The following is a 72,089-nucleotide window of genomic DNA, read 5'->3' as shown; positions in this document are numbered from 1 at the left end:
CATCTCCCGGAGGTTCTCAGTAAACCAAGGAGCCCTCCTGGATCCACTGCCTCGGATCGGCTGTAAAGGTGCAATCCAGTTGAGAGCCTCCGACGCTGCTGAGTTCAAAGCAGCAACCAAGGTCTCCGCTGGACTGTGGACGAGAGTATCAGGAAGAACGCCAAGCGCCATCTGAAAGCCCTGAGGGTCCATAAGGCGCCTGGGGTGGAACCACCTAATCGGTTCCTCCTCCCTACAGTGGGGGGTTGGACTCCGAAAGTCAAGCCTCAGTAGGAAGTGGTCCGACCATGACAGGGGCAAGATCTCACTACCCCTCAAACCAAGATCACAGCTCCACTGCTCCAAGAGAAATACGAGGTCGAGCGTGTGACCCACTGAATGAGTTGGGCCCCGAATTGCTTTGGTCAAGCGAGGGGAGGGCTGTTGCAACGCTGTTGGGAGGCAGGTACATTAACAACAGGCCCACTTGACCCGCAAGGTCCAAATTCACCAGCAAGGACTCACACCCGACAAGCTCCGGAGCAGGGATCCTACGAGGAACTAGAGACTTTCGGATAACAATAGCCACTCCCTCACCCCTTCTCTGGGGTCGCGGCTGATGAAGCACCTGAAAACCCTCTGGGCACATCTCAGTGAGGGGGACTCCTCCCTCCGGGCCCAGCCAGGTTTCAGTAATACATGCCAGGTCTGCCCTGTCGTCTAAAATTAGGTCCCGGATGAGGGGAGCCTTGTGAACCACAGACCTGGCATTTAGCGACAACAGCCTGAGACCAGGGTCCTGATTACTCACGCCATCTGGCCTTGGAGTGGGACTAATAGGGCCAGAAGGAGGGATCTCTGTGACGTAGCGAACCCTCCTTCCCCGGTAATGGCTAGCCCTAAAGTCCCCACCATATCTGCCCCTCCCTGTTAAGACCGTAATGTTCCAGCCCACTCCCGTGTCCATGGTCCCTCCACCCACCCTCATAGTCCCCGCATTTCCCGGCAGGCCCTTCGAAACAAACATCCTGAGGCTGGGAATAGGCCCAGGCCTCCCAACACTTCTGCGAAGCACTCAGTGTGGGGGATACCCAGTTTCATTCCCAGTCCTCACATACAAACCCAAACGCTCACTCACACAGCCCCCACAGAAGATTAAAAATACAACAATATAATATGAAAGGAATTACACTAAATTAAAAGAGGTGGGATCATTCACTCACAGACATCCACATACATGCTGCATACGAAGGAGAGGGATTGCGCAGATATTAAAGGAGATGTTAATAGTGGACAAGTCAGTCCGTACGTAAGATCGTGAGTTCATGGATCGAAAACACAGTAGACCAGTCAAAGCCGACGAGGTACAAAGGGGATAGGGTGTCCTCTTTTTCCAAAAGTATGATGGAAGAAAAGTAATGGTCCAGGTGGTTAAGATAGGTTTCCTGAGATGGTAATGGGCAGTGATGGTCGTAGTCCGGGAACAACGGTGTAGAACTGGGAGTCCAACGGACCTGGTCCATAAGCATAAACTGGGGGAGCCAGCTGGCGTAGATGATAAAGGTGGTAAATAGAGAAGCCCCCCCCCCCAGCCACAGAAAAGGGCAGAATGGGGGGTGCCTTGCCGCAGCGAAAAGTCTGGTAAAATGGGGGTGGGGGCGCCCGAAGGGGCAGCAGTGATAACAAGCAAATGCAGCTGCCCACCTCTGTCCGGTGCCACACAAACCAATAACCCCTCTCCTTGAAGGCGGAGGGCCAGCTGTTCTAATTTCGCAAGTTCCAAAGGCTCTCAGAAACGCAGTAGGGTGGAAAGACGGCTGTTGCAGTTCGAAAAGTGCTGAGGGGGGGCTCAGGAGGGCCGTAATGGGGGCCGCAAGCTAGCCGCTCGATCATCCTAGGCGCCATCCAGGCTGACCACCCCCTCGCCAGGTCAACACTGACTGAACAGACTAAGAGTTCTCTCACGCTCCCCAAAAACACCTGATCTCTCGGACCTCCCAAATCCACAAGGTCTCTAAAACAAAAGCACACCTTGCCTTTGCAACATTCCTGTATTTTGCCATAGTAATGCAGATAATGCAGATAACAAAGTATCCTACATCAGTAGGCTTTATAGTGATCCTTTGGGCTTATATTCACTCTACCCATCCCAGTTTCTCTGTCATGTACACTGATGCTTACTCAATATGTTATTCAACATTATGCAACACATGGGAAAAGTCAGAAGTGGTAAACTTAGGATTTTTGTATAATGATGTAGGTATGGTATGATTCACGGCTGAGATAAATTTAATGGTAAGCAGGAAAAAAATCTTTTATTTTTTTTTCTTTTAGTTACTGTTCTGTGATAGCAAATTATGGATTCAAAGTCAAAAAGACAAGGCACACTTCTCTCCTCATTAAAATGGTATCAGCTTCTTGAAGTTGAAGAATAGCTGAAAGCTGAACCTGACTTTATTTCTGACAAAGCAATGCAGAAAGCAGCAGGGAGTAACGGCAGACGTGATTCTTTAGGTTAAAGTGTGGCAGGGATAAAACTCTTAATTCTGGATTAACATGAAAAAGAATAGTCTAGATTGAAAATGCTGCTATAGATATTCTATTGCTACAGATGTTAGTGCTGAAATTAAATAAGGATTTAAAAAGTGTTTTAGTTGTCTTCTCTGTATGTCTGTATTTTAGCTGAAAATAGAAAAAAACTGGAAAGTAAACTATTTATTTTTCCATTCAGCACAGAAATCCTATCTATAGTACAGGGACATATTCTGCATTTAATTCAGCAAGCAGAATCTTTGAAATAGAATGCTTTATCTTCTAGATCTGCTTCCCCAAAAGATAAAATGTTTTGTTTGCTTCTTTTTTTTACATTTCATTTTACCCATCGCTCAGATATGAAGTTTTCTTTTTAGATGGAGATATTATAGAGAACTTTATTCTTTTGCAATAATTCTGAAACAAAGAAATAGCGGTCTCTTTATATTTAATGTAAATATTAATTGATTATCCGTCTTCAGTTAACTGTTCATTCTTAATAATCATATACAGAGAGAGACTTCCCAGATGATTTGGGAAGTTGATTTATTCCTTGGAAAGTAAATTGTAGGAGATGAGCTGGCTAGTCTCAAGGGTAGGGTTAAATGTCATCAGTTTGGAATCCCTACATTCCCACAAAAGACTTAAGTCCAGCTTCTCATGAATCCTGTTGACCTTGATCTATCACCAACTTGGCTTGATCATTAGTATATCAGGTTATTGTTTATAGGAAGCATGAAATAAACTTTTTGTGCTTTTAACTGTGCTCATGTTCCTGGTTTCTTACACATGACACATCACATAAGGCTAACCTCAAATTCTCATATGTATTGTGACATTCATTTTTATAGAATCATTGATTCACAGCCTGTTCCCATCCACACATCCATTCACTATTGTTAATCTATTCTTAATATCAGAAACTATTTCTATTTGAAACAGCCCAGTGAAATAGTACATTTATTTTCTTACCTTAGCTTAAATAGCACAATTGGTATCAAGGCTATGTAGGCATCTGATTAAGTACTTACAAAGAACCAATGCCTCTTTTCCCATCATAAAAAATTAAAGTGGGAGAGAAGTATATTTTGGTACTCAAATTCAAAGCAATTAGATTCAAACCTGGGAGGGAAAAGTGTTGTGTTACCAACATTAAAAAAGCCATTACTAAAAAAATTTTTAAAGACCTTGGGGAAAAGTATTGACAGTATTATTTACAGACACAAGGAAACAGATTTTTACAGAGGAAGAAAGACAAAACACAAAATTTCCATACAAAAGGTCACAGCCACAGCCTCCACCTCAGTTAAATTAAATTGGTAGCAACTGCTATGGGACAGCCGCTTCTAGTAGTCTAGAAAGATCAAACATTTGTTTGAACAGTGCATTTGTTCACAGGAAAGAGAAAATTGCATATTACAATTTATATTAGAGTTGAATTGCACAAATACATAGGGCTGGGTAGGATTAGAGATGGAAACTACATAAAATCTTTACAATACTGTCTGTTCTGTAGACTGCATTTGAGCATGGTGATTAAGATAATAAAAACAGTAAGAGAAAGAGCAGTCTAAATTTAATAGGGTCATTAGTGTATGTAACATAGATGTTTGAGCATGTAAGATTATCAACATTGCTGTCAAGCAAAACCAAGCATTTAATAGTGAGTGCCATACCATGTACACTAATCAAGCAGGTGGCAAGAAAGTAAGGGCAGTCAGGCACAACTGTCTACAGGTTATGTAGACAGTAAACACAGGGTCAATCAAGATGGACTCAAATGTCTATACACCAATGCACAGAGTATGAGGAATAAATAGGGTGAATTAGAAATTGAAGTAAATGAGTACAGATATATTGTTGCCATTATGGAAACTTGATGAAACCCACAAATGGAACATAACATCTAGAAGGGATTTAAATTATTTAAAAGAAATAGACCAAATAAAAGAGGAGTACTGTGTATAAGAAATAACCAAATCTCTACAGAAATAGAGCACAACAATGATGAGAATTATCTTGAATGCATTTGGGTCAATATTAAGGTGGGGTGGGGGAATTACCATAGGTCTATACTATAGATTACCCAACCAAACAGAGGAAATAGATGAACTTTTTACTAGTCAGCTAACTAAGGTATGTAGGAAGCACACCACAATAGTAATGTGGGATTTTACCTACCCTGACATCAACTGGGAGACAAACTCTGTCCCAAATGGAACATCCAACAGGTTACTAACAAAGCTAGCAGAAAACTTTGCTTCCCAAAAAGTAGAGAAGGGAAGAAAGGGATCAGCCATATTGGACTTAATTCTCACTAACAGAGATGAAATGATAGAAGGTACCGAAGCTACAGGAACCTTAGGGGCAAGTGATCATGCAATATTCAAATCCAACATTATGCAAGCACAAGTAGTAGAACAAAGTTGGATTTTAACAGAGCTAATTTCAATAAATTTAGAGAGAAGTTAGTAAGGATTCCATGGATGAGAATCCTCAAGGGAAAACAACTCAAGACGCTTGGAAAATTTTGAAAAATGAGATTACAAAAGCTCAGTCTAGCACAATACCAATGAAGAAGAAAAATAACAGCTCTCAAAAGAAACCAGCATGGCTGCATAAAAAACTCTCTGATAAATTGAAAGACAAAAAGAACAAGTATAAAAAGTGGAAAGAGGGGCAAAAAACTAAGGCAGAATGTCAGCAAATAGCCAAAGCCTGTAAAGATGAAGTGAGGAAAGCTAAGGCTCACAATGAACAAGGCTTGCGACAAAAGTAAAACATAACAAAAAAAGCTTCTTTCGACATATTAAAAACAAGAAAAAAAATCAAGAAAACAATTGGTCCATTGCTGGGACAAAGTGATAAGAAGGTGACAAGCCACAAGGAGAAAGTAGAACTACTTAACTCATTTATTGCATCTAACACAAAGAGAAAAAAACAGTCCAATCTATCAAAAACAGCATTACAAAAAACAAATTAGGAACACAAGTTAAAATAGGGAAGAAAATGGTAAGTGAACATCTGGCTTCAAATCAACATGACCAGATGGATTATACCCCAAGATTCTGAAGGAACTGGCATACAAGATCTCAGAACCACTGAACTATATCTTTCAAAGATCCTGGACTAGTGGGGAACTGGCAGAGGATTGGAAAAGAGCTGATGTAGTTCCCATCTTCAAAAAAAAAGGGAAAAATAGATACAGGAAACTACATACCTATCAATCTGTCTTCAATACCAGGGAAACTTCTGGAAAAGATTATTAAGCAATGAATCAGCTAACAGCTAGAAGCAAACAAAGTAATAACCAACATGGGTTTGTCTAAAACGTATCATGACAGACTAATCTTATTGCATTCTTTGACAAAGTGGAAAAATTAGTGGACCAGAGGATACTGTCAATATAATTTATTTGGACTTCAGTAAGGCATTTGATAAAGTAGACCATAACCTACTACTAGATAAAGTAGAAAAATGTGGGTTAGACAGCATCACCACCAGATGGATTCATAACTCGCTGACCAACTGCACTCAATTTGTAGTTCTCAACAGAACTGCCTCTACATGGAGGAAAGTATGCAGTGGAGTATCTCAAGGCTTTGTTTTAGGCCCAGTACTCTTCAACATCTTCATCAATGACTTGGATGAGGAGATAGATGGGGAACTCATCAAATTTGCATATGGCAACAAGCTGGCAGGAACAGCTAACACTCCAGAAGATAGACTTAAGATACAGAAGGATCTTGACAGACTAGAATATTGGATGCTATTTAACGAAATGAAATTCAGTGGTGAAAAATGTAAGGTTCTACATTTAGGCAAGAAAAACAAAATGCACCAATATGTGGTACCTTGCTCAATAGTAGTAACTGTGAGAGGGATCTTGGAGTCCTTGTGGACAACTATTTGAATATGAACCAACAGTATGCAGCAGCTGCCAAAAAAGCCAACACAATTCTAAGCTGCATAAACAGAGGGATAGACTCAAGATAACATGAAGTGTTAATATCACTTTATAATGCCTTGATAAGGCCACATTTGGAATATTGCATCCAGTTTTGGTTGCCACAATATTAAAAAAAAATGTTGAGACTCTATAAAAAGTGCAGAGAAGAGCAAAAAAGATGATCATGGGACTGGAGGCTAAAACATATGAAGAACGGTTGCAAGAACTAGGTATGTCTAGTTTAATGAAAAGAAGGACTAGGGGAGACATGATAGCAGTGTTCCAATATCTCAGGGTCTTCCACAAAGAAGAGGTAGTTAAGCTATTTTCCAAAGCACCTGAGGGTAAGACAAGAAGCAATGGGTGAAAATTAATCAAGGAGAGAAGCAACTTAGAACTAAGGAGAAATTTCCTGACAGCTTAGAACAATTAATCAGTAGAACAACTTGCCTCCAGAAGTTGTGAATGTTCCAACGCTGGAGGTTTTTAAGAAGATGTTGGATAACCATTTGTCTGATGTGATGTATGGTTTCCTGACTAAGCAGAGGGTTGGACTAGAAGACCTCCAAGGTCCCTTCCAACTCTGTTATTCTATTCTAAATAATCTATTTCTAGCCAATATTAGATGCTGATATTCATCTAATGTAATGCAAGTGGGTTTCTGCTTAACAGGATGACTACACCCAGTTTTCCTTCTAGCCTCCATGTATGCCTTTAATATATTTCACAGTGTTCCATAATACTCCAAAGCTGATTTGAAGGCGAATAAGATGCAAAGGTGTGGAAACAGATAGTTCTCTAGTATTTCTGCCCTGCCAGGAAATGAACAACATCAAACACAATCCAATGTTATAATGATATGATACACTTTTGTACCAGAATATAAACAAAAATATGTATAGCAAAGATAATTCCAGGTTATACATTTTTGCATGTTCTCATAATCATGACCATCGACAATAATTAAAGAGTTATGTTACTTTTCAAATTGAATATATTATTCCAAAAATGAATCTTTATTTGCAAGAGGCCAGGTTGTAAGATGCTATGAAATAGGTATATTTGGGGGATCATAATCTTTTTGAAGTAGTGATAAAAATAGGTTTCTGTGAAAATAAATGTTCAGAATTGCAGAGAGTTGGGCAGCATATGAATTTAATAAATTATTATTATCTGTTCACAACAATGAGAAATAACAGCTGCCAGTCTTTAGCTGGTTTTTATATCAATCAAGTTCTTTCCAAGAATGTAGGATGTGTAAAGTCATATTATTATTATAGTTCATCACACAGACAGCTAGATGGTCAGGCTGGATTTGGCATTTTTATCCATCTATTGAGTCTCTCCCAGAGACATGGAATAGGCAGATGTTTTATTATTATTATTATTATTATTATTATTATTATTATTATTATTATTATTATTCCAAAGAAAGATGATTAAAGAGTTTTAAAGATCTACTTCAGTCTTGTGCCTTCCTTTCTATTTAAAGATCTGCCTTCTGTCACATAAACCTACCCAACTTTTGTATTTGTCTGAAATATAACTTAGAACTTTTGCCTTTGTCTATACTTTTCTATAGTTCTATATTTCTTAGCCGTGCAAACAACAACATTTACCCTTGAGCCCTTGAAATAGAGATTATAACATCATAGATGCAGAAAAATACAACTTATCTTTCATGTTTTGATGTGGAGTAATTCCATAGAATGCTTATCCAGTGACATTGCTGTTCATAAAGGAGACCAATTAATCTTTGATTCACTTAATCAAATATCAAAAAATGTCAAGGCAATTATACTAAATATAAAATATATGGCATTTAGGGATTTTTGTGTGATTGAACTTCATCCTTTCCAATTCTATTTTTTAATTATTTCATTTACAAGCTCTCAGCCCTACTCATAGAATAATTAGCACCAAAACAAAAACTACAATAAGAGTCTATGTCTACAAAACTTTATATGCTAGACCATGACCACATGCCTTTCCCTTTTTATGATGTAGTACAGCAGTTGTACAGATAATCACTCAAGAAGTCTAGGAATTAACTCATTCAAATATCCTCACTCACGTTGGGAGGGATTTATTGATTGTTTATTTTTTAATATCATAAAGATTATCAAAGTTATTAGAGAGAATAGATGCACTGACTGATTATAACATGAACTCTATACCTTGCCTCTTTCTCCCAGCTCATACTTTACCAGAAGTTGTGATATGATTAAGAAGGAAAATTTACAATTCTGAATAGTGGGGGACATCTTTGCCCCAAACCAGACTTTAGGTAAGCCTCATTAAAAAGTAAAGGTTCCCCTCACTCATATGCACTAGATGTTCCTGACTCTAGGGGGTGGTGCTCATCTCTGTTTCAAAGTCAAAGAGCCAGCACTATCCAAAGATATTTCCATGGTCATGACTTAATGCCGAAGGTGCTGTTCTGACCTAGGCTTCCTGATACAGTAAAAAGCACATACTTAGTCCCAAAAATCCTCTTTTTTATTTCAAAGGCTCATTTACATGGTCATTCACAGCATGTAATGAGTCACAAATTAGTTGGTAAAGAGTCCAACAGTATTCTGTCAACGTTTTTCAGGATAATACTGCTAAGCACCCACCTTTATCTTCTTTGAAATGCTTCCAGAGACTTAATTGGCAATTAGCTTGCAAGCCACACGGAGCAGAGAGTCAAAACAGAGCTCCAGAATGTAAACTGACCAGAATGAACAAAGTTACTTCCTGCAAAGGTTAATGTCCCTTTGCTCCTCCTTTATCCCCTATTGGAGGGGCCAATCACCTCCAAGCCTTACTTCAGAGCCATTCCTTCTGTCTTAACTGTTCTTGCCTTCTGGCAGTCTGTGCATGCGTTCACTGGAAACAGGCTCCCCCTGTCCCTCTGCCTCACTAATGTCTGTCTCTGAAGGCTCCGGAGGCAGAAGATAGCTCCCAGATGGCCCTGGCCACCTCTCTGCCTCTGATGCAAAGCCCTCATCCTAGCCTTCCTCAGACTCCAGGACTGGCCCATATTCCTCCTCCTCACTGTCTGACTCTGTTGCCAGCTCCACAAGCCACTAGCAGACCACAACAGGCGCACAGAGCGCTGTTACCTTCCCACCAAAATGGTCCCTATTTTTCTACTTGCATTTTTATATCCTTTTGAACTGCTAGGTTGGCAGAAGCTGGGACAAGTAATGGGAGCTTACTCCGTTATGTGGCACTAGAGATTTGAACTGCCGAACTGCCAACCTTTCTGATCGACAAGGTCAGCATCTTAGCCACTGAGTCACTGTGTCCCATTGTGGCACCAAAATTCTTAGAGCTAGAAAATTTGAAAATATTGGGTGGAAAGAAATGACATCCCAAGATTCTTAGTAGAAATTATGTCTTTTCAATATAAGAAACAAAGCGTTACCAGTTACCAGAATAGAATGACTCATATGTAAACATAGAACAATAATTCAGCTTTATATTCACCAAGCATCATATCAAGTATCCAAATAGTAAGATAAGTACCTGGGAAAGATAAAAGGAAGAAGTCACAGCTTACTCTTGAGTTCCAATCAAGGAGGCCTGATACAAAATGTGAATCAGGGCATAACTTATTTAAGACTGCAAGTATTCAATATTTTTTTTTGTTTTCTTCCCCTCCCTCTTTATTTCCAACAGCTACCTTCTTCAAAAAAAAATAGTAATTAAAAATATTATACACATTGTTTTAGAATGTCTCCAACCTTGGCAACTTTAAGACATCTGGACTTCAACTTCCAGCAAGCTGGCTGAGCAATTCCACAGGTCTTCAAGTTGCCAAGATTTGGAGACCCTTGTCCTAGAAAATCACTGATGGAACACACCAACAATCTTTGTTCTCATCCTTCTTCAAGTCAGGATGTGTAATTCCCAAGCAGATGTCTTTATACAGAATTGAAGAGATTTGCAGACTTCAAAATGGGAAAACCCTAGAAGCCAGATATTGGCAGATGCTGATGAAGTTTAGATATACAATGCTGTTTGACTAATATCATCTGGCAACTATCATATTCTCAGCTGTTTCCTACAGATATGAGACGTCATGTAGTTCTATTTAAGGGAGCCTTATAAATCATATAAACACTTTGATTCTGTGGGTTGCAATAAAAACACACTCATCACTATTCAAGACTCACAACTTAAAGAGTTTATAACAAGGAAAAGAAAAGCTTCCTGATAGGCATGAATACAAATTGCAGCAGCCTTGACTTAGATTACATATTTTTGTTGACATCCTTAAAATAGGAGAAGGGGTACTGAAATACACATTTCTATGACTGCATATGGGTTCCTTTCTTTTCCTATCATCACCTGCTCTCTTTATATCACTTTTCCCCACTTTATTGTGCCCCTTTAACCCTTTTGTTCCCTCCCCAGTTCAGTTACCCCTGAAACCTTCATCCCTCAATCCACATTGATTATTCTCCTCATTATCATCCTGATCATCATCCTGATTATCATAACTGTGACCATGATCTTTCTTTTTCTCCAGGAAGAAGGGAAGGGAATGTTTTTCTGCATGATGGAACCATTCGTGGCAAAAAATAGTTGACACAGTCAGATGGGGATCAATTAATTTTGTAAACAAGGTACCTAATTTCACAGGCATTAAGTGGCAATTAGTCATTTAATTCAATTAATATAAATATACTTATTTGATGTTATATTTGCTATGAAGCCTTTTTGTTAAAAAAAAAAAAAAAGGAGGAGGAAAAGCATCCAGGATTCAGCTGGAGTTGGCATTCCTAACTGACATGCTGGGGAGTCTGGCACTGAATATGTTTTTTTTTTAATTTATCTTTGTATTTCTTTTTTTCTTTTTCCTTTAGAAGTGATTTATATTTAAATGAAAGGAACATAATTCCATATTGTTTTCCTTTCATATAAACAATCTAAACTTTCTTTGTCTCATTGTACAATAAGCACTGAAATATAAAATTTTGTTTTCTGTCTTTGAAAATATCATTTACATTTATCTGAGAAATAAAATTGATTTCCTTTTTGCACATTGTGTTCCAATCCTTCCTTGCCTGACATTTTATTGACATTTTTCAATAAAATATGATCTACCTTGAAGCAAAATGGTAACACATGTTATTTTCTCTTACTTCCATTTCCATCTTAAGTAGCTGCCATAAATGTTCATCATTTAGCATGCATCAATATTGAGTAATTAAGTTTTCAGTTCTGAACATTTAACAGCTGTAAAGGAAAAACAAAGAGATCTAACTAATGATAAACATATTAGCATGAATGTGTAATTTTCTAGACATGTGAATACTGTTTCAATAAACTATAGTTGTAGTTTGAGAAAAATATCATACACAACCAAAGAAGAAATAACAAAACACTAGCCTGTTGTACTTCTTTTCTTTCATTTACAGATTATGAAATCTTTTTTAAAAATGAAATTAAGACCCACATCCCAAGAGAAGGCATAAAAGAAAAGGTCTCCAAGGCAAAGTAAACCCTACTTCTCAGAAATTATCAGGACATTTTAGAAGCAAACCAGAAAACCCTAGAAAATAACAAATGTTCTCCACAATATTTTGCTCACACTTCACTAGGTATAGAAAATGCTAAGACTGTGAAAAAAAGGGGAGAGAAGTGTGAAGTGATAGACAGACCATTTAACCACAAGGAGTTATTCACCAAGAATGTTTTAATCTTGGAGGAAGGATAGTATAGTAAAACATTTATTGTCATTGTACATCATGTATACAACGAAATTGGTTTTAACCTCATTGATGCAATCCATGACAAAAATTACAAACAGCATAAACAGTATAAAGAATAATCCCTATGCAAATACTTAGGGGAAAAAGAAAAAAAATAGTCATATATTTCCGTGTGTGCATGGAGTGATTGTGATTGTGTTTAAGAGTCTTGAATAAGTTCACACAATTCTTGAAGAAATGGGTACAGAATCTTATACAACACTTTAATCTGCTTAGTTCTGTTGATTGCTCTGTCTGATATCAAACTAAATGTTAGCAGAGCATTAGTGTTATTCTTTCTTTAGCTTTTCAATAGGTTTCATTCCTACAAAATGGACAACCATCTTACTTTGTCCAAATGCTAAAAAAGTACTTTCCTTTAAAAACAAAAGCAGATTTAAAGGATATTAAAAATATGTTTATTTTTTATAGGTTTTTGTATGGCTTAGAATATAACTCTGAATGGCCCAGCACAGCACTAAAACAATTTAAAAAAAAATGCCATAAAAATACCCTGGCACTTCAGCCATCCTTCTTGTATGCCTCCAACACAACCATAAGATGCTAAGAGAAGATCCAATTCTTGACAGCCTTATGAAAGGCTAAAATCATGAGAGTCTTCCAGTCCACAGGACAGGAGCTGCTATGGAAAAGGGACATTTCCTAGATCTTACAAAATGGCAACGTTTAAAGAAAGGTATTTGAAGCAGGATAACTCAACCCAACCTGGTGGAGATACCCTCAGGGAGAAGCATACCTACAAATAACTTGACACCTCCACCACCCCGCAGCTAGAATTCCAGCCAGAAAGAAACTAGGAGTTTCAGCTCATGAAACAGATGTGTAATATGGCAAAACTGAGAAGTACCCTAGAGTTTATAGAGCCAGCTCCAATAAACTCCTGGCTATAGAGGAATAATTCAACCCCATCGGTAAGATGGAGTAGTTTTGGGGTTGCACCTTATTGAGCAGAGTTGGCCTGCAATTTAAGGCTCCTTTTGTACTCATGGTTCCTGCTTGAGGAATATTTGCAACAGATTCATCTTGTGTACCAATTAAGGCCAATTTCTGAACAAGGAGGCCCTGCTCAAAGACATTAGCATATATAGACCTGAGTTTAAAGAAGGTGTCTTATAGCTACCAAGCTTCCAATGATTGAATGAATCAGTTCAGTTTTAACATAAAATTATAGCTCTACAGAAAAAGCAACAATAGAGTGTTCAAATGTGACTCAGCTTCCACATTCTGATTTTGTCTAAGTGCCTGTAAGTTAACAACAGAAACAGAATTAAATTAAATTAAAACAGAAACAAATATTATTTTTCAAACAGAAGCTGTTTCCTTGCTTTGTTAGTAAATACCATGTTTCCCTGAAAATAAGACAAGTTCTAATTTTATTTTGACCCCCGAAATAAGTGCTTGGCCTTATTTTCGTGGAGGTTTCATTATTTTTGAGGTACAGAAGGTAGTGAGCGTAGTCACTTCATGGCTGCTGCTGTGCTGCAATATTTTCGGGAAGGGATTATTTTAACACATGCGCTCAAAAGTCCAATTGGGCTTATTATCCGGGGAAGCCTTATTTTCAGGAAAACAGGGTACAAATTTACATTGTAGATATCATAAGCAGTTATAATTTAAGTTATGACTCCTCTTGTGGTTAGCTAAATATCCTATAGAAAGAAACTGTACGTTGTAGTTATTCCTAGGCTATTGACTGAAGAATAGATTGTGATGTTGCTGTGAACAAGGATTGGCTTTTAATTTGAACAATAATAACCAATTGAAACTGCTGATTTAAAGCAGAATAAAATAACTGCAATCTACTAAGGAAGGCAAAAGAGAAACCTGAAGTGGATTCCCAGGCAACTAAAGTTAATGAACAGTAATAAGGGTTAAAGGAAATTAAGAATTACAGACACACATTTTGGAGAGAGAGAAGTTTCATGAGGATGGCTTCCAGCATCAGTCTGAAAGCTCAGAAGACTAAACCTCTGGTCCCAGTGACTGACCCAGACTGTATCTTGCAACATTATCCTGGGACACATATATTTGCCTTCATTCATTAAAGAAAACTAACACTAGGGAATGGAAACACCTCTCACTCAGCAACTTTACCATAGCAAATCATGAAATTATATTGACAAATACATCTCAGTTTTGTTTGCTTTCATGGTAATTACAGATTGCTTAACCATGATCTAGTTGCATATATAAAAATGTATAGTCTGAATCTGACTTTATGATGCTTCCAAACTTGGTTGCAAAGCCAGTTTTAGCATAGCAAGCCATCTAAAGCAGCTTATTCAATAACTATTGCATGAGAAAATGAATCCCCTTGGAAATAGAGTTATCTATTTCCTAAAACATCAACAATTCTATTTTAGTCACTCTGAAACATCAACAATTCTATTTTAGTCACTCTGCCATCATGGAATTGGACATTTCACATATAACAACAAAGCTGAATTGATTTCAAAGTGTCAGTATTTCAACACACACACACACACACACACACACACACACACACACACACACACACACACACCAGGAAATTAAATTGATCCTGGAAAGAATGTTTTAAGTGAGCATTCAAAAATATTCTATTGTAGAGAAGACTGAGCCAATTAGATGCACATTTAGAATTTTTTTTCATTGAATTGATTCAAATTTCAAATTTGTATGGAATTGACAAAATTTAGAATTGTCTAGTTTACACATCCATACCAATTCTTACCAAATAGAAATATCAAGGGGAAAAACATCTCATCCCGTGCTTTTAATAAGACATTCCTGTTTTCTTATTTTCATTTTACAACAGGAGTGAAGAACATAACAGAAGCACTTGTTTAAATGCTTTGACCATAAGTACAGAAATGAATGTTGGTTTGATTTTATAGACAGAAAGTTGCTAACAGATCACTTTGTACACAATACTGTTCAGGAATGAAAAAGAAAAGAAAAGAAATAATAATAACCCAGACTTGCCTTTCAATAAGTAACCAATCAGTCTGTAGGTACATACTTGAAGAGATCCTATCACAGAGGATAATTAGAAACAAACCACCACCCCCTGTATATGATCTAAAACATGCCATATAAAGGTTTAAAAAAAGCAAATGGGAAACCAATGACAAATATTGATAAGCAATAGTTATTTCTTTTATTCATACATTAATATTACTGATGAAATTTCATTCACCATTGTCTAACATATCTCTGACAAAAAGAATGTGTATGTTATTTACCATTATAATAAGTACTGCTACAAAAAGAGTATAAAAGACCACATTGTCTCACTATGGAGCCTATATATATATATATATTTTACTAATACTCAGTAGTCTGAAGATAATGATATTTGGTTGTCAGTTACAACTCAGGTCAAGCTTGCATTTGATTGATTACTATGGAAGTTAAGGAAATGTAAAAGAGAAAGGTTTGTCTAAGACAGTCAATGACAGCATTCTCCACGCACAGTAGCTTCTGAAGGAAACTGATATTTTTAAAAAATGTTTTACTATACATTTTCCTTTATAATATATAACATTTTCAATTTTACAATGACAGTCCATCTTTTTCTGTCTCTTTCCTTCTCCCTCCCTTCCATTCTCCCCTCCACTTCCCTCTCCTTCCCTGTCCTCTTCTTCTCTCCATTCCCTATTTTGCTCTCCTTCCCTCTCCTTCCTTTTCCTCTCCTTCTCTCTCCTCTCCTCTTCTCCACTTCCCTCTCTCCTTTCCTCTCTCTGCTTCCCCCTTCTTCCGTCTCCTTCCTTCTCCTCTTCCCTCGGCCTTTCTCCCCTCTTCACCTCTCTTCCACTCCACACCACTTCCTTCTCTCCCTTCATCTCTCCATTTCTCTTTCCTGAAGGAAATTGATATTGAGCACTGGAAAAAATCTTAGACTTGATGCATCTTTTCATAGTCTGTTGTAGCACTGTAGAATAGCCGTCATCTGTTTCTTCATTTACCACAGGGCCTCACTTACAATCTTTCCCCATAAAGACATTAGAGGACTTTCTATGCGAGAGACAGGCAGGTAGATAGTGAAATGCTGAGTCTACTTTTCTCCAGTTATCCCATCCAGAAAAATTTGTAAAGGCAGAACAAGTGAAAAAATGTACAACAAATAAGTTTGTAAGGCAGGACAAATGGGGAAGGCATCTGGAACAAACCGAGTTTTGTTTCCAGCTTGAAAAAGTTGAAATGCACTGCTATCTCCTAATACATAAGGGCTGATTAAATATGGGAAGACATGTTATATACTAAGAGTTGCTATAGACATTTGGAGGACAAAACAATGTATTACATTTTTTAGTGGTAGAGGTACTTACTTCTATTTTGTTTTTCTGCTTAAGAGAAGGATATTAATATAAGAAAAACTTCAACTTAATTTTGGAATCTTAAACAGTGCTGAGAGGTTCAACATTTTTTCTAGAATACATATGATCCATGACAGCTTTATTACAAAGATACATTATTTTACTTTTGGATTCTCTTAAAAACAGTCTTCTATGATAGAACATTCTTAGATTTTATGGTTGTGATTACACTTACATTTGACGCTGAAAATTATTTTTGCTGTAAGTGCATTGACCTGAGTCTATTTAGAAAGCCTAACTTGGAAACCCAGTAGCTGAATGACGATATGGTGTTGGGACAGTTTAATGTATATCCTGGAGGTGTGTTAGCCATAGTTGCCAACATCTGTCACTGCATTAATTACCAACTATGAAATGTAACAAGCGATCTTGGTATACACAACTAGAAAGCAGCTGTCATTACCATCCCCCCTCCTTCCGCCTTCCGCCCACCCCCATAGTGGCATGTTAACTTTTGCTAAAAGATTCAGGTGCAGTGTACATTTATATTCATTCGTGTATAAGTATGGGCCAGCAGCTTTTTTTATAAAGGAAAATCTCGGAGAAGCAAGATAAAGCAGGCAAGAAGGGTATTTGTGTGGAATGACTGATTAATTTGTTCCATGGTATCTCCAGAATAAGACTTTTTTCCTTCTTAAAAATCTGTCCTAGAGGTGACATTGGGTAAAGATCTGAAGCAATGTATTATTTAATCACAACTTCCATTGTGTAATTCTGATATATGCCTACAGTTTAATGCATAATTTTGTTCTCCAATAGTTTTGGACCATATTCATCTAATAAAAAAAATGTTGTTTTCCCCCATCTATAGAAAAGATAATTTTAACCTCATGGTGGAATAATACATTCCTACATCTATATTAACTATGACATCATCAAGAGATATCTGAGGATTCCCAAATCTCATCTCTAATGCAAAATCTGAAAATTTTGAATCAAAACCAGCATTAAGTGGCAGGTTGGCATGCTTACTTGCAAATTTAAACAATTTAGAAAACTACCTTTTCCCCTTTTATTTTTTTTTTAAATTTAAGTGTACAATTTCCACATACCCTTGGCTAATATCAATGCTGTCAAAATTAAATGGGCAGTATAGATAAGAAAGGTTTTCAAATGTCAGCTCTCATGAAATTATTAGACTTTTGCAAAGTCACATGTGCAACAGACTAGGACATTAATTTTATTTAGAAAACTGCTTAATACTGAATTAATAGAAAGAAAAGAATCTGTTTGCAGAAAAAAACCACATATATATATAAATTCCCAGGGCTCTATTTTTACTATTAAGCATTTCCTTCTACTAAAAGAATCATATTTCATGGCACAATTAACAATTAGCAACAGTTTTATAAGCAAATTTGAGGCCTTTTAGCATAAGAAAAGTCACAAATGCTTATTCCAGAACTTAATCCACCATGAGCCATATTTGAGCAGCAGTGATGATGATAATAATAAAGATTATGATTTATTTCTTTTATTCCAATATACTGTGGCATTCCTGTGGAAGACTTTCTCTCAATTGGTGTGATCGCTGAATTGAACATCCAGTTATGAGGTCACTGCCATATCCCCAAAAAGTTTTACTTATAATTATGTAGAGTGTGTATATCTTTGCTGCTTCTTCTGTTATTTTCTCATCATACACTAAATAAGTAAAAAATCTCAATTTGTGCACTGTCCCACTTCTGCAGTCATGTACTTTTTCTCTTACTTCTGTGACAAGCGACATAGCAAAGAATTCCAGAACATCCAGTATATCGGTGGCTCGGAAAAGGGGTAGCGATAACAACTGCATTTTGGCTTATAAACCACCCCATAGCACATTACAGCATTCTTTGGGTTGTTTACAATGTATGTATTATTTGCATATTTTCCCCAACAATCTGGGTTCTCGTGTTACCAACCACAGAAAGATGGAAGGCTGAGTCAACCTTGAGTCCGGTCAGGATCGAACTGCAGGCTGTGGGCAGAGTTTGCCTGCAATAATACACTTTAACCAGTGTGCCATCAGGGCATTGGTGGAATACGACCGGTACGCCCAGGTACAGGCGTACCGGTGCCTGCTGGAAGCACCAGATACTGTTCCAGTACGGTGCTCTTAAGGACCCACCTGCCCGCCCGTGATCCTTACCTGTATTTAAGCTGTTCAGGGCTTCTGCGCCTGTGCGATGCTCCACCAAGCAGCTGGAGCATCATGGAGCATCGCAGGTAGTAAGTATACATGTGCACGTGCTACGGGTGTTCATGTGGTCGACACCCAGCCCCGTTGCACTGTATCAGTTGCAATGGGATTTGGAACCCACCACTGCATCAGGACTTATAGGTAACGGGACCATAATGAATATAGGGATTGGCAAGTTGTTAAGCAGACATAATTGCTCTTTTCTCTCTCCAATTTAATCCAGAAATGCATAAGGAAATATCCCTTCTCCAAAGTCATATGATGTCCATGCATTTAACACAAGAACTAATATAGCCAGAGTGATTTCTGGTGAACCTGCTCTTGAGATCAATTTGGTCAGTCTGGTACACATAAGCTTTTGAGGAATAAGGCAGATGAGAAGATGGGCAAAGGGTTTGCATTTTAGCATCTTGGCATCTGCCTGCTGCACAGCTGCGGACATTAATAGTCACTGCTTTCACATGAGAAGGAGAGAAACCCAGTGTTTTGCTGTTTCCTGTTTGAGTTAATTTCTTCTGACAACTGCTGATTTTGGTTTGTGATGTGCTCCTCCATATGTCTGGCTGTACCGGCCAATTAAATGCAGGAGATTAGGGGAAGTAGCAGTGCTCAGACTGATTATGGAAGGAAGCCCCGGCAGCCTGTGCAACATGTAAAATAGCCAAGCATGCTTAGCATTAATACTTGGCTAGGCAGAACATTTCAGCAGTGACTGTTCCTGGGCAAGTTATAAGAGATGCTCATTGCCATTCCTTGAGAGACCAGGTGCAACTCACCATCTGTTAATATTCGTGGTACTCTGTGACTAATAATGACAATAATATTACATTATATATTTAAAAAGCAAAGTGAATGAAAGATGGTACTGAACAATATAAAGAGAACCTAGAAAGATTATGCAACCAAGAAAATGAAATCTTATTTATTGTATAGGTAATTATGATTACAGTTGGGGCTATATACCAATTGTCAAGTGAAAGGGTCATTAAGTAAAACTAAGCAGCTGATCTTATGATCTTAATTCAGCTTTCCTTTCCTTTGCAGACCCATGGATATCTTAAATGCAAGGATTGATCATAAAGTTGCTTTTTTCATCATGAACATAACTGAGACTGGTCATTAAACAAGGTATTACTATGCAATGACTTTCTGTACTGTAACTTAATAGATACATGTATTTATGAATGAGTGGATGGATCGATGAACAGAATTAATGTGACTTGTAGAATAGTAAGAACTGGATGCTAAATGTATACCACCACTGCATCATGACAACTGAATAAGACATGAATGGATGTTAAAATGCTAAATTGTAAATTTATGAAACATATTGATGGCATTTCTGGCAAGATAACAATTGGAATGTTCCTTTTTGACTGTTTACAACAAGATATTGAACAGCACTTGGAATTCAAAGGAGATCAGGAAAAAAGTTATTAAGAGCTTAAGAAGGATAAGAAGATGAAAATAATCAAATGTATGTGGCTTGGCAGACTGGCAATAAGAAGGGTACATTTTTCATTTGCAAGTGTGGTTTTTAATAGAATAAATGCACAAAGAGAATAGAAAAAATTGAGAAGGGTGGGAGAGAGGGAGGGAAGAAGGAAGAAAGGGGGGGGAAGGAGCCGAGGTGGCGCAGTGGTTAAATGCAGCACTGCAGGCTACTTCAGCTGACTGCAGTTCTACAGTTCGACTGTTCAAATCTCACCGGCTCAGGGTTGACTCAGCCTTCCATCCTTCCGAGGTGGGTAAAATGAGGACCCGGATTGTTGTTGGGGGCAATATGCTGACTCTGTAAACCGCTTAGAGAGGGCTGAAAGCCCTATGAAGCGGTATATAAGTCTAACTGCTATTGGTATTGCTATTGCTAAAAAATGGTTTTTTTAGATCCAAGATATCTTCCCGGATGTTAAAGTGTCATTTTGATGAGTCAAGTGTGAATTGTCTGTTTCATTACCCCCAAATTCAAAATCTATTTTCCACATTTCTATATCATAGCTTTTCCTGAAGGCTGCAAACATAATCAAAGACGTTGCTATAAAAAGAGTTGTGGGAGAGGTGGATTGTGAATACTGGAAAAAAATCCACTGAAAACTTGCCAAATTTTCCCATTCATATAGGGCATTAAAAAGCTTCTATATTTTGTTAAGGTAGTATGATAGTTTACCAGCAATTTTGCAGCCAGGTGCTTTTCTCAATAGCGGTGATCAGGCTAGCACATTGCTACAGTGACTAGATTCACGAAGGAGGAAGGAGTGAAGGAAGATTAGTTACAAGCAATGCATGAATGAAGTGACAAGCTCCTGGAACAAGTTGACAGAGTTTATTCCAGGGGAGAAAGAAAAAAAGGCATTATGGCTGTATGTGTAACATAACTTAAGCTTAGAACCAGGAGGTGGAAGACAAGAATTCCCTCAAATGAAAAAAAATGGGCCACTTTATAACAGCTGCAAGACCCACAATGGGAGCTTTCTGAAAAGTATGTGAAATAATAGTGTGTTCACAAATGGCTTTGTTGCAGTTTCCTATAACCGTGAAGAGAAATAAATCAACTCAGTTCCCAAAAGAAAAATGATGCCATATGAACAATTGGTTTGGCACAAATCTGGAGGAAGAACCAAGCATTTACGTGCAAGTGACTTATCTTCAGGTATAAGCATATAATTAGATAGGTACATAATAAACTAATCAATTTCAGAAATTGCTCATTAACTATTTTTAAACTATTAAGAGTCCTTCAGAATGACAGGTTTGTAAATTCTGAGGGATACTACCTTTAATCTTTTAAAAGCTTAAGCATGTAAAGAATCTGAAGCAAAGAGCAAAAAGCTAAATAAAATTTTGATCTTAGAAATTTATAAATAGACTCAGGGGCGTAATAAGATTGGAATATTAAAATTTTACAATAAGATTTTGGAACCATTTGGAATCAAAAACCATTTTGGTTTTTGCTACGTAAAACATAGATAGTGCTCATGGTTTCAAAAACTGAATATTGGAGAATAAAGATTTTAGATAAAGGAAAGATATGCAGGCCTGCAAGTTGCTTATGACAATAAAAATACTGACAAAGATTCGTGAAGAATTGAATTAGGAAATAAGAGGCGTAATACCAACAATGTTAGTAATGATATCTCTTTCTACAGATAGTCTATGTTCAAAAGATACTATTGAAGAAATGTCAGATGTGCGACAAATTTTATTTGACAAGATAAGTATGGTATAAAAAGTAGATTTACAACTGGCAGGCCAAAAGAATGACTTAGAAAAGGATATTTCACTTGATCTACAAAATAAACTAGCTGAGGTTTTAAAATTTGAAGGGAAACACAAATCACAAATGAAGAGAGTGAACTGAATATTTTTTTCCTTCTAGATTTGCAAGAGAGACTTGTTAAAATCATGAAGAACTCTGTAGGATGGGAGAAAAAAGAAATGTAAGAAATCAAATACTAGTACAATATTTGAATGAGTTAAAAGTTTAGATTGTGAGAAGTAGAAGAAAAATAATAATAATGTTGACTTTTTTGATCAAGGTTAAAACAAGATATGTACAGTAGTTACATCTGTCTATCCTTTGGGGGATTTCTGCTGATACCAGACTGAAAAGGCAATATAAAACAGATTTGTTTATAGAAAAGACATAGGAGGAACAGATTAATCTTTCCAACTTTACAAAAGAAAAAAGAGTTACTAATTTATTTACAGTATACCTGTGATGGAGATTAAAAGTCACTTCTTAAAAAAAAATACTTTTTAATGTCTTTTTTTATCCTTGCGGGTTTTCTTTTTACTATTTTCCTTTCTTTAAGTTTAATTTGTGTAAGCATTTATTATAATCAAAATTCTATAAAACTTTATATTCTCTCTCTCTCTCTCTCTCTCACTCACTCTCTCTCTCTCTCTGTGTGTGTGTGTGTGTGTGTTTGTGTGTGTGTGTTTGTGTGTGTGTAAAAGAAACTGAGTAAAAAGGGTCAAGCAAGGAATCTTCAAGAGAGGACAGAATTAAGAATAAAAATGATTAAAAAATTGACTGAAAATTAGTGAAGGAATATCAAATATTTTAGGAATCTGTGAAATCATGATACTTAAATAGTGAAGACTAATATTCTCTGTGTTAATTAAAAATGCTGTAAGAATGTTGAAAACTGTAAAGTTTTATAGTTGTAGATAATATAATTGGTTAAATGGTTATGGTTTGCTGAAGGAATGGCTATGTAACTTCTTTAACCTCCCTATGAGAGCCGAGGTGGTGCAGTGGTTAGAGTGCAGTACTGCAGGCCACTTCAGCTGACTGTTAGCTGCAGTTCGGCGGTTCAAACCTCACCGGCTCAAGGTTGACTCAGCCTTCCATCCTTCCGAGGTGGGTGAAATGAGGACCCAGACTGTGGGGACAATATGCTGACTCTGTAAACCGCTTAGAGTGGGCTGACAGCCCTATGAAGCGGTATATAAGTCTAACTGCTATTGCTATTGCTATGAGTACAGCAACTGTGGTTGACAATGAAAAAAATGGCATTATTATTTCCTATTAAAAGGAAAAAAAGAAGTAAGAGAGAATACAAGAACTACACAGATATCAGATAATGTTTTGCAGAATTCTGACTGATATGATAATTTCATCTCAAATTCGGGGTGTACAGATCAAGTTGTTGCTTTTCAGAACAATGGAAAATGTATGAACATGAGAAAGGAATTTAATTGTAATTTTTTATTTAGACAACGTGTATGAAAAGCTGCACAGCCTGAATTATGAAATGTTTCACATGAACAATGTGATTGCATGTGGTTGCTGAATGCAATAACTTCAGCATACGATGGAAGTAAATCATGTGTGAAAATGAATATAGTGCAAAGTGTTTAACATTTAGATAGACAAAAGTGAAAATAATGATTGTAATGATGTTAGAAGAGGGTTTACTGGTGATATAAGTGTGTGAGTTCTTTTTAATGAAGATATGTTTTGAATTAATAGAAAATGTGAATGATTTTCAGATGAATACAGTGTGTGTTGATATATTATCCTTGTCCATCAAAATTGTTTCTTTAATGGGGCAGAATAAAGAACAATTACCTAATGTCCTATTTTCCATCTCTTTTCTGCTGCCGTTATTTACATAAAAGGACTAGAACTGGAATAATGAAAGGCCATTCCCTTTGGGAGTATCCATGCTAATTACCCTCTAGATTGTTTCCAGTAGATCTGGAAGATTTTATGCCCTTTGAGAGAAATATATATACATAAATAGTATAAATGTTACCTAATATTCATGTCTCTCTCCCTCTGCCTTTCATGTCCTGTTTTTGCCATTTGTGTTTTTTTTTTAATGTTTGCTGATAAACAAATCTGAAGGTACATTTTCCTAGCCAAAAAAAAAAGGGCTATGTGTGCCTGCTCTGATCTGGATATAGGAATTGACTGGCAGTATGCTATGTACAAACTAAACTAGAAATTATCCCTAGTAATTTTTGAACAGTGAGAACTAAGCATTTGAAAATTAATGTATCATAGACCAAAGTAGTTGTGTTTGACAGGGAAAAAATTGAGTGAATGATTACCAGTTATATATAAAGGATGAAAACTGCTGCATGCAGAAATGTCTGTGTGCCTTGACGGAATGTTTATGAAAGCTGGAAAAATCAATGTGAAATTTTAAGTTGTGCAAATGCTGGCACAAAGGTAGTAGAAATTAGGAACAAGAGTTGGTTGAAAATAACAAAAATGGCTCCATATGGGCGGGTGGGCTCTCCAGAGCACCATGCTGGTACGGTACCCGGTGCTCCGGGCAGGCTCTGGTACGTCCGTACCGGGGCGTACCGCCTGCAACCCACCACTGTAAGGATCATACCTGTACCTAATGGCAATGTTTTAGAGAAGAAATCTGGAGTCTGGAAAGAAATCATTTCTTTCTCTTATGCATATATTCAGGGCATATATATTGCGCTCATGGTCCAGAAAGTCAGTTGATGAAGCAGTTCATGCTGCTGCTTCAATCATTCTAGAAAAATCAAATAGAACTATGTGTGTGACTTGCATAGGGAGTTTCCTCTTCTATATTCTGATATCACCAAAACTGAAATCTTATTATTTTAGCACCAGAGAGGGAGGCTTAAGCAATTTTGATATGAACTGACCTAATTTGCACTTCCACTAAAAATAAGAAGATAAGAACTTTGTTATCTTCTGGACTTTTTCCATTCTCTGAATTATTCAGGTTTCAGCAATTTCTCTCTCCCTCTCTCCCCTCTCTTTCACACACACACACGCACGCATGCACGTGCACACCCACACCCACCCATCCACACACACACACACCTTGAAGAGACAGGGGGACTATAATGTATACTATTTTAGGATGAATAAACTGCAATGGCTTTTTTAAAAAAAATGTTTATAATATGAAAATATATTCAAGGCTGCATTATCAATTATATGTTGGCACCATTCTAAAACATTTTTTTTTTCCCCCTGGCATTTTTACAAATAGTTTTGATTTTAATTGCACTTGCCATATTGGGATAATGGATTATATTGGACTGATTAAATATAATTACTGAACTGATTTAAAATATAATACTCAATGAATTTAAATTTTCAGGCATTTAAAAACATAGGAGAATGGCAGTGTTCAAATGGGCATGTTATTGCTTGACTTTGAAGAGGAGATGGTGGAAAGTTTGTAAGTCTCATTAGCAATTCTCATGATAACCTGGAGGATTTCCTGGGTGTTATTTGTTTTTACCTGGCTGCTGGATTTTAATGGCAGAACTGCATTAGAGACATGCATTTTAAAAGACGCTTGAAAGTAGTGAGCCAGCCAAGATCCTGAACAAACAATTGAATTATCAGACTGATATTTCTACACAAATATGACCTCTATATGTTCTCATTTCCCAACAGCTGGCTTTCCCTTTTTATTAGTCAAAGGCTAAACATGGATGATGATATGGAAAACAACATGATCACCTTTTTGGATCCTGTCAGAAATATTGGAACCCAAATTTTGCCTTAGTTTTTTTCGGCGCTCTGGACAATGAAGCATTTCAGAAGATGTCTAGGAGACAAACTGTATAATACCTACTTGGAGGCCAATTAGGTTTTACACAGTTGTGCTTCCTACATGATTGATTGATTGATTATACTTGTATGGCCACCCTTCTTAAAATCAATACTCTGGGCAACTCCCAAACTTAATACGAAAGTAATAACACAAAGAAAATTAAAAGTTACAAAACAGCAAAAACAGCAAAACCTGTTACCATACTTAAACTGCCTTTATACAACTCACAATGCAGGTAGTCTTTGAAAGACAACTATGATGGGGTCTGTTCTTTTCAGTCGCATGTTGCAACAGCCATTAAATAAAGCATCTCAACTAATGACACCAATCCCTGCTCTCCCCAATGAATCATTAAACAAGCATGCACATTGTGAAGTGGAGCATGGGGTGCCTCAAGGATGGGGGAGACCTTGACTCAACCCACCCTACCTGTGCTCTGTTTCCTGCCCTTTGGATCCCCCTCCCCCAAGCCTTTCTCGCTCTCATTGGATCTGCCCAAGCCTTAGACTTGATTCCCACTGCACCAGGCCAAACACCCTCCTCCTCACATACCTTTTGAAGAGCTCCAAAGCTTTCTAGAAGGCTGAAATAGATTGCTTTGTTGTGTGGCTGGAAGCAGCTGCCAGGTTTCCAGAAGCCAAATTGCATTTTTGGTATCGCTTCTCCTTCCAGAATCACACCATGTGATCACACAATAAAGTAATCCACTTCACTGCTTTAGCACAGATTGCAGAGTGCTGCAGAAGCTTTCAGTAACACTCAGAAGCTCCTGCAGCACTGTGCAATCCTTGTTAAGGCAGCAAAATGAAGCAGGCTGTCTGATATTTGCCATTTTGTCTCCGTCCACAGGCAGAAAGGACAAAATGGCTCAAATTAATAGATTTGGAAGTGACCTTGAAGGTCATCTAGTCCAACCTCTTTCCCAAGCAGGATTCCTTACATCTTCCCTAGGTTCGAACTCACAATCTCCTGATTGTGAGGCAGTTGTGTTCGGGTTGTTGCCATGTGGCCCAGAAACATATGGGCTACTCTCCTTCTCAAACATGAAGCCAGGTTAGGCTGCAGTATCCCTGTAGAGTGGATGAATGGCTATAGGAGCAGGGAGATAACATAACAGTGGCATAATTGTCATATGCAATTTAGGGACATTTGTTGTAACTTTAAACATTTGTTAAGTGACCTCTTGTATCTCTAGGAACAACTGTTCCAGTTCACCTATCCCAATGCTAGGGACAGGAGAACATTTTTCTTTTTTTTCTGCACTCCTCCTTCCTCCTAATATCCTCTATTGTTGTAATCCTCAACCGTGTTGTAACAGGATTAATGTACTATGCGATGGAGTGATGTCCCTGGAATTAAGGGAACAGTACACCCTCCTTGGATCCAGATAATATTATCAAGTATTATCCAATTACAAATACACTGTTGCATCAACTTGATCACGATGACTATCACACTGACAGGTTAAAGCACAAAGTAATATCTCAATCTAGTGTTAAAATGGTTAAATCTACTCTTTTATAGTTACTGCCCTTTTAGTTGTCCAATTTGTTTCATTCCACCAGGAAGGACTTTAAGATATTTGTGTATAGATACTTGTGTCAAGTGTCTACATTATCATCCAAGACTTTCAGGAAAGGGAGGCCCTTTTCCTTGACTGATTTATTTTTATTTTATTTCATTATGTCAAAACAATTGAATTATTTAAAAGAGATACAAATATGTTAAATCCTACCACAATTTCCTTTTCTGAGCAACATTAGCTTTCCTATGGAGCTATGAAGACTAATCTCCTCGTTTCCTTGAAGGTTTATTTATTGCCTTTAAATTGCCTTTTCCAATGTAATGATTGGGTCCAGAATAGGAATGTAGGTAAAATAAATGTGACAGATAATTATACACTTATAACAAGCTCAGAGATTAGGCATTTTTTGCTTGTCTGATTTTATACCATATTCTTTAGATGATATATGTACTTGCGAGAGTCACACTGGATACATTACTAAGTATGGCTCTTAGCCCTTCTTGCAGTTGGGGACCCACTGTGTATTATTAGCCTCTTGATATGGGATTGTATAAAATAAATTATAAGATACAATTCCATAAATGTTTAACATAAACTTTAAACAAGGGGATAAAATGCTTGTACCTCTAACTTGAATGAAGCAAATCTCTTTGCCTATGGAGATTATGTTGTTAATGGAAGTGCAATTAGATCTGTCAATAATGGTGCATGTCAGGACCATTTGACTTAAACAAGTCCATTTTTATTTTCATCCACCTCCTCACCTTGGTTGTCTGCTCTACAGGATTTTAAAGTAATTCTTTTCCATGACCTTTAATTGATTTTATTTACACATTTTCAAGGGTCAAGGAAAAATAATAATAAAGCCACAAAGCTCAAAGACGTATTCACTCCCAATACACATCTCAAACAATTTAGTTTCTTTGACATTTAATTCTATTTTTTTCCAGGCTCCTTCATTCTGCTACCCTTGGAATACCACACTTTTGACATGTAGCTCATCTGGTCTCATTTTTTCTTTTCCCTTCATTGCTTTAATGGCTAGTATACATGGCTTTAGTTTGAAATTAATCAACTATTACTTTCTTTTTCTTATTTTTCCTTCTTGAAATAAAGTCTTTCCCTGGCAGTACAAAACTTTCTCGTGACAAATGGAGGTCACCAACCATGCATTTTCTTTGCTTCTCCTTCGATATTTGTCAATTGAGCCTATTAGGAGATGTATGACAAAATTCATTAAATACCTTCATACCAGCTTCAGACTGGAAGCGGGATAAGTCAGATAAGACCCCCAACTCCCCATGAAAGCTCATAAAGAACCTTTCTAAATCAGCTCATTTTGCTTCCTATCACATTTGATTTGCACAAATGTAAGTTTGTATTTAGCTTTAAAGATCTGAACAGATATTTGTATTATTTTTCAAAGGTTATATATTCTTTTTTTAGCTCTCTTCTTTTTCAAATCACAAAATTTTGGGGCAGTGCAGTGTAAAAAAGTGAAGAAACATTGTACTTCTGTTTGCATAGTAATTTAGCAAATATAAATTACACTGATTCAAGTACAGGTACTCCTTGACTTACAACAGTTCATTTAGTGACTGGTCAAAGCTACAACGGCACTGAAAAAAGTGACTTATGACTGTTTTTCACACTTATGACCAGGGTTGGTATTTACTTACCTTCCCTACAAGTTCGCAAATGTGAGCATGCGCACATGCGCTAAGCCTTCCGTACATGCACTTTTTGCTAAAAAGGGACCTAAATGGGATGCCATAGAGCTGGGAGAAATGGCTGGGGCTACCCGCGATTTCTGCAACCGGTTCAGGTGAACCGGTCTGAACCGGTAGAATACCAACTCTGCTTATGACCATTGCAGCATCCCCATGGTCACCCAATCAAAAATTCAGATGCTTGGCAAATGACTTGTATTTATGATGGTTGCAATGTCCCAGAATTATGGGATCACCTTTTGTGACCTTCTGGCAAGCAAAGTCAATGGAGAAGCCAGATTCACTTAACAACCGTCTTAGTAATTTAACAACTGCAACTGCAGCCAGAAAAGTTGTACAATGGGACAAAATTCACCTAACAAATGTCTTGCTTAGCAACATAAATTTTGGGCTCAATTGTGGTCGTAGGTCAAGGACTACCTGCAATGTGCATGCTGTCCACATTTCCTTCATATTGTTTTTCTTCATATACGGAACTTTAGTTAAAAGCTTCTTTCAGTGTTAAATTTATATTTACCAACAAAGAAATAAAGGGAGACTATATCAAGCTATTTAGCTCTCATCAGCTAGCCATACCCTTCTGAGATTCTAACCTGGGCTGCTTACATATTAGGTAGATGTATTAACCTCTAAGCCACAGGCTCTCCTAGCTTTGTGAGCTATACCAGGTGAGAGATTTTTTTTTTTCAAGACAACATGGTCTACCCAAATATGGGACAGAGCATACTGCTTCTGCTTTCATCTTTCAGCCCTGTGAAGGCTCCTGGATTGGGGCTGAAAGGTGAAAGCAGAAGCAGTATGTTCTGTCCCATATCTGGGTAGACTAGGGTGCCCTGATAAAAAGAACACTTAAGTTTCTTGCAGGTAGAATGTTTACATCTGAGACATATGTATACAAAGTTACTTAATAGCATCTCTTACTGGCAGAATGGAACCCAAACATCTTTCCACATATACAGTTGTGCCTTCGCTCTTCCTTCTTTAGCAATTTCAGAAGCACTCTACTCCATTTAAAGAGAGACAGCTCCAATAATAAAACAAGCTGCTCACTCTATACATCAGTCAGGAAGAAGTGAGAAACATTTTGCCAGGATCAAGTTAAAAGATTCTTGGGAAACAGATATAGCACTATTTGTTTACATGCACACATGTATTTGTGCAAGAATCTCTTGCAAAAATTTTCTTTGGATCTCTAGAACTGACTTTGGACAGCAACCTATGTCTAAGTATGAGTTCAAAATTGGCTGTACCAAAATTTGTCCACTGGCGGCCTGCAAATCTGTCAGCAGAGTCAGAAAGTGAGGAGGATGGGGAGGAACATGGGCCAGTCCTGCAGTCTGGGGAAGGCTTGGATGAACACTCTGTGTTGGAGGCAGACAGGGAGCCAAGGCAATCTGGTAGCAATGTGCTGCCTCCGGAGCCTCTGGAGTCTGACATCAGTGAGGCAGAAGAACAGTGTGAGCCTGTTCCCAGTGTGCACATGTGCAGAACTGCCAGAAGGCAAGAACAATTAAGAAAAAGGAATGACTTGGGAGTAATGCTTGGAAATGATTGGCCCCTCCCATTAGACATAAAAGACGAGCAAACAGATGTAAGCCTTTGCAGGAAGCAATTAGTTCATGATATGATATGATATGATCAGTTTATTTATAGGCTGCCCTTTTCCCTGAGGGGACTCAGGGCGGCTTACAACTTATGGGGTAGGGAATACACACAATGACATATAAAACAATACATAATTAAAAATAGAAGCAACATTCATCATTCGGGTGGGGACATATGGTCGGTTCAAGCTCTGAGAAGTTCCGTTTGACTCTGTGCTAAGTTTGGCCTTGCAAAACTAATTGGCAATTAGTTCTCTGACAGTGTTTCAATGGATATAAAGGTGGATGCTTATCAACATTATCCTGAAGACTGTGGCAACTCAAGTAGATATCTGTCAGACTCTTCATAGACTATTTAGGGATCATTACAGGCTGTGAATGACCATAATTCACAGCCATATAAATAAAAGAGGGTTTTTTGGTTTATGCTTTCTCAGGAAGCCTAGGTCAGAACAATACCACTTCAAGTGATATTGTCTTAACTCTCGGAAATCAAGAATTAAGCACAGAAAACTATACTTAAAAGAAATAATGGAAACCATGCTTGTATTATTACCAAGAAAATCATAAGTATCATATTTTTCAGAGTATAAAATGCACCAGAGTATAAAACACACCAAGGTTTTGAAGAGGCAAATAAAAAAAAGTTTTTGCACTCTGCAAGCCTCCCCAAAACGGCTTGTTTTTCACAAAAATTGGCCTGTTTCCCCCCAAAAAGGCATGGATAGCCTTTATGGGGCTTGCAGAGTGCTCCTGGGGTGGGGCAAAAAGGAGCAAAATACGACAGATTTTTCATGAAAACGGGCCCATTTTTTGTAAAAAAAAAAAAAAAGAAGGGCATGGATAGCCTTTTGGAAGCTTATAGAGTGCTCCTGGGAGCTGGGGGGGGGGGTAAAATGAGCAGAAAACAGGCTGTTTTTTGCTCATTTCTGTCCTCCCCAGCCCCCAGGATATTTTTAGTTTCCTAGAGGCTATCCATGCCTTGCACTGCCATTTTGGTGAAGGGGGTGGGGTTTTGGGAGGCAAAAAATGCTGTATACAGTGTATGACGCACCCAGATTTTCAGCCGCTTTTTTGAGGGAAAAAGGTGTGTCTTATACTGCGAAAAATATGGTATATGAAGTCCTCTTGAGTTAACCTTGATTGAAAGGATTCTTTTTACTAATGTATGAAATAAAACAAAAATGTCATTGCTGCTGCTGTTTCTTTTGTTGCTGTTGTAATACTGAAACTTGTGGGTGGTCTCTACTATTGGTAGAGACCCTTGCCTCTCTGTACTTCCTGGGCCAATTAGTTTTATAGTAACTGCTGAAAAAAATGTTTAAGAAAAGAAATAAGCAGCCCAATGTTTTCCACAGTAATGGGTTTCAGAGGGACAATTTTGGGCCCTAAACAAGGGGAAAGTGATAACACTGTGGGACTACTATGCATATAGAAGGAGTTATAAAATTCTGCAGATAGTCAAAACCATCCAGGTGAAACCTGATTGCATTTAAAAATACTTTCCTGGAGTTTGTCTGCCATTATTGTACAGCAATGCACAGTAAGAATTATTGGAAAGAGCACTTACTGTCCAAACAGCTATGAGGTCATCTAATACTCCACATCATGATTTTATATGTAGAAAAATAAAGATAGCAAGGTAGCTTGGATGCTTGCTGTGTTTAAAATAAATGTCCCTTGAATACTTTCTAATCAAAACAATGTACTTTAGTGATGGGAGAGCTCTGGCAATTTTTGTTATCTTTATTGCATAGCGTAAGTAAAAGGGGATTTTTATTCCTTCAGGACCCACAGTTTTTCAAGTTTAGGACATTCATTGGATAACTCCCCCCCTTTTTTCCCATTGTTCAATGGGTCAGTTGGAGAGAGTGCAGTCGGTTTAAAGCGATCTCATATTTCAAGGACTTTTGCCCTATTTTACAACGTTTTCTGCCACATTTGTTAAGTGAATCATTGCAATTATTAAATTAGTACCACAGGTTAAGTGAATCTGGTTTCCCCATTGACTTTACTTGTCAGAAGGTCGCAAAAGAAGATCACATGACTTCAGGACACTGCAACCATCACAAATATGAGTCAGTTGTCAAGTATCCAAATCAGGGGTGGGTTCCGGTTGACTTTACTGTGCGTGCATGCACAGTTCAATTAAAATTGTTCTATGCATACACAGAACTGAAAAACAAGATGGCGGTGGCGATGGCAGTGACAGGGAAACAGGTTCGGGGGCATGGAAGGCCTGGGTCGCGGCCAGTTCCAGCGACCCAGGCTTCCATACAACTACTGGTTTGGCTGAACCGGGCCAAACTGTTAGGAACCCACCATTGATCCAAATGTAAATCACATGATCATGGAGATGTTGCAACAGTGATAAGTGCGAAAAATGGTCATAAGTTGCTATTTTCAGTGCCATTGTAACTTTGAATGGTCACTAAACAAACTGTTGCAAGTCTAGGACTACCTGTGCAGCAGTGGTGGGTTGCCAATTTTTTTTACTACCGGTTTGGGCGTGCTCCCCCATGTGCTCCCCCATGCGCAAGGCTTCTATGCACAAAAGCATCCGGGTGGGTGGGCAGAGCCTCCCACCGCCACTACTACCAGCTACTACTAGGGATCCAGACCAAACTGGGAGCCACCCACCTCTGCTGTACAGTAAATAAGTGCTATGTGAGCTAAGCCCCACTATTTGCAACTAAACCTAGCATTTGCAAAGAAACAATTATTTTATAATTAACAATATTATAAATATAATTCTATTTTTAGGAAATCTACTCAAGGAAACAATTGTTTTTCCTATGTTCTGGGTTAGAAAATATTGTTCTGAGCCTGAATCTATGAGGTGTTATCTCCATATATTATGTTTATCTCTTTTTTTTCTTTTTACACTTTTTCAAATAACTATTATAAAAAGAACAAAAAAGATGGGACCTGGATTTTACTTGAAACAAAATTGATTCATAGTATGTTTGGATTAGATTAAATTTCTTCCAACCTCAAAACAAAAATACATACATGGTGTTTATTTCTTATTAGAAATAATAAGGAAAGGAATAATAATAACAAGGAAACTTAAATAGAAGTTCACAGAAAGAAAACAAAGGCCAAAATTGATTGAATCAGATATTCCCAGTTATGATTTAATAACTTTGAATCCAACATAACTTTTAATGTTCCTAATTAATAGAAAGATCAAATCATCCAAGTGTAGATCAGTTGCTATTATGTTCCCAAGACATAAATTGAAGATACTATGACATCATTGTCCTTGTGGTAATCTGTGACTGATTTATGACATTGTCCCAAAGGTGCTTTTCAAGAGGCAACTGGACTTTTTGGTTTTTCTTTGAAGACATTTCCCTTTTCATCCAAGAAGCTTCTTCAGCTCTGACTGGATGGTGGAACTGTCAGGAGCTGAAGAAGCTTCTTGGATGAAAAGGGAAACGTCTTCAAAGAAAAAACAGAAAGTCCAATTGCCTCTTGAAAAAGCACTTTTGGGACAACCATGACCTGGATGAGTGAGAATCTCCCTCGAGATTTATGATGTTATTAATGGAGTGAGAGAGGCAACTGATGACTCGCAAGCAACGGTAGGGATTGATGCAGAGTACTGATGGGATAGGGATCAGAATTAGAATAATTTTGCAATCTAAATTAGGTCCTGCACATGTAGCAGTAACATTTGGGAAATAGATAAAAATATGCATCATTAGTACCAATGGGATTTAAATACCAATGGATCAATATTTTACTTTATTGTCATTGTACGTATATACACAGTTTACACATACAACGAAATTCACATAACACCCAAAGACCAGGCCCAACACAAATAACAATACACACACACACACACACAGAGAGAGAGAGAGAGAGAGAGAGAGAGAGAGAGAGAGAGAGAGAGAGAGAGAGAGAGAGAGACCAAAAAATTATCCACCCCTAAGCCACCCAAACACCCGCACATCAGACCAAGTAGTGCTGATGGTGGCCCTTTAGTTCATATTTGAGTGCAACAGAGGAGGGTCCTTACCAGTTCGCACCAGTTCAGTAAAACCGGTTCATCAAATCTACTGAACCGGTTAGAAGAAGTTCCACCAGAAAGCAGGCCACACCTACAGAAGAGGTTCCAAAAATTTTTGAAACCCACCATTCACACACACACACACACAACACACACACACACACACACACAGAAAGAGAAAGAAAGGAAGAAAGGAATAAAGAAAAAAAGAAAAAAGAAAGAAAAAGTGAGAGAGATGAAAGAAAAAAAGAAAAAAGGGACAGAGAGAGAAAAGGAAGGAGAGAGAGAGAGAGAGAGAGAGAAAGAAAGAAAGAAAGAAAGAAAGAAAGAAAGAAAGAAAGAAAGAAAGAAAGAAAGAAAGAAAGAAAGAAAGAAAGAAAGAAAGAAAACACATGGCCGGCAAGCCACTCCCACAAAGGAGGCCACACCCGCAGAGTGAAAAAATTTTGAAACCCACCACTGGAGTGCAATTATAGCTCTGGGATAAAAGCTATTCAGAAGACGTGTGGTCCTATTTTTAATTGTTCTGTAATTGCTGCCTATCAAGGATAATTTAGACAGATCCAGAGAAATTGGCAGAGAATATAATTTTGGTTTCAACATATCCTTTCTTAAGAATAGTCTGTGGAAATGATTTCACTATCTTGGCAGAAATGCCATCTGGGTATGGCAATGCATGTCCAGAAAATATTGGTAGGACTTTAAAAGAGCCATGCTGAGACTTTGAATGGTTAAGGCTACTTTGAAGCTTCAAGGAGGGTGAAGAAAGTGCTTCACTTGTGAGCAAGAGGCTCGCTTTACAGGAACATTTCCAGAAATAATTACCAATTAAAAAGGACATTTAAATATGAATCACAAGAGTTTTGAATTAGGAACTGTTTGAAAATGTATCCCTGGTGGGATAAGATCTAGACCTTTTGGATTAGAATAATGTTGTTTTCAGAAAAAGGAAGGAGGGACACATATATTTTTCTGCCAATACAATATCTTTTTTTCATTGTTTCCAGATTCAAAATGAGGCAATCATAGCTTATTATTAATATTTAATATATATTAACATGTCATATTAGATTGAAGAAGCATCCTTAATTCTTCTTTTTGATGTGACTCAGAAAGATGAACTTAGCAAAACACAATGGGGGAAAATACTTTACATAAGAAGCAATCAGCTATACTTTCCTTTGAACTCTTAATGGGAAAAAAAGAACCATACTAGCCTAAATTGGTAATCACACCTATCTGCATATATTTTTCTGGATTTTTGCATTTTCCCCTGGATTGCCCCTCTCTTATTTTCATAAGTGGGATTTTCAATAAATTCTAGAAAATCCTTTGGCATAAATAAATCTGTATTTACAGTATAAAACCAATAAGAAATGCAAAACAATGTGTTTGGGTAAATGCCCTCCAATCTGCTTACAAGAGCATTTTGCTAACAATTTCCCTTTAAGCACACATCTCCTTCTTTCCCTGCGACCTTGCAACCCTTAAAAACAACTGTGTGGAGCTCAAGTGCAATGCTCAACAAACAATTTTGTCATTAGCTTCCAAGCAAAGAAGACCTTTATCCTTGAAAAGTTCATTGTTCCGGAGCCACCTTGGTCTCTATTTACAGGACAATAACCTCTAAACTCTAATTTTATTTCAGGTTCACTTTGTCCTCGATGCAGTACCATAACAACAACAGCACCAACAAAAAAAAAAACCCTCTTCACACTAATATCCCACTCTTCTCCCTCCCTTTGCTATTAACATCCAGCAGAATCAATCTTCCAAGCATACATCGGGACTCAAATTAACCTTGCTAGATAATTAGGGTGGGTGACCATGGCTTGGATATAGTGACCTCATTTTGCTGCTCTAAGCATTAAAAAAAAGACAGCTTGGCTAACTCATTAAATCAAAAGCCTGCTTCATTAAGAATAGCAAAGTTCAAACCTGTCCAGCCTCAGTAGGCCCTTGTGTGTTCAGATTTAGGTTCTAGGAGGTCTAAAATACTTTCCTTTTTTTCCAGTTGTGAAAGCCAATATTTGGGAAGCAATGATCTGACCAAAAAATCCAGTTTTAAATCCACCCCACAGGAGAGGAAATCTGTTTGACTAGATGAGATGAATTTACAAAACAAGCTTTCAACATCTGTCATGGCCTAGGAGCTAAGGAAATCAGATGGATTTTACCTGTGTTGCATAATTAGAGAAGGCTGTCACAACACTGCAAAAGCCAGCTGCTGTTTTCTGTTCAAAGCTAATTCCACCTGATTTATTTAATACTATAATGAATGAAAGCCCTTTTCCTGCCACAGTTTCAGCTAACTATCACAAAATGGCTCCTGAAGATAAACCACACTAGAAAATGAAGAAGAGGTTCTTTGAAACTCAATAGGACAATTTGAAGCTGCATTGCACCAAAAGGACCTCTTATAGCATAGCTTGAAGATGTTTGTTAAGTTTCCGATGAAAAATGAGGATAAGTTTGGACATTACATGTCATGACAATCCTGCATGAGTTTTATTATTAGTCTGCTCTATTCAATTTCCACCTCTATTCTACATATAATCTTTAACTGATTTTTTTAAAAAAAATATTGTATCTTTTCCCAAATACATATTTTAAAATTGTTCTTTATCAAATGCATGTTTCGAATATATTTTATTCTACAATGTAATTCAATCCATATATTTCTGCAAACTGCGCAAATCAGATAAATTCATATCACATTTCACAATAACTAAATTGCCCAATGTGTATAACATTATTCAGGAAATCTAACTGCTACCATCGCATTTACCCCATGGCTTCTAATGATGCATATAGATTATTTCCAGTGTCTAAGCCAATATTCTTCTGAATACTAGTTTACATGGGAAAATAATATTACATTCACGTCTTCCTTGTAAACTTTTCTTAGCATTGAAATGCCTACCAAAAAGCAGAAAGCTGAAGTAGATCGGCTAGATCAGGGGTGTCAAACTTGACTTCATTGAGGGCGCATCAGGGTTGTGTTTTATCTTGTGTATGGTGTGGTGGGCATGGCCAGGGTGGCCCTTTGCCAGTGAAAATGGAGCCCGGGGGCCATGTGTCCCCCCCGAGCATAGTTTTTTCTGGCAGAGGCACCATGGGTGAGTCCTTCAATGTTTCCAGAGCGGCCCCACAGGCCAAATCTAAGCATCCTAGAGCTGGATCCAGCATGTAGGCCTTGAATTTGACACCCCTGGCCTAGATTGACAAATATTATGCAAAGAAGCTACTAGTAGATTCCATTTAAGGGGGCTTTGCATAAATGCCTGCATAAAAAATGGAGGTATCCTTGTCAAATTGCTTATTTCAGTGAATCCCTATATAAACTGATACAAATTCTATATGGTACCAAATTACATACAATTTATTTTTTGCAAATTTGGATAGATAGATGCTTCTTCAATAATCCCAAATACACACACACAAACACACTTATTGTGATGAATTAAATAACACACTCTACTGTCTTTACATAATATTAATAATTAATTTGGTTGAAGTAGCTGCTTAAATTGTTCTGAGCAATTGTGTGCAAAACAGTAAGAATTTTGGATTTGACTACCAAACTTGAAGACTGTCCTCAGTTGTGGAAAATTATTGAATAATTTTTGACAGTCAAACTGTCTCAAACCAAATAATTTTAGGATTGTTGTGAAGAAAATTAGAAAAGATAGAGCATATGTACACTGTTTTCTATTCTTACAGGAAAAGTAGAATGCATATCTAATGATGAAATAAAATAATAAATCAAGCATAAGAGTTGATCATTAGCTTCCTAATAATGTGTTGTGGTTTTCAGGCAGTTGTGTCATTTTACACTACTATTGTCAAGGCTAGCTCAAATAAAACTATTTCCTATATAGCAATGGAATTTCAAAGGCACATCAGTTATTGCAAGTTGAGTGGAATAGCTGTGATTTTTCTACAGCCTGAAGGCAAAATCAGATATTTGCTAAGGATAAACACACCAAATAAGACAACACAAATCTGAATAGTTATGGGGAATAAAGCAAAACTGTATTGATTTCCTCTATATGCTGACAGGTGATATGTATAGAATGGCTTACTGCCATTTCCAATCAGGGACCGACTTTACTTTTAAAGCTTCATACAGTAGCTGCAATTTCACTGTTCGACCAACACAGCACTTTCTTTTGCATAATGCTATTATTTTCTATCGTCTAGTTGTTGCCATCATCAGGTAGCTAAGTATATATATATATATATATATATTGAAAGAGGTTCAGCGGCTATGCCTAGAAATGAGCACTTGCTGATTAATGTTATCCATCATCCATGCAGATTTGGTAGCTTCAGTGCTGTGTGCTGCCCCCCAACTGATCTTTCTGTGATGATCCTGCCATAATACAATTCAATGGCATGCAAAAAATAATGCTGTGTGATATGATGTCATATGTATGACCTTCAGTTAATAAGAGAGACCTGTTGAATTTGGTGGCTGCCAACATCCATAGAAACTTCAATTGCAAAGAATGATTTGTTGTTAATTGTGGAGTCGTGTCTGATTCATCAAGACACCATGACAACATTCCTCCAGGCCTTCCTGTCCTGTACCATCCCCTGTAGTTCATTTAAGCTCACACCTACTGCTTCGGTGACTTCATCCAGGCACCTCATTCTCTGTCATCCCCTTCTTCTTTTGCCCTCAATCTTTCCCAGCATTAGGCTCTTCTCCAGTGTGTCTTTCATTCTCATTAGGTGGCCAAAAAATGATTATTATATATGAAATGAATAGAAAACAGTGGATTTCAATAGTAGAAAATACATGTAAACTAAGGTTGAACTGTTGGGCTTTGGGGCACTAATGGTATTACCTAATCTGGTAACAGAATTACCAGGAGAATAATAAGTCAGAGACCACCATGGAACCATGATGAACACTGCATATCTAACTTGAGAAGATTTGTGGGATCTGTAGAGTTGGACTCTAACTCATTCATTTCTAATTTGAAACAATCTCTTGATGACTGTAGCTGAAATGTTAAAATGAAATGTCTTCGTTTATTTCTTTACTCATAAATCTAGGTTATGCTTCTAATTTAAAATGTTGCATCTTGCCCTTTCCTTCCAATCTATATGACAAGCACTAATGGGGATAAATTAGGCTGATACAGGTTCTGTATATGTGTTGATGCAGATTATCATTAATTGGATTCCATGTGAAATTATTTCCTTATAGTGTATAGTCATACAATTCCATGTATCTTCCTTTATTTGTTTCCTTGTCTGCTTCAGTTCTGTCGAGAGAGAAAAAGTGGAATATGCCATAGAAGAGAGTGAACAGAGCAAGCTGGGGAAGCTTGACAGCAAGCCAGTATATTCTCCCTCCCCCTTCTGTTTTCTCTTTGTTTGTTTTTTTGAGACATCAAAGTTTGCATTTCCAAGACATTTTTATTTGGAAACTGTAAATATCTGTATATTTTTTCTTGTGTGTCACACGAATCCAGCTTTCAAGATTTCTCTAGTTCCCTCCCTAATGAGTGATTCTGCGTTTGTATACAATTTCATTTGGGCATGAGCACATTCAAAGTGCTTGCATTTTCTGGCTGCCTCAAGTTCACTGTATATTTAGGTGAGAGAGTGAAAAAATGAATTGAGGCAAAACTATCTCTGCATAATTTTATCTGTTTTATAATATATTCTTCGAAGGCACTTAATTTCCTTCTGGAAGTTTTACCATTTGAGTTTTAAGAATAACTTTTTTTTTGAATTTACCATAAAGGAGTGAGAACAGGAAGTTCTCCTAAGTCAAGACATAGTAAGAATGTCATTCTAAGTAAGAATGATAAACAATTTAAGTCTCTGAAAAATATATTTTTTCTTTTATTAGACAGTAGGGTAGATAAAAATGACCTTTTTAAAATCCATACATTTAGCTTATTAGTGTAACTCTTCCTATCCATAAGTCATAATGGAGGCTTTTCCCCCCATCTGCAGATGCTCAGGTGTTAAACATCTTTGTATAATTTATAAGTGACATAATGATAATCCAATTAAATCATGGTGAGTGGACCAATATTCCAAGCACTATTGAGTTTGATGCCTTTTCTGCCTGTGTCTCTATGTAGCCAATGAAAACAGAAGTGGTGACTCTTTGTCTATAAATATCACACACACCAGAGGTGGTATTCAGCCAGTTTTGACAGGTTCTGGACAACCAGTAGTGGAAATTTTGAGTAGTTTGGAGAATTGGCAAATAGGATGGCCCTGCCCCCCACTGCCTCCCTGTCCCCCAGCAAATCTTCTTGTTGCCCTGAACAAGAGAATGGAGCTGGAAAGCAGGTTAGTGAGGTAGGGAGGGAATGGGGATTTTGCAGTATCCTTCCCCTGCCCTTCCTACAAAGCTACACTCACAAAGCCACATCACATCCATATAACCAATAGTAAAAAAAAAAAATTGAATCCCACCAATGACACACACACACACACAGAGAGAGAGAGAGAGAGAGACAGGCAGGCAGGCAGGCAGGCAGGCAGGCAATACAAATTACTAAGAAAACATAATATAAAACCTATTTCTCTATATGTCTATTTGAATACATGAAAACCTTTAGTAGTTAATTAGAACACAAACATAAACCAACTATTCAATTGCCCAAACAGAAATGTTCCAAAATTCAATAAAGTATGGTATTTCTTTGACAGAGGTTGGAATTATACACCATGCTAAGCTATAACATGGATTTGGATTTTATTTTTGAGTGAACACAATCGGTTTATCAAACAATCCTGTCATTCCATATGTATCAATTGAGTTTAAAATTTGCTAATCCATATGGTAACATTTGTTCTAAAGGCAGAACAATCAACACTGGTTTACTTCTGTTTAGAAAACAAAGTTGGTTTTATATTGGATATGTTTCATAACAGATACAGATGTTCAAGATTTCATCATCTCCACTGAATATTTTTCAGATCCCACCAACATTTATTTGTAGCAAACCTGACAGAAAATAAAATCAGTTATGGCAAGAATATTGTACAAGACAGTATTTTTATCATCCAGATGAGCTACCACCTGAAACAGCAGATGGAGTTGAAGTGAAAGAAAAGGTAAGATTTCTTCTGAATACAAGGGAAATATGGAACAGCAGACAAATCTGAGACATATTATTATAATTCATCAACAGCAAGATAGTACGCTAATCATCTGAGGCTCTATTCCGGAATTGAAGTGTCACCACTATCTGATCAAAAATATCACAGAAATATTACAATACTGATAAAAAAAATGTTCTTTCACTGTTTCAGGAGTTTTCCTCCCCCCAAAGCTTCATCTGTAATGTCCTTTTCAACCTTTGTAGTTTAGATGCTCAAATCTTCTGGGATTGAAGACTTCTTTTTGATCTCATGTGTTATTTTGGGACAATACATGCAGGGGAGCAATGAGGAAACTGGTTGTAAGCAGAAGAAAAGCAGATATGAGTTTAAAATTCTCCTTCCTTCCTTCCTTCCTTCCTTCCTTCCTTCCTTCCTTCCTTCCTTCCTTCCTTCTCCATTCACTTCCTTAATGACTCACATTCTCTAATGATTCCAATCTTAAACTACATTTACTGGGTTTTTTTTTAGTAAATATGTAAATTCACTGAAAACAAGTAATAATTGAAGATGAAACTAGAGGACCAAAGCCTAAACTGATTTTTGGTGGTCTACGGGCTGGTTCCTTAGACAATCAAATGTAAATACACATTTTAAAGATATTAAAATCATAAGATGATTGATAGATAGATAGATAGATAGATAGATAGATAGATAGATAGATAGATAGATAGATAGATAATAGATAGATAGATAGATGATAGATAGATAGATAGATAGATAGATAGATAGATAGATAGATAGATAGATAGATAGATAGATAGATAGATAGGAAGCGTGCTGGGCTGATAACCAGTGTTAGGTAAGCTCCACATTGGGAGAGCGAGTACGTTCAGAGAAGCGTTATGAGAGTTATATTGGAGAACACACAAACCAGCATTCAGAGACACTGCAGTTTAAATAGGCTTTTACTTTCGTGGAAATAGCGGTATCAGAGTCCATCACACTGTCCAAGTCATACACGGATAAGACAGTCATCAATGTCTTTCAGTTAAGAGATAATCCAAATAACATAGTCCAGTATCTTATAATCAGTTCAGTACTCAAAGTTTGCTAGCGGTTGCAAAACTTACAATAGCTCATGGCACTTTCTAACAGCCAGCTTCCAATACACTCAGATCAGATTAGCCCAGCATCTAACAAACAGAGCTAACAGTCATTCTGGCTCCCTCTTAGGGCCAATAAACAGCAACCAATCACATTTTACAGTATGATTTAAAGAAACAGGTATAGCATTGTTACATGATTTATATATTGCCAACCCAACCGTTAGATTATATTCCTACCAGATAGATGATAGATGATAGATAGATAGATAGATAGATAGATAGATAGATAGATAGATAGATAGACAGACAGACAGACAGACAGACAGACAGACAGACAGAGATAGAGATAGAGATAGAGATAGAGATAGAGATAGAGATAGAGAGAGAGAGAGAGAGAGAGAGAGAGAGAGAGAGAGAGAGAGAGAGAGAGAAATATATTAGTGACTCTCAAATGTATGGCTTCCAGTTGTATTGAACTACAGTTAAGAGAATTCCTATTCAGTATCACCCAAAATCATGTTGGGTGAAAATTCTGCAAGCAGGACTTCCAGTATGTGGAGGCAATCAGGCTGAGGCTTATCTAAGGTCATTTTACTGGGTGTGCATCATCCATGAATGAACATCCAGCCACTGGTATTTCACAAATACATAAGATTTCATATTATTTTAATTCTGCTTTGTTATTCCCATTAATTACCATTACCATTAATTACCATTAATTCTGTCTTGATATTCCTTAGATACAGAAAAACTTGATTATTTGGACTATTATGTAGTCCCTTTTTTCTAGTGTGCATTGCATTTTATTTTGTGTTCACTTGCATTCTCTTCATATTATATGAATCCATGAAGGTGAGAGGAATGTGGTGCTACTGCACAGAAAGGTGTAACACATGGCAAAAATAGCTGTCTTTCAGTTTGTTTGTTCATTTGTTTGTTTTTTGCTCAATAGACAGATTTCTGAGGATGGAAAAAAAATAGGCTGGAAATACCAGAAAGATATGGGATAGGACCAATGTGTGCAAACTTCTACGTACTTTTTATGCTCATGCAAAGGAAGGGTGTGTGCAAGAATGACTCTCTTTTTAATACTAAATACTAAACAAAAGCAAAGGAAGTAATCATCTGAATGTGTCTTGTGTTATCAGAAATGATTTTATAATTAGTAATTTAGTCCCCAGAGATTTTATAAGCTGACACATAAACTATGTCAACAACAAACTTAGCATCGTAGCAACAACCAAGCATGAAACTGGATTTAACGATTTAGCAGTTATTTTCAGCTACTTCATGTTTAGAAGAGCACATCAAAGGCATCTTAATAACATCAGTAAGAGCTATTAAGAGGTCTCCTAGAATGGCAGCTTTTTTTCATGGCTGACAGACAAGAAAAGAAATCAGCTTATCACCTGAGGAAATCAGAGCAAAATAAGATGCTGTAGCCAGCTAGGACACAAATAGTTGATAAAGTTCTTATTGCTGGATATATTTCATCCGCACAATTCTATGGGCCACCCAGAATTGTCTGAGTTTTATTGACAACTAACTCTAAGGTAAGACCAAAAAAAAGTAAATAAAAAATGGGGTCTGTTTTAAAGACTTACAGGTTGAAGTTCTATAGAAAAATATGACTGTTAGATTTAAAAAGTTGATTTTCTCCCCAAAAGGAGACAAATATAAAGCAAAGACCTGAACACATTCTAATCTTAAATCCATACAGGGAATAAGTCATACAAAGAAAGAACTGCATTCTAATCAAGTTATATTTTAGAATATATGGAAACGGGTGGCAAACCACTAAGGAAAGGGGTCCTCTTTGAATTCAACTTGCTTCAAAACCAACTGCTTCAAATGTCATTGGCAGCTGAGATGGCACAGTGGTCAGAGTGCAGTACTGCAGGCTACTTCAGCTGATTGCTGGCAGCAGTTCAAATCTCACCGGTTTAAGGTTAACTCAGCCTTCCAGTTTTCTGAGGTCAGTAAAATGAGGACCCAGATTGTTGGGGGCAAGATGCTGAGTTTATAAAATGCTTAGAGAGATGCTGACTTTATAAAATGCTTAGAGTGTAAAAGCACTATGAAGTGACATATAAGTCTAAGTGCTATTGCTATATATTTTGGATCAAGCATTTTATTAAAAGAGGCAAACATCAAAAATAGAAAAATAAATAAGAAACCTTATAATATAGAAAAAAGAATAGCATAAAGGTGTAACCACTTCTGTCATTACTATTTAGCAACAGGAACAGTAAAAATAATTCCAATAATGTTTATGGTATGCAGTACAATATGTGATGTGTTTTCCTAAACTTTTGTGTACCACAAGTGTTGGAGAGATAAGGGATTGTGTAAATCTTTGTTAACTTTGCTGTGATATAAAGCTGTGTGAATTATCCTTCCCAAGTCCTCTCTAGACCTACTAAAATCACCAAAGCGCTCATAAGCTGCTGTAAGAAGAGCTCAATCAGTTGATCACATAAGACCTTACAAACAAAAGAAAAGGACTCCATATAAAGACCAACATTGTCATTGTCGTTTTACTGGCTTTCAGTGTTCCCAGAGAATGACCTCTTTATCCCTTTATTGAAACAGTGGTATATACTTCCAATTAGATAGAGTAACCTTTTTTTTAACAAGTTGCTGCCATGTACTGTAGATGTACCTAAGTTTCCAGCTATTGCTTCATAATGGGTAAAATACACTTTTCCTTAACCGGAAATAATCTGGCATGTGTTTTGAATGTTGATGTTCAAAGGTTTTTGGTACAAGGTCAGAAGCTGCAAGAAAAGGCGACAACTTTTATAAATAAAAGAAAAAATGTTCACATATGTGTGTGTGTGTGTGTGTGTGTGTGTGTGTGTGTGTGTGTGTAAGAGCTGTATACAAATGAAATAAATGATAATTGATTGTAGATATTCTTGGTCCCATTCATGACCACAAATGCATATGGCTTTGCTTCTAAATATAGCATAATTTTAATACATTTAATGAACTTCTGTCAAAATGTGCAGTACCAACAAGCTACAGGTACAAAATGATGCTTGCAAGAAAATATTCAAATTAGCATACATTAATATACAGGTGGTTCTCAATTTATGATTTATCATCAAGCAACTATTCAGAATTACCAAATGCAAAGTTACATAGTTGATGTAGGCTGACCTTGAGGAAAGGGTCAAGTGCTTTTTCAATATAGAGCCCCTTTTCTCCCACAAGCAATCTAAGGGCAGCCTTTTTTGAATTCCATTGACTCTTATCTATTGCCAATAATAGTAGTAGAAGTAGTAGTAGTAGTAGTAGTAGTAGTAGTTGTTGTTGTTGTTGTTGTTGTTGTTGTTGTTGTTACTACTAAGTGAACTAGCAGTGAACTGTTAGTAATTCAGATTCTTGTTTAGAGATAATGTGAAATAAGCTTGTATTCATTTTGGACCTAAACCTGGCTCCCAACTGCCTGACAGTTATCTCCCAAAAGGTACTTATGACCTGGATTCAAAGTTCCATTTACGACCACCTGTAGCATCCTGCATTCATGTGACTGCAATTTACAATGTGGTTTTTTTTTTTACTTCTATTTTCAAGCAAAATCACCATTGAGGAAAATTGGGTTAATTTAACAATGGTGGCATATGCAATATTTGCTTTATTACAGTAGCAAAAAAAAGTCATAACATCAGTTCAGTCACATGGGTGCCTTGACTTATGGTCATCATGCATAAGACAAACATTATATTTTTTTAATCTTACCATTTCATGGTTTATTTCATTTCTATGTGTGTGCTTGATTGTAGTTTTCTGGATCTATGATTTCTCCTTTTTGAAGATGTGAACCATGTCAGCTCCTTTTCACTCCTCTATTTCCTTTGCTTGGCCTGTAGTATACACCTATGACCTGTAGTATTCACCTCTTTCCTTTTAACCCAGTGCATCTGAGAAAGTTTTCATCATTGTTTTGTTGCATTTCTATAAAGGTGTAATTATTTCTTATACATATAGTGCAACTCCACCTCATTTTTTATTAGGGCCCTCTCTCTTTTTAAAAAATAATTTAAATCTTTCTCAGTACATTTCAGTTATGGGTTTCATTCTATTCCATTTAAGTCAGGGGTGGGTTTCAACCGGTTCGCGGCGGTCCCTGCGAACCGGTTAGTCGCCGAACCCGGAAGTAAGTAACTTCCGGGAACGGCGAAGGGCGCGCCTGCCCGCCCGTGGTCCTTACCCGGTTTTGATGAGTTCTGCGCTTCCACGCATGCGCAGGACGCATACAGCGCCTGCGCGATCGTCCAGGAGCAGCTGGAGCATTGCGCAGACGCTAGTATGCATGCGTGCACCGCGCGCATGCACGAGGAGGCCGCTGGCCCCATTCCAACCGAACCGGTTGGAACGGGGCGAGAAACCCACCCCTGATTTAAGTGATGTCATATCTACTCTCATGTCCTAGAATCTCAAGTTCATCATGTTTATTCTTCATACTTTGAGCATTAGTGTATAGTCATCTGAATCATTTTGACTGACCCTTTATTTTCTTTCTATATATCCTGTTGTGTATCTAAGTTCCCCCTCTCTCTTACAACTTGGTTGATTGCCTTGAGATTTTTTTTTACTTGGAATCAGCTTCTGAAAATTTATCTCCTCCCTCTCTATCAAATCTGATGAAAAGATTTAAAAAATGGATGCATTCTTCATCAAACAAGGTTTCTAATTTTTAGGTCAAATTAATCAATAACTTGCATTTTCTCAATCACAAAATATTAAGGAAACTATAGAAGAGCAAAAGCAATCTCCTGCTGTTCTTTTCTTTTTTACTTCGGTTATTGATTTTCTCAAGAGTTGGGCTGTAGGGCCAAATATTTTCACCTCACTCACTTTGTGCCTTTTGGTTTAAATACAAGGGAGGCTATTGGTGTTACCTGTGAATGCTTTTGGGACTGAAAAAATGGGAACATATGCAACAACAAAGCAATCAAGAAGAAATTGTTAAACCTTTTAGATGTGTGGAAAGCTCTGCTTCTTTTACCAGTTCTTGTTTCTCTTTCTTGCAAATTGATCTGTACAGTTTTAAATCTTCCATTCAAGAGTTCCCAAAGAAAAAGAGTACTTTAATTTCCCCATAATGTACTTGCTTGCTCACATCTCACCAATCTAAATAATGGATCAATTGAAGTTTTATCATTCAGTTTAATTAGATTTTGGGTTTTGAAAGTATTTTACTGTAATTACTTCATTTAACATGAATCACAAGTAGGAAAAATACAATTTCCTTCAAAAATATATGTTTGTTCTTGTGATTGTTTTTTTTTATAATGTATAAAACAGCCTTGGGTTATTAGAATAAAACTTGCAAACAAATATTTCAAATGTTCTATCCTTTTTTTATGTTAAAAACATTACTGAAGATTTGTGAGATTCAGAGAATTGCATTTAATGAAACCATACTGGTTGGCAGCCCTAACAAAAATATTAATTCACAATTTGTGTACCACATAAATGTACCATATAAACCCTGAGACACAGTTTAGCACACAATGGAAATTCTGAAGATTGTGCTGTTGTTACCTAGGGAGAGGGATTTTGCTCTTTGTTTTAAGGAAAGTCTAATGTTTTCAGCCTATCTGCAGCGGGCACACAAACTCAGACACACACACAGACTCGTGTGTGTTTGTGTGTAGCTTATGTAGTGCAAAACATGCAAAAAAGGAATAATAAATAGTAACCCCCAAAAATTAATATCTTGAGATGAGAATGGCAAATATAGTTTGAACTTGTTTGCAAAAACATAAATCACTCTTCTCCTTCCTACTTTTCTATTATTGCAAGCCAATCCTGCTGTCATATACCTTTCATTATTATATGTCATTGGTATTGAAATAATAGAATAATTCTAACCAATTTCTAACACTAGAAAACCAAAGCCATTTAGTCCAATACCACTTTTATTATACAGTTATAGTAACAGAAACTTGCAAATCTGAAAACACCTCTCCCTCCCTCCCTCCCTCCCTCCCTCCCTCCCTCCCTCCCTTCCTTCCTTCCTTCCTTCCTTCCCTCCCTCCTTCCTTCCTTCCTTTCTCTATCCCTCTCTCCCTTTATCTTCATGTGAATTAGGAAGCTTGTCTGAGACAATTTGTTACATTGAAATTCTGCTCTAGACTTGAGTTTCTTTTATCTGATCCTTGTCTTGATACCATCTCTTTCTCCTGTCCCTCATGCCCATTCTCTCTGCCCTCTAAAGCATCTGTAAGTTACAAAATTTCTCCAGTAATTTTCCCACACTTAGTGGCCTTAGTAAACCTGCTACAAAAGTTCACAAATTCATATACTCACCGTAGTTTTCCACCATTTATTGATAATTTGTATTCTTCTTATTCTTTTTTCTCTGTCAGCATCTTGGTCTTTGAAACATAGTGTTTATATCTGTCTGTCTGTCTGTCTGTCTGTCTGTCTGTCTGTCTGTCTCTCTCTCTCTCTCTCTCTCTCTCTATCTATCTATCTATCTATCTATCTATCTATCTATTTCTATCTACAGTATTTAATGTTTCCCATAAATGATTAAGATTGTTAGTCAATAACATTGTGTCATCTGTTTACAAATGTATACATTTTTTCATATCTGCCAGCAACACATCTCTAATGCCACCATATCCATGTATTATTCATGGATACATTAAAAAAAATCATGGGAACAACCCACATCCGTGTCTTACCCTTTGTTCATCTTTCACCCATTTTTGACCCATTTAATAAACCTCCAATTTATGTTCATGTAAACGTTAGTCCCCTCACATGCTGTTCTTATCACCTACAGCAACTTAAGTTCAGATACATATTCATGGGGAAAAAATCATAAACAAAATCTAGTCATTTGATCTTATATTTCCTCCAAGTCAAGAAATGCATAATAAAAAAATCTTCTTTGTATTCATACATTTTTTACTGCCCATTTGAACTGCATGACCATAGACCTACCAAATATAAAGCTGTATTTTTCCTCTAAGTCACATATTGCATATTTTCAGGGGAAAAAATACTTAACATCTTCACAAGCACACATAATAAACTAATTCTACTGTAGTTTTTGCATGCATTCTTGCTACATTTTCTTTTGTACAGGGAAACAATAAGAGTATTCTTCAAATTGTTAGGCAGAGCTTCAGCCTTTAAAAGCAGGTTAAGCACAGCTATTTCATAAGCAGGTTACATACATTAAAAAAAAAACTTACAGATACACCAGCTGTATCTAAAGCTTTTCCCCATTTTGACATTCTCAGAGTCTTTATAAAAAGAATCACTTGTTGAGATGGGTGGCTATAGTACTCATACATAAAATAAAAATGTATGGTTTATTTTTCATTACTTTTTCCTTGAGTCTTAACACTTATAGCATCCGTTCCATTTTCATTCCTCAACATTTTTATTATATTCAATTGTGTCTGATTCTTCGATGCTGATTGGAAAATCCTTGAAGCTTTTGTGGCAAGGTTTTTCTGAAGCAGTTTATGATTGCCTCCTTCCCAGAGCCGAGATAAAATGACTGGCTGAAGGTCACACAGTTGGCTTAATGGCAAGGTGTAACTGGAATCACAGTCTCCAAGTTTCTAAACTTAAATCACTATGCCAAACTGGCTTTCCTCATTAAGTTGAGTTGAGTTTGAGTTTATTGGTCTTGTATGCCGCCCACTCCTGAAGGACTCCGGGCGGCTTACAATAAACAAGGGAAGGGGATAAATAAACAAAACACCACTTTAAAATACACAACAGTCGCAGTTTCCATGGGGCTGGATATTTTGAAAGCCCCCCGGCCTGCTGAAGCAGCCAGGACTTAACGGCTTTGCGGAAGGCTGGGAGGGTAGTAAGGGTCCAGATCTCCACGGGGAGGTCATTCCAGAGGGCTGGAGCTGCGACAGAGAAGGCTCTCCCCCGGGGAGTTGCCAGCCGACATTGGCTGGCAGATGGGATCCGGAGAAGACCTAACCTGTGAGATCTAATCGGTCTATGGGAGGTAATCGGCAGGAGGCGGTCTCTCATTAACATAACTTATTATCACTATTCTCATACAAATCTTTCATCATTGAACCCAAATCCCTTAATTGCTTCCATTATTAATTCCATTTACACTATTACAGGTTTGACTGTCCTCTCCACTTTAAAAACAATATTCTGTATTATTTCATTTGCTCCAGCTCCTACATTCAGGGCAGAATAATTTTCTCCTTGATTGCATTAATTCAGAGCATTGCACAGATATTTCCTGAAATGTCATATTTGTTCTTCCATTGCACTGTTGACTAGAGTATAACATGCATATCTTACCAATTTATGATTAGTCCCAATATTTCAAGCCTCTTGATTACCAAGACATAAGGTAATAGACCTTCATAGCCTGTCATTATGATTATCACTTGCAGTTTTTGTTGCCTAAAGTACAAATGCAAACAAAGTCTTACCTAACATATAATCCTATTCTATGCAAGCTAGAATGCTTTCCATTGGTCATAGTTTAGTGAACCATGGTTTGTTCAGTCCCACTGAATAACTGTCATTAACTAGACTTTAGCCTAATATTTGGTAAAGAAATAAGGAAATACAAACTTCATGTGCCAAAATTTTCAACAGGGTTATGCTAGTGGGGAATTGTGAGAACTGCAGCCTGGAGTTCAGTAAAACTAAAAATAAGCTAGACAATTTTTTTTTAAAGTAGCTATTACTTTAAATTAAGAATGTCTAAACTATTGTAAAGCACCTATCAGTGTAGAACCCTATGGCTAGGTGGTAACTATAAACATTTAAGAAATGTACAAAAGTAACAAGTTTCATCCATTTCTCTTTTTTGAATAAGACTCAAAATTATCTGTCATTCAGTTACAGTAATAGTTTCCCTTCAAGTTTCCTACTGGTTATTAGTGATCCCATTTTGATTCACCCAACTAAAAAGAAACATCCAATTTTTGATTCTAATACCCCAATTTTGCTGATGTTTGTTCTTATCCTCCTTGAATAATTTCCCACCTGTGAAACAAGCTGAAATGAAACTTCTAGGGGAAAAAAGACTGTAATATTAGAGTGAATAAAATCTGGAGCCTGACGAGAAAGAGAGAAGACACAAAACTGTCAAATTTAAAATAAAGGAGCTTCACAGTCAGAGAAATTCTATTGAAAAGTAGAAAGCTAATAAGAAGCAGACATTAACCAGTTTAATGAAGGAAAAAGGAGAAGATATGGAATCAGTCTGTAAGTATTAGGCTAAGGAAAGGCATTGAATTATTTGGCAGAGCATAAAAGGAGCTAGCAAGAAACAATGGGATGGAAAGAGTGAGGGAATACATTTGAATGGAATATCAGCCAAGAATTCAATAATTTCCCTGAGGAAATTACCTAATTCTCCATCAATGGATAAATGAAAAATGCAGTGGACAGGGTAGCAACAAATCATGTTGATGGACTCTAGACTTGTTTCTATTATACCAGGCAGAAGAAAAAGGTTCAAAGCCATTTTGATGGAGCATCAGTCTCTCAACATGTATTTTTTTTTATTTCTAGTAGTACCACAGAGCCAACATGATGCCCAGGAGGATTTTCCAAATATAAAAACAACTATGATAAAATCAATGGTTGTTTGGAAATATGCCTAGTGATGCAGAAAAGAGACATTTGGTAAACCAAGGGGGCAAACAGTATATCCTTCAAGGCCAAAGAAGGAAAGTAGCCTCACTTGTTTCCCATTTCATAAATGTCTCAGACCATTTTGTGATGTACTCTCAAAATTCCAAATATATTCACTGAACCAAAAAAGTTAAGGGATTCAGACACCCTCCCTTTTCAAATGTCTGTATATGTGTGTGTCAGTTCATGTGTTTGTGATTTTGAGTCAGTGTTGGCTCCTGTGTCATGTATAGGTTGGGGGATAAAAGGTAAAAATGAAAGGAGAAAGGAAACAAGCTGACAGGAATAAGAAGTGTCAAACCAGAATAACCTAGCCATCAATGACACCTGGCCTGGGAACGGAATCTGAAACTACTTCGAGAAGAGCCCAGCATCAGACTGGTTCCCAAAACATCAAAACGGGATGCTATTGGACAACGCTGAATTGGTGAAAGTTGAGGGGACCAGGGAAAGAGGAAAACTGGAACCTTTTGCATGGGATTTTTCAGATCTAGCTTTACTTCTGCTGCCAACCACTTAACTTTAGTAAAATAATCTATCACTTCAAACAAATTGAGTTGAGGATCTTTCTTTCCTAAGGATCTTAGTTGGGACAGGTCTGACAGCCTGGATTAGTCTATACAGTTTTCTTGGCAAGAGGTTGGAAGTGTTTTGACATGCCTTTTTCTTAGGCCTGAGAGTCAGGGACTGGCAGAAGGTCTACCAGCTTGCTTCCTGCCTAAAGCAGGACACAAAACTCATAGTCTCTTAACACTACACAAATATCTCTCTCCTTTCTTTCTTAGCCAAGCTGAAATGAGGACAAAGTGAAAAAAAGCTCAGGAAGAAAAGGGTTCCTGCACCTCAGTAACTCTTTTATAAAGTCAATAGTGCTGCAATTCTAATTATATTGTTTCCTGCCTGGGTGCCTTTAATATCAGACTGATATGCACAAAAGGCTAAAATGCAAGGTAAAACTTTTAGCATCCTTATTATTAACTCCTTATCATGCAAATCTTGACTTCTTTACAGTACTTGCTTTCTGAGTAAGGTTTTTTGTCAGAAAGACTTCAGAAAACCTGGGAAAGCTCTGGAATAAAACATTGACTTCTGAAACCAAATAAACATTTGATTCCTCACAGTAAACTTTCCCATTTTAATATCCCCTAAATGTAATCTTCTAATTAAGTAATCTACTAATTAAGAATTAATTAACATTAGTTCTTCTAATCATCCTCAACTAGGGATGATGGGACTTGTTATTCCCACAGAACTATAGGGAAACAAAATTGAGAAAGCTGCTAGCTACTTATATTATCTCAAATACTTTAGGCTCTTGATGCATCTTCAACAATAATACAGCAGAGGTCCCTTTGCTCTGTAAATGTTTTTATTCATTCACTAATATATCCAGAAGTACCAACTGGGCACAATGACAGCCAAGGTATTTGGCAATATAAAACTCTCATCTGATTCAGTGACACAGATTTGATCATTTTACCTATAATCAAGTATTATATGGATAAGAAAATCACCTACTTTAGTGCCAGACCTGTGTTCCTAGTAACTGATAAGCTTGAAACTGCCATTTTCCTCAGCTGAATGCACAACACTTTGAACTGCAAGGCTGGTTTATTGAAAGAACTGCAAGCTCCAGACCTGAAACATTGCCAATTGTAATGACTGATAATCTTACCTTGGATAGAGTTCCATGCTACTTTCCCCTGATTGTCAAGAAATAAAGAGATTTTTTCCCAGTAAGTGGCTTTAATTCAGCACTTCCTTATAATCTATGGTTTTCCCCTCACAGAAGGCAAATAATCAAGTATAGGCATTGATTAGACACCTATAGATGGATAACTTAAGTGGACTACTGTTTCTTAAGATGTTGGTTATTTTTTGGTCAGTGCCGAAGGCTGTCTTGATATTGTGTTTGTGGAGAATTTTGCTGATTTTATCTGTGGTGTATTTGATGTAAAGGAGGAGGGCAATGTCGTTGTCCTGTAGCCAACATCTTAAGAAGCCCCAAAGACAAGAGCCAGCTAGAAAACCAAGGAGTCTATGAAATACCATGCAAAATCTTCCCAGCCACATACATTGGACAAACTAATAGGAGAATAAATGCACGCATCGCAGAAAACACAAGAACACAGAAAAGAAGAAAAGAAGAAGAAAACTTCTTCCCTTTTCCAGCACCTTAAAGCAACAGGACATGAAATTGATTTTGAAGAAACCAAATTAATCTCCAAAACAGAACACTTCAACAAGAGAATAATTATGGAAGCTATCGAAATAGAGAAACACCCCCACAACATGAATAAACGTGATGATACCTCCCACCTAGCAAACATCTGGAAACTAGCCCTAGTCAACAAACAAGTCCCAGCCATGAAAACCAACACTGGACCCAGAACAACCCAGGACGCAAATACCAATCACCCTCACAAGACTCAAACCCAAATGCATTCCATAGACAAAATGCAACCACCATCAAGAAGCCAAACCACAGCGGCATCACCAACTACTGCACCCCCCTCTGACCCCCACACAAAGCAAACTGACACACACCATGAACACATGGCAAGGTCGCAAACTCGGACCCGAACCAAAGCCCGGGATATTACACCATCTGCTCAGGACATTACATCACAGAACTCAGAAGGTTACAACACAAAGTGTCAGGATGTTACAATGCAGCCAACCTCCCAGGATATTGCAGCACAGGACTCAGGATATCACTACACTAGAGCTCAGGATGTCATCACACAGCCCATTACCCAGGTCGTTACAACACAAAAGACTAATGGGCACACGGTTCCACCACAAAACTGTGGTAGACTAAAGCGCGTGTGACTAAAGCGCGGTGACAAAACTGCACCGTCAAAACCGCGTGACAACAGCGCGCCGACAACAGCGCGCCGACAGAAGCGCGCTGTAACATAACCCTAAAAATAACCCTAAACCTAACCCTAAACCTAACGCTAAACCTACCCTAAACCTACCCTAAACCTAAACCTAACCCTAAACCTAACCCTAAACCTAACCCTAAACCTAACCCTAAACCTTACCTTAAGTTAAATCGCGCTTCTGTCGGCGTGCTGTTGTTGGCGTGCTGTCGGCGCGCTTTTAACATCGCGGTTTTAGCCCCGCGGTGTTGTCGGCGTGCTTTTGACGTTCGCGGTTATGTCATGCCACGGGGCACACAGCTAGTACCTCAGCCACATAGGATGTTATGAAACAGCCGATTAATCTGCATACATCAACTCCATCAACTAATCAAGATGTAACAACACAGCCAACCAACCCGCTTACAGCTACAAAGCCAGCACTCCACACCCCCTCACCAATATTTATAGAAAGACGGCAGCTCTGTTCACACTTTGTTTCCACAAGCAGGAAGCCGAAGGCACCAGCCTGAAGATGGTGAGTGGGACCTTGTCAAAACATCACCAAGATACTCTCAATCTTACATGGGAAAATACCCGAATACACCAACCTGCATACCTGTACCCGTGAAAGTCTATGAACACACACACACACACACACACACACACACACACACACACACACACACATCATGTTTTGTTTTGTTTTCCAGAAAAGAGATCACAATGAAAAAAATTACTGATGCAAAAAAATAGACTTTCCTCCTCCCTCTTTGGTTATTTATTGATAGTTTACCAACTGTTCCTTATGATATTATGAAATTTTTGGGGTTTGGTGGAAATATCTGTTTTTAGGGCAGGATTTTTTTCCTCACTTTTTTCTTCCTCACCTATTCATATACAGCCTGATTCTAATACAAAATTATTCTTTCTGGTCCCTTAGTTTCCTCAGACTCATCCATCTTGCCCTTAGTTTCACTGTCAGACTTTAATCAAATGTGGAATTTCATTTAGCTCTCTCTTCTTATCTCTGGATTCACTGGCAACTATTCATCCCCTGTGTGGTTGCACTGTAATAAATTGAAGGAACACGAGCATCAATGTTGCTTTATGGGATGTATTTATCCACATATTTGTAGTATATCCACATAGAATTCAAAGCATAGAAACAGATAACCCATACCAATTGAAGGAAAATCAATAACCAGAACATAATATTCAGAATGATGGCAAGATAATTTGGGAACCAGGTGAGAAGTAATACAGGAAAATTCTCATTGAACCTTCAAGATTCCTAGATTGTATTTATATTATTTAGCTAATTTGATGTCACATGACTCCAAATGAGTCAGGACAGCTCACATTACACCAAAATAATATAACAATAATAGAAACAAACAAACAAAGTCCAAAAGATTGAAACACAGGCAAAAGAAAAAAAGAGAGCAAGATCATGAACACTGCTATCCCTGAAACATCTAACTAACAGGTATCTTACAAGAGGGCATCAACCACTAGCACAAGCCCTGGGAATACAGCCAGGTCTCTATGGCTCTTCAGAACACCAGCATAGTGGAAGCCATCTAGATCTCAGGGGGAAGCTCATTCCAAACTGACATTATTTAATCACACAAACTTGCCAAATCTATTAGCTCAGATCGACTAGGCAGACATACAAGGTGATAGGTAGTTCTTCAAATAACTGGACCTTATGCCATGTGGACCTTTATAGATAATTATCATTTGAACATTAGACTATTGAATCTCTGTTCAGATAAAATACTGCTTGAATTAAATCAGAAATCAGACAAAATTGAAGCATGACAAAGTTGTTTCATATCTGTACAACATGATGCAGACAACAAGACTGGCGAGCAAAGAATCCCCTCACCCCACCCCGAATCTGGAATTGAGTGGCTGCATTGAAATGTATGAGGACACATTTTTAATTTGTGTCACATTATTTGTCATCCACTACATTTTTCCTTTCTGCTCATTAATACAATAGAACTATAAGGGCATATGCAACTGGAAGCTTTTCAGCTTTCCATTGTGAACTATAAAACAAAAGTGAAAACAGTTTAACTTTACTACTGCAGATGTGAAACAAGAGATTGGACTTTGTTCTTTCTTCCAAAATCAAACCGAACAATTGAAACCCTACATGATGTTTTTGATTCTACATCACTAACACTTAGTGTAATAGGTATCTTGATTAATCCAAAATAAATTTTACCTTATTTTTCTATTTTTTTAATATTGGTGATTAAAAGTTTAATGAATAACATGTTATGATCCTACCAAGAATTTATCAGTTATATTACCTTGAGGTTTTGTACACTTTTTACTTTGTTTATAGATAATTTAATTATACCTTGAGACTTTAATATTTAATGTATCTATTCCACAAATCTTAATTTCTGCTTTAGTTCTTTGCTATTACTATGGTAATTCATAGTTCCTGCCTAAGCAGAGGGGTTAGACTAGAAGACCTTCAAGGTCCCTTCCAACTCTGCTATTCTATTCTATTCTATTCTGTTCTGTTCTTGACAAAAGAAAGCATTACTGAGATGTTATGTTGGAAGTGTAAAACGGGCTAAAAACATTTACATGATATGTGCTTGCCCCACAATATCGGATTAGAAAGATCCATATAGTTTAAAGATGTGAATGCACTCTTAAGCATAAAAAACATGGGACATGGTATTATGTCAAACATTGTGAATTTATAAACATGAATAGCAACAAAAATAATATTACTTAATGGTGTAGAGGGGACAGCCTCAAACGTATATTTTTATCATACATCAATTTTAATTATCACATGACATACATTATGCATGGCATAGGGATTACATAAATATGTATTTGTTTATTAACTGACTCCTTATCAGTAAAATGGAAAGACCAAACAAAATTCTACAGTATATAGCCAAAGTTTAAATATGTATTCTCAGTTAGGTCAAATGTGTTCATGTATGTGTATTTTAATGTGTAGTGTTTTTCAATGTATTTGGGATCTCTCTCTCTGTCTCTCTCTCTCTCTCTCTCTCTTTCTCTCTCTCTCTCTCCCCTCCCTCCCTCCCTCACTCCCCCCCTCTCTCTAAAACAATACATTAAAGCCCTGCTTTAAGTTACAATTTGGATAACAAAACACTAGGAAATCTCAGATGCATGAACTAGACGGGACCTTCAAAGAGAATTGTCTGAATAAGTCAGGGAAAAAATACTTTGATATTGATTCAGGAAGACCAAACAGAAAATTAACGCAATTGCTAGTAATAAATTTTATTTTTTGTTCTATCTTACAAATGGGTGGAGGAAAGAAAAGACCGTCCTAATGCTCATAATGCTATTAGTCAAATAAACACAGATGTCACTTTTCCCCTTAAAAAGCTGTCACTAGCCAGTAAACAAACTGGATTTCCTTTTGTGTCATGCCCATGTAAACAAAATCTCTACTGAGCAGTTGCACTGAATGTCAAATCAAGGAAGTTGGCTTTGTAACTTTAAGCTGAAATTTAGACTGGACAAAATGCTAGAGAATCTGCTGTCAGGAGCAGACCAGATATAATGTGGAGAGGATAGGTTGACCTAATAATTTTACAATTTATAATAATAAAAACATCAAGTTCTTCTGGAAAGGCTGCAATTTAAGTTATTTGGGTGCTGTTAACATTCCAGAAGCATTCAAGCCATTTGGGGGAAAAAACCCAAATATTTATGAACACATGCACATACATATACAGTTTGCATTCAAAACCCTCTGCTATTTTCTCCATGGAGGGAAGTAAAAGCATCATCCAAAGCCAGCTTTGCAAATACCTGCAAAACGGCCAGGATTCCCAGATGGCAGCTGGATATCATTGCAACCCCTGGACTCTTTCCCTTGCAAACACTGGCAAGTGTAGATGGCAATGATGCATTCATTTTCCCCCAGATTTCCTTGTGGAAAAAAAACCAAATCCACAAAAAAAACAACCCATGAACAATGCCAAGAGGCACAGACATCACTATAACTCCATATTTCTTCATTTTCAATGAGAAATAGTGCCAACAGAATCAAGCAGTTCAACTATGACAGCAACCTCCCCATTGCTTTCTTTGCAAACACAGGCAATCACACAAAGGTACCCAAAGCAGATGCCAATTACTTGCAACATATGCAAAAATACCAAAGTCCCCAATCAAGGCTGGTGATTGCATCTTTTTTAAAGCCATGGTTTCCTCCACAAATTATGGCAGGACTGCCAAGTTCCCAGACTGCATTCCAGCATCATAATTCCTGGCCTTTTCCCTAGAAAATGCTGTATATGACACAAACCAAAAGAGGAATTGTTAACAAGCCTCTCTGGGAGGAGAAGAGAAATCTGATTAATGCCTGCAGCAATGTATATTTTCCTGGCAGATGTGCAGTATTCATATTTTATTTTTGACTGTTTATTCTTGTGATTCTTACAAAGTAAATGTTAGTTAACCAACAGTCTTAATGATATGTAGGCATGTCATCTAGTTGTTTTTTTAAATTGTTTTTAGCCACCACAAGTGTGTATGTATGTATATGTGTACGTATGAGAAAAGATAACATTGGATAAAAGGTAAAGGTTTCCCTCGCACATATGTGCTACTTGTTCCTGACTCTAGGGGGCGGTGCTCATCTCCATTTTAAAGCTGAAGAGCCACTGCTGTCTGAAGACATTTCCGTGATCATGTGGCTGGCATGATTAAATGCCAAAGGCGCACAGAACACTGTTACCTTCCCACTAAGGGTGGTTCCTATTTTTCTACTTGCATTTTTACGTGCTTTTGAACTGTTAGGTTGGCAGAAGCTGGGACAAGCTCACTCCGTTACGTGCCATTAGGGATTTGAACTGCCGACCTTTTTGATTAACAAGCTCAGCGTTTAGCCACTGAGCCAACATGTCATTTTGGATGCATTGGATACATAGAGTAACTGCATAATAAAATGTTTACTGTGTAAGAGCCCCCTCCACTTTTCAATTATTTTCAAAAGAATATGACAATTTCCTGTTAAGAGAAGATGCTTGGGCCACATCTATCCAATGAGCTTTATAACTAACTGGGACACAAAATGGTTTTCAGTCCAATTCTCTAATCTAGTAGTACAAAGCATTTCTCATGTTATAGACTCTGTTTAAGTGACATGCTTGGGGCTCTGTTCGCAAAAAAAAAAAAAGTAAGGTCAACACAGAAAATTAAATTTGATTTAATTAAATTTGCATTTAAATTAAATTAATGCACCTAACATAATTATTTCCCATGTCATTAATAATCTTTCAGTTACAGGAAAATTACAACTTAGGGGTAACTTCTGAAAGGTTCTAGAGTCAAATCCAGTGATTTAGGAAGGTAACCTAGCATTTCAGATGGTGCACCTTGGCTGTAACAACATAGCACATTGCATTGCTCAGACTTAAAAGCAACAACTGCTACTGCTATAGAGGCAAAGTAAGTAGAAAATGATATACTCAGTGTAAAGTAGTGGTGAATATACTGAAATATACAGGAGATCCAGGTTAAACTCTCTTTAGATTGTTGAAAAAGATCAATCCCTCTTTCTTAATGAAGCCTATTTCACAAGCTGTACAGGGACTAAATTTAGCACAGCCTTCCATGTATTTAAGAAAAATAAGGGAAATATAATTCAGTAAGCATAGATAAAATACAACTTAATTAGTTTGTCATTTAAGGTTTGCACTGGTCTCAAAACTCAATCCAACACTGCTTTCTTAAGACACAGAGAACTGTCAAGGCAGAGATGTCAACTATATGACACTGAAATGATGAAGTATGTGCCACAAAGGAATGATACAAGTTCCTTTCCTTAATATTTGCATGTGATGTCACAATTCAGATGTAAGAGTAGTGTAGTTTGTATGGCAACTCTTTTCATAGTTTGGTTCTGCTGGAAACACTTGAACTAGGGGCTCTTCTTCACTCTCATGTTAATGTACATATTGACACCCCTTGAGCTGGCAAAAACAATGTGTGCTGCACAAATGGCGAAACTCTAATTTGTACTTAGTAACATCAGTGATCCTTTCCTATCAGCTTAACTATTAGACATTAAACAATTTAGGTTTTTTTCCTATCCAGCTGGCTGGATAAATTACCATCAATTGCTTTTAAATTGTGACAAAATGAGCATAGTCCTCTTAACCTCTCCTTCTCTCTCTCTCTCTCTCTCTCTCTCCCTCTCTCTCTCTCTCTCTCTCTCTCTCTGTCTCTCTGTCTCTCTGTCTCTCTGTCTCTCTCTCTGTCTCTCTCTGTCTCTCTCTCTGTCTCTCTCTCTGTCTCTCTCTGTCTCTCTCTGTCTCTCTGTCTCTCTGTCTCTCTGTCTCTCTGTCTCTCTGTCTCTCTGTCTCTCTGTCTCTCTGTCTCTGTCTCTGTCTCTCTGTCTCTCTGTCTGTCTCTCTCTGTCTCTGTCTCTGTCTCTGTCTCTGTCTCTGTCTCTCTCTCTCTCTGTCTCTCTCTCTCTCTCTCTCTCTGTGTGTGTGTGTGTGTATGTGTAAAGAGGATCTGGAAGACTCATGGACCTGGATCCAAAAAAATCATATGAGCAACAGGTTGACAGGGCTTAAGAAAGGTGAAGAATGAAACAGGGGGAATCTGCAGTGTGCAAGGGAGCTTCCTCCTGAAATATTCCCTTGTGTGCCTGTCTGCAAAACAGAAGGAAACATATAAAATACTTAACTTGGATAGAACCAAAGATTAGGAGTCTTTGGTGCTTTCTGAGCTTAGTGATTTTCTTGCAGGTATTTCATTACCCAAACTAGGTAACCTCACCAGTGCATAACAAAGCTCAGAGAAAACTAAGGGTCCTTCATTTCAACCCTGAGCTACTAATATTCTCCTCTATCAAAATCAAAGATGCATATGTTTCCAAATTTTTGTTTACAAAAATGTCTACTAGTCTTTTCAAAGTCTGCTGAGCATTTGTTTAACAGGTCTACGTGTTTCCTAAAAGACTGATATATTGATGTACAGTATGTAAGGAGTCTGAAAAATGCTTAAATGGCATTATATTGACTCATGCTTTACTGAAATGTAGGTGTCCAGTTTCTCCTGCAGCCTAAGGCGAAATGATGATGGAGAAAAAATGCCCCGTGATGATAGCATGTGCCCATAGAAGGCTCAACTGGCCAATGAAAGCATTGCATGTGCAGTAACCTGAGCATGTCATCATTATGAGCTTTGAAGGGAGTTCTATGGGTTTCCCTTTTGAACTTAATATGTTTATCTTAAGGCTTATATTATAATTTTTATCAATTTCCTATCTAAAAATAGTAGAAAACTGTGGTGTTAGTTTGTAGCAATCATAATTAGGAAGAGCTATGGAGGCTCCAAAGAGACAACTTTGACTTGCTGGGCCAGAGGTGTCTACTATTGCTCTATGCTGTGTCTTATTCCCATCTAATTTTATTATCTTTTTATTGTAGAGCTTTATGTACACTTCTATATTACTCGTGCTTGATTGTAATAATAACTTGATTTGATTTTATGTATCATTATACAACTTCATTTCATACCAGGCAAAATATAATTGTGTTTTATATTACACTGTGCCTACTACAGAGAAAGTCTGTGATTTATAAAATAATTATATAACCATATCATGACTATAAAAACAGACTAAAAGGCCAGCCAACTACAAAAACAAATCCTGCTCAACTTTTGCCAATAATAAATGGATTCCATATGTGACAGAAAACATACTGCTTTCCACATCTGTTCATGTGTGTTTTGTTTAGTGGGTCTGCTGAACTCTGTGGCTTTTTTCTAATTTCATTTGCAAAGTCTGCTCCCTGGAAAGAAATTTGCTGATTTCCTTTTCATGTTTAGTGGTAAGGTTTTGACCTCAATCAGTTATGACATCTAGGAGAAGCACATCCCCACGCCATCCTGAAAACAATTGATGTGCAATATTGTTTCTTTGCAATATTAGAACTGTGGCAGTTAAAATATAAAATCAGGGATGACTGGGTGTACTAGGAAGCGAAAGAGCCATGGGCTCCATGGATCAAAAATTCTTGCAGTTAATTAGCACAAATCCATCCTGCATTTCCTTTCTCAGCAGGGGCCAAACATGGCTTTGGAAATTTTGGAAGCTTTCATGTCAGGCATCTTTGATCAAGCAAAAAGGATGTCTTGTACCATATTTAGAAGAGTTTATTGTAAATAAGGAATGTAAGTATGGATATGGATGCTTAATCATAAAGCAATTGTTTAAGTAACTCTATCTTGCTATAGTAATAAATATGGAAATTAAGGTATGGGGCTTATATGATGGAGACATTAAAAAAAAACAGACCTGAAAAGTAGAATAGAATAGAGTAGAATAGACTAGAATAACAGAGTTGGAAGGGACCTTTGAGGTATTCTAGTCCAACCCTCTGCTTAGGCAGGAAACCCTGTACAACTTCAGACAAATGGCTATCCAACATCTTCTTAAAGACTTCCAGTGTTGGGGCACTCATAACTTCTGGAAGCAAGTTGTTCCACTGATTAATTGTTCTAATTGTCAGGAAATTTCTCCTTAGTACTAAGTTGCTTTTCTCCTTGATTAGTTTCCACCCATTGCTTCTTGTTCTACCCTTAGGTGCTTTGGAGAATAGTTTCACTCCCTCTTCCTTGTGGCAGCTCCTGAGATATTGGAACACTGCTATCATGTCTCCCCTAGTCCTTGTTTTCATTAAACTAGACATACTCAGTTCCTGCAACCGTTCTTCATATGTTTTAACATCCAGTCTCCTAATCAACTTTGTTGCTCGTCTCTGCACTCTTTCTAGAATGTCCACATGTTTTTTTTTACATTATAGCTACCAAAACTGAATGTAATATTCCAAGTGTGGCCTTACCAAGGCATTATAAAGTGATATTAACACTTCACGTGATCTTGATTCTATTCCTCTGTTTATGCAACCTAGAACTGTGTTGGCTTTTTTGGCAGCTGCTACACACTTCTGGCTCATATTTAAATGGTTGTCCACTAGGACTTCAAGATCCCTCTCATAGTTACTACTATTGAGCAACGTACCACATATACTGTAGCTGTGCATTTTGTTTTTCTTGCCTAAATGTAGAACTTTACTTTTTGTTAATAAGTATGTTAATAAAAAATCATTGCTGATGATTTACACATCTAAGAAAGGAGTTCTAAAAATGCCTCTTTGACCTGCTCCAGGTTTTAGTAAGCAGAGCATCTGTTCAAGTAGCAGCTGTTTACATTCCCTGCAGCTGTCACACTGGAAGAGTCATGAGGTGTTCCAATATTCTTATATTAATAATAATAACCAAAAAAGCTAGATACAAAAAATGCTAAATACACATTTTATCTGCAGTCCAATCACATGTTAGCCAAGCTATATCCTTTCTCCATATTTGTTTATGAAAACTCAAATTTTTGCCCCGTCACATGCAACTCCCTGAATTCATGTCATGTAAATGTGAACAGAAAATGAAAGGCTGTATCTGAGCTTTAAATGCCTCATATCTGATTTTAAAATGTTTTTGTCAATTATGGATTGATTTTTGCTGCTCATTAAGGTGATGGATGTCAGGGCTGATAGAGGTGATATTTCACCTAGATGCAGTACAGTGTGATGGTGATGAGCTTCTTACTGGCATCTAATCTGCATCCCTGGCTTTAATAGGCTGAATTTCGATGTTATGGAACAGAACAATCTAGGAAAGAAAGTGCCATAGTATCCTTTGAAAAGAGACACTAGCTTACAACTGCCTGCAGTTATAGGAATGTAGATCTAGGAATGTCTAATTCCTCTTATGCAGACATGCATAGGGTACAACTAAAAGATGCTGGTAGGAAATGTGAGAACCTAGAATTTCCTGCTTCAGTCCATGTTTATTCAGTATATCTAATCTTTCGTTCTATTCTACCTTTGAATTTGCTAAGGACAATTAAATGTTTCCTTAATTTAGTCCTACAGAATGGGGGGAGGATGAATCATAGATTGGGAAAGATCTCTAGTTCAAACTCATGAATCCATGAGTTAGCTTTTTCCTCAAAACTCTACAAATGGAGTACCCATGAGTCCAGGAGCAGACTATTTCAAAGCAATTAGATTTTGTCTCACCAATTCTTTATTTATTTTGATTCATATTTCAGTTCCTTTGAAGCCTTCATCTTCTTGATCATGGGGATATTTGTCTATTTCCTGATATTCTGGTTTTGCAATTTGCCTCTCTTTCTATTTTAAAACTTGACCTTGTTTTTAGCATATCAGAGAACATTTTGTTCATTTGTTTATCCATATTTAGAAGTTGACCAACTCCTTAACAATTCTGAGCAGTTTACAAATGAGAAAAACAACAACATATTAGATACAAGTAAAAAGAACCCTCGAAAAATGATAGAGACATAAAAGTTAAAACAAATATAATGACAACACACACACACAGACACACACAAGCATACAGAGCATCGTTTTTTTTCTTTTCATTTGGAGTGTATGTGGTTTTTTTTCCTTAATTACAGTATCACATTGTTTAGAATTTAAGATCCTTTGTCACCTGTTTTTCTTTTTAAAATCTTTCCTTTTCACCTTAGGTTGTTGAAGTCAGTTCATATGACTCCCACAAACTTCAGCTGTCCATGTCTACAATATGGTGAATTCTAGGATGATACGGTCACTTTCTCTCAATGTTATTGCAGCTTCCACTTTCTCAGCCATGTTTTCTTTGTTAGTAATAGCAATTTGAGTATACCTGATCTCCTGTCATCAAACCTTTGGATCTAATTTTAGCATATTCAAAGCCATTTATAAATTTGCCATTAAATGGCCTATAGCTTTTCTTACAAGTAAACTACATAAAGAATCTTTGTGGTTTGATATTCACAATTTCTAGAGAAGCTTCCAGAGAAGCATGTTTGGCACATTTCTAACATAACAAGGAAATCTAACTGTATTAGTTTAAGCTCCCCCCAAAATATTAATTTTTTAACCAGCTTTGGACTTGGTCCTTTGTGCATACATATTTGGCTTTCTCTTTCTTTGTTTTGCTTTTCTTGGCCTGGGAAGCTCTGGCATAACTCCTTTCAGCTTGCAATTTTATCAATGTGCAAGAATAGTTACAAAATGAATAAAATGAGAGGGAAGATGAGAATTCTGTACAGAGATGAAAGGGATTTCATTGTGTATAGAAATTGAGAAATTTGGAGTTGACCCTCAATGACATAGTGAAAATGTGTGAATGTAGGTATAGCTATATCATTAGATACTATATTAAATGTGAGTTATTGAGCAGAATTTCTGATTATTCTTTGGGTTGATGGAAAGAAAAAGGATAGCCAAGCAAAGATCTATCTCAAGAAAAGGAAGGGTTTTATGCATAGACCTTCTCTTCTCAAAATTCAACATATATACCGGTACACATGGCTTTATAGCATGTTAATGACCGGTTTGTTTATTTATTAAGGAATAACCTTTTGTGTCCAACTTCAGTCCAACTTCTTCAGATACATATAAGTTTTATCTTCAACAGGAATATTAACAGGAGGGAGGGAGGGAGGGAGAGAAAATGGATCAAATGAGATGTGAAATGCAAAAAACAACACCTGCAAAATTCTATGTAAATCATCACTTACATTGTTATTTGTTTTTGCTATAATTTGTTTGATTCCACTCCATGAAACCTTATTTTTCAAATCTGAGGTATTCGGGAAAAAATATGTATACATTTTTGTTTCTGTAATTTTTAAAATTAAGGATACCATCTGTCCTTCTTCTAAAACCAAAGGTGCTATCTCAAAATAGAGCCAAAGTTGTGTTTTTTAAAGTGTCCCTGTTACAAGAAATAAAATATTAGGAAGAATCAATTTATGAAATTTGAATCCAGGAGGAAAATGCGTATCTGCAGAGGAGGGTGAAAAGGAAGAAAGTCACCAGACCAGTTACCAGAAATTACAGGCTACAAGGAAATAATCCATCAAAATCAGACAATGACCAGAGGACAGCAACCAGATATAAGAAAGTTACACTTAACTACCATGTACTACCAATTCATGGTCATCCTGGCAGCCTAACAGGTCAACAATAGGACAGTTGAGAAAAATGCTGACATAAATGCAGCTAGGGAATAGTGGTGGGTTTCAATTTTTTTAAAACTTCTTCTGTAGGTGTGGCCTGCTTTGTGGGAGTGGCTTGCCAGCCATGTGACTGAGTGGGAGTGGCTTGGCAGTGATGTGACTGGGTGGACATGGCCAACTTGTAAAATGTGGTGAAACTCCCTTAACAATGCTCTTGCTTTGCAACCAAAATGTTGGCTCAGAAACTCTGGCATTTGAAGCACGCAAGTCTTAAAGCTTTCAAGTTACAAGACTCTTGCACCCCTAACCCTTTAGAAAAAAAACCCAGGTGTGTTCAAACTTGACAGCTTTATGACTTGTGGACTTCAACTCCCAGAATTCCTCTTCCAGCCATGTTAGCTCAGGAACTCTGGCATTGAAGTGTGCAAGTCTTAAAGCTGTCAAGTTACAAGACCCTTGCATCCCTAACCCTTTTGAAAAAAAAACCCCAGAGTTGTTCAAACTTGACAGCTTTAAGACTTGTGGACTTAGACTCCCAGAATTCCTCCTCTCGCTCTTCATCTTGATGATGTGCAGACGGGTGGGGGAGGGAGCTGGAACCGGTTCTAAACAGCACTGTAGATTTGTGGAACCTCTTCTAAAGAAGAGGTTAGAACTGGCAGGAACCCACCCCTGCTAGGGAAGGATAAAAGGACAAGTTTTATAGGCCTCTGACTGGCACATTATCTATTAGCAACGGAATGCTCTTATCTTGTCCAGACTCCATTAATTTTGTAGTAGACCTGTAAATATGATTGTATACATGTGAATCAGAGGTGGATTCCTACAGGTTTGGCCTGGTGCAGCCAAAATGGTAGTAGTATGCCGGCCTGGGTCACAGAACCAGCAGTGACCCAGGCTGAACATGCTTCCAAACTGGTTCTCCAGTTGCTGTCGCCGCCATCTTTTTTTTTTTTTTAGTTTTTAGTTCTGTGCAATTTCTATTGAACTGCACATGCATGTGCAGCATGCATCCAGCACAGGTGCACATGAGTGAACCATCAGTAATGCCAGCCAGAACCCACCCCTGATCTGAATGTGCATAAGGCTTCGGCAGCTATTATAAATAAAGCTTTTGTTAAGTTATTACAGACACTCCATGGTGAGTTCTCTTGGGTGCTTCATTATTATCCCAAGCCCATGAACTCCTGTGTTTGTGAGTATACACATGACAGAATTCCCTGATCAATGTTTTGCACCAAGAAGCTTCAACCACACATATCAGTAGAAAGCATGGAAGGCATTGGTGCTCAGAAGAATATCTGGAAGTAAAAGTAAATGATCTATAAATAGAAGAATGTATAATTTTTGGTGAGAGAGAGAGTGGTGTCCCATGGAATCAGAGATTCAAAAGTTAATTTTCTTCATATCTAATCAAAAGATAATACATGAATTGTGGCTTTGTGAAAAACAAATGCTTTATACTAGAGATATAAAACTCCCCAAACCTCAAATCCTAAGCGAAACTCTCAGAGCTCTCCAAAAAATATGTTAGTAAATCTACCTGGACCAATCTACTAATTTTGGAATGCAACTCTCCATGACACCAGTTAGTAGTCAAGTATGGTTCTCAGAACAGAAAAAGTATAATTTATAACATCTTTCCCTCCTCCAGCATTCAATCACTAGTATTTTCCTTGGTTATATCTAAAATCCAAGAAAACACATCTAGTTAATAAAGACCAGTTTTCTCCTAACACTTATTGCATTAGATCAGTACTTTTGTCTTTACACTACTAACATGCTGGACACGAAAGGCTAAATGATCTATCTAAACATGGCTAGAAGGCTCCAGACTGAGCCAGCACCAATCAGCACCAATCTACCCATGATACAACCACACAATCAATCATTCCACTTACTAAAACAAAGCTTACTGAAACTGGCTTTGTTGCTCTAAGTGGGTTGGTTGGCTGTGTTGTAACATCTTGATTAGTTGATGGAGTTGATGTTTGCAGATTAGTCAGCTGTTTCATAACATCCTGTGTGGCTAAGGTACTGGCTGTGTGCCTATTGTTCTTTTGTGTTGTAACGACCTGGGTAATGGACTGTGTGATGACATCCTGAGCTCTATTGTAGTGATACCCTGAGTGCTATGCTGCAATCTTCTGGGGGTTGGCTGCATTGTAACATCCTGACCCTTTGCGTTGTAACCTCCTGAGTTCTGTGATGTAATGTCCTGAGCAGATGGTTGTGGTGTAAGATCCCGGGCTTTGGTTTGGGTCTGAGTTTGCAGTCTGGCCATGTGTTCATGGCTTGTGTCAGTTTGCTTTGTATGTGGGTTGGAGTGGAGTGCAGCAGTTGGTGATGCCACCGTGGTTTGGCTTCTGGATGGTGGTTTCATTTGGTCTATGGGATGGCTTTGGGTTTGAGTCTGGTAAGGGTGATTGGTGTTTGCGTCCTGTGTTGTTCTGGGTCCGGTGTCGGTTTTAGTGGCTGGGACTCATTTGTTGACTAGGGCTAGTTTCCAGATGCCTGGTAGGTGGGAGGTATCGTCACATTTATTCATGTTGTGGGGGTGTTTCTCTATTTTGATGGCTTCCATAATTATTCACTTGTTGAAGTGTTCAGTTTTGGATATTAATTTGGTTCTTTCAAAATCAATTTCATGACCTGTTGCTTTAAGGTGCTGGAAGAGGGAGGACGTTTTTTTCTTCTTTTCTGACTACGTTCTGCCAGCACTCCACACCCCCTCACCAATATTTATAAAAAGACGGCAGCTCCGATCACCCTTTGCTCGTACAAGCGCGAAGCCGAAGACACCATTCTGAAGATGGTGAGTGGGACCTCGTCGAAATGTCACCAATATACTCTCAATCTTCCACGGGAAAAGACCCGAATATGCCAAGATCTGCATATATACAGTATATATATCCCTCAGATATGTATGGCACATATAGAAGTAAGACATTAGTAATCATTGCAAATGTGGAAAGACATCCAAGTTTGTAATCTCTTGAAACCAGAATATTATGATTACATTGAAATATTTAATTACAACTATAGGTGTGTGTGTGTGTGTGTGTGTGTGTGTGTGTGTGTATTCTTGTATTCATTTAAAGTCTCTTGTGACGAGCCGAAGACAGAGAGTGGAAGTGTGACCTTCCTCCCATATTTGGGCATACCAGGGGTTGTGACTTTAAATATATACCTTTCACCCTGGCCTCGCTGATAAGGAGTCGAGCCCTGTAGCTCAATGGTTAACACATCTGCCTTAGAGGCAATAGAGCACAGGTTCGATTCCCAGTAAGGGTGTGGCTAGCTGATGAGAGCTAAATAGCTTGAAATAGATCTATACTAGTCTCCCTTTATTTATTTATCAGCATAAATATAACAAAATGTAACAAAAAGGCAACTGTAAAAAATATTGGGTTTCTGTCTGGATGGTCTCTTGTGACGAGCCGAAGACAGAGAGTGGAAGTGTGACCTTCCTCCCATATTTGGGCATACCAGGGGTTGTGACTTTAAATATATATATAAATATATATATATATATATTCTTGTTAAAATGTATGTGATCAGAGAAAATGCAAATAAAATACAAAAATAAAAAGGATGACAAAACAAACAGAAAGATGATGTAGCAATATTATAAAACAACTTTATGCCTTTCATTGAACATGAAATATACTTTTTTCTCCTCCACCTTCTACTGATTAAATATTTAATCTGAATCCAATTTATCTTCATTAGCTCCAATAATAGACCAAAATATTTAAATGAGTCAAAATGAAAGGATTTTAAAAATATGCAAAAGTAATCTCTAAAGATTAGAAAAGCTACAATGACCCTACCTATAAAGACGATGTAAGGATGGAACGGATTAAAATTAAGGAGAAATCAATTAGGTCTTCCCCCCCAACACACACACATTATGAGACTTTCTCTCTCCATAATAGTTTAGCTAGGGGGAGATATATCCAAGGAATGATTTAAATACTCCAGTCCAATCCGTCAAAACGCAAATGTTTTTATAAAGCTTAAATGAGTCTATGGTAAAGACAAAGGTTTTCTCAAACCAACCAGTCTTTCCAATTCTCTGGGTGAAATAGGTTCATAATGATGTCCCATATTATGAATTGTTTTGATGTTTATTCCACAAAGGCTGTGGCTTTCATTATTGCGACGGTCATCATTTACTGTTTGCGTGCTTGATTCATATATACATCCCCAGAAGGCACTCATTGTAACTTAGTTTCAGTTATGCTTTACTTAATAGGCACTTAAAGGAAATGGTAGCCATTTCCCTTTAATTTCTGAAAAGAGGCTAAGGCTGTTTCCTTTTCCAGTTAAAATGAAAGGAACAATGTTGGAGCACCTTAATGAATTCCAGGAATTGAGATGTGATAAATTGGATGATTTTATCATCACATCTAGATAGGAATACTTCAGTTTTGGAAAGATGGAATAAGTTCCTGCAGCTAAAATTTGGCCAATAAATTCAAATTAGTCTGTGAAATCCTTTTCCTTTTTGGAAAAGGCCTATTACTGCTTCTTAGGAATGCTAAATAGCAATACTGAAATAAGAGCAGAAGCACAAATGAAAGAATTTCCTTGTCATCATCTAAACTGA

This window comes from Thamnophis sirtalis, unplaced genomic scaffold, assembly GCF_051295495.1.
Source record: "Thamnophis sirtalis isolate CommonGarterSnake01/CBP01778 unplaced genomic scaffold, rThaSir2_p1.2 scaffold_8, whole genome shotgun sequence".
In the NCBI taxonomy this organism is placed as follows: Eukaryota; Metazoa; Chordata; class Lepidosauria; order Squamata; family Natricidae; genus Thamnophis; species Thamnophis sirtalis.
Note: the sequence above shows the minus strand (reverse complement) of the source record.